We start from the raw sequence: 72,089 nt of genomic DNA on the forward strand, positions 1-72,089 counted from the left end.
CGAGGACAAGCAGAAGTTTCCAGTTATCATTGCACAGGACCTCACTTCTCAGCAGGAACAGCAGTTACTTAGTGTGCTGAGGAAGCACAAGAAAGCAATTGGGTGGAGTTTAGCAGACATAATAGGCATCAACCCTCAAGTCTATGAGCACAGGATATTTTTAGAAGAAAGAGCAATTCCTGTTCGTCAACCCCAAAGAAGATTGAACCCCACTATTTTAGAGGTTGTCAAGAAGGAAGTGACCAGACTATTAGAGGCAGGTATTATCTACCCCCATCTCAGACAATGAATGGGTGAGCCCAGTACAAGTGGTGCCCAAGAAGTCTGGAGTCACTACAATGAAGAATGAGCATGGAGAGCTCATAGCAACCAGAGTACAGAACGCTTGGAGGGTCTGCATTGATTACAGGTGTCTCAACCAATCTACTCGTAAGGATCACTACCCTTTTCCATTCATTGATCAAATGCTGGATCGCCTATCAGGTAAATCACATTATTGCTTTTTAGATGGTTACACATGCTATTTCCAGATTCATATAGCTCCTGAGGATCAGGAAAAGACTACATTTACCTGTCCCTTTGGGTCTTATGCTTACAAGAGAATGCCCTTTGGCTTGTGCAATGCACCAGCTACTTTCCAAAGGTGCATGATGAGTCTTTTCTCTAATTTTATTGAGGACTGTATGGAGGTTTTTATGGATGATTTTAGCGTTTATGGTGATTCTTTTAACCTTTGCTTGGATAGTTTATCTAGAGTATTAGATAGATGTGTCAGTACAAACCTTGTATTGAATTTTGAAAAATGTCATTTTATGGTTAAACAAGGAATCATACTGGGACATGTTATATCTAATATTGGCATTTCTGTAGATCCAGCAAAGGTGGATGTTATTTCTAGTTTGCCTTACCCCTCTTCTGTGAGGGAAGTCCGTTCATTCCTTGGACATGCAAGTTTTTACCGAAGATTCATGAAGGACTTTAGTAAGGTAGCACTTCCCCTATCCAGATTACTGCAGAAGGATATTGAGTTCGAGTTCAGTGAGGATTGCAAACAAGCGTTCGACAAGCTGAAAACCGCCCTGACTCAAGCTCCAATTGTAAGAGGACCAAACTGGAGCCAGTTGGTGGGCGAAATCGTGATTCATTCTTTTCACTTCAACAATCCAAGGTAATGGCTCCAAAGACTTGGTGCACAGAACCATGGTCCAAAATTAACTTCACAGTCTCGCTCAACTAACCAGCAAGTGCACTGGGTCGTCCAAGTAATACCTTACGTGAGTAAGGGTCGATCCCACGGAGATTGTTGGTATGAAGCAAGCTATGGTCACCTTGTAAATCCCAGTCAGGTTAAATAACTAAATTAAGAGATTATAGGATTAAATTAAATAAACTGAAAATAAAGATAAAGTTACTCATGTAATACAATGGTGGGAATTTCAGATAGGCGTATGGAGATGCTGTGTTCCTTCTGAATCTCTGCTTTCCTGCTACTTTCATCCAATTCTTCTTTCTTCTTTCCATGGCAAGCTGTTTGTAGGGCATCACCGTTGTCAATGGCTACATCCCATCCTCTCAGTGAAAAAGGTCCAAATGCTCTGTCACAGCACGCTAATCATCTGTCGGTTTCTCAATCAGGTTGGAATAGAATCCTTGATTCTTTTGCGTTTGTCATCACGCCCAGCCTTTCAGGAGTTTGAAGCTCGTCACAGTCATTCAATCCCAGAATCCTACTCGAATACCATAGACAAGGTTTAGACTTTCCGGATTCTCAAGAATGCTGCCATCAATTCTAGCTTATACCACGAAGATTCTGTTGCGGAATCTAAGAGATATGCGTTCGGCCTAAGGTAGAACGGAAGTGTTGTCAGTGCGCGTTCATAGGTGAGAATGATGATGAGTGTCACGGATCATCACATTCATCAGGTGAAGTGCAACGTATATCTTGGATTAAGAATAAATTGATTTGGATAGAAATAATAGTATTGCATTGAAACTTGAGGTACAGAGCTCCACACCCTTAATCTATGGTGTGTAGAAACTCCACCGTTGAAAATACATAAGTGAGAGGGTTCAGGCATGGCCGAATGGCCAGCCCCCAAACGTGGTCACTGGATCAAAATACAATCCAGGGATCAAAACTAAGATGATAATATGATAGTAAAGAGTTCTATTTATAATAAACTAGCTACTAGGGTTTACAGAAGTAAGTAATTGATGCATAAATCCACTTCCGGGGCCCACTTGGTATATGTTTGGGCTGAGCTTGGTCTATCCACGAGCTGAGGCTTTTCTTGGAGTTGAACTCCAAGATATAACGTGTTTTGGGCGTTCAACTCCGGATCATGACGTGTTTCTGGCGTTTAACTCCAGACAGCAGCATGTACTTGGCGTTCAACGCCAAGTTACGTCGTCAATTTCCGAAGAAAGTATGGACTATTATATATTGCTGGAAAGCTCTGGGTGTCTACTTTCCAACGCTGTTGAGAGCGCGCCATTTAAAGTTCTGTAGCTCCAGAAAATCCATTTCGAGTGCAGGGAGGTCAGAATCCAACAGCATCAGCAGTCCTTTGTCAGCCTTGCTTTCAGAGTTTTGCTCAGGTCCCTCAATTTCAGCCAGAATTTACCTGAAATCATAGAAAAACACACAAACTCCTATAAAATCCAGAAATGTGAATTTAACATAAACTAATGAAACATCCCTAAAAGTAGCTTAAACTTATTAAAAACTTCCTAAAAACAATGCCAAAAAGCGTATAAATTATCCGCTCATCACAACACCAAGCTTAAATTGTTGCTTGTCCCCAAGCAACTGAAAATAAAATAGGATAAAAAGAAGAGAATATACTATAAATTTAGAATATCAATGAATATTAGTTCTAATCAGATGAGCGGGATTTGTAGCTTTTTGCTTCTGAATAGTTTTGGCATCTCACTTTTTCCTTTGAAGTTTAGAATGATTGGCTTCTCTAGGAACTTAGAATTTCAGATAGTGTTATTGATTCTCCTAGTTAAGTATGTTGATTCTTGAACACAGCTACTTTTTGAGTCTTGGTCGTGGCCCTAAGCACTTTGTTTTCCAGTATTACCACCGGAACATAAATGCCACAGACACATAACTGGATGAACCTTTTCAGATTGTGACTCAGCTTTTGCTAGAGTCCCCAGTTAGTGGTGTCCAGAGCTCTTAAGCGCACTCTTTTGCTTTGGATCCTTTTTACCCTTGCCTTTTGGTTTTAAGGGCTATTGGCTTTTTCTGCTTGCTTTTTCTCTTTTTTTTCAAAATTTTTTTTTTTTCGCCAATTATTTTTTATTTATTTTTTTTTCGCCATTCACTGCTTTTTCTTGCTTCAAGAATCAATTCATGATTTTTCACATTGTCAATAACATTTCTCCTTGTTCATCATTCTTTTAAGAGCCAACAATTTTAACATCATAAACAACAGATCAAAAGACATATGCACTGTTCAAGCATTCATTCAGAAAGTAAGAAGTATTGTCACCACATCAATATAATTAAACTAAATTCGAGGATAAATTCGAAATTCATGTACTTCTTGTTCTTTTGAATTAAAACATTTTTCTTTTAAGAGAGGTGAAGGATTCATGGAATTATTCATAATCTTTAAGGCATAGTTACTACATACTAATGAAGTAGAGACACAAAATATAGATAAACATGAAGGATAAAAACCGAAAAAACAGAGAAAATAAGAACAAGGAATGAGTCCACCTGAGTGAGGGTGGCGCCTTCTTGAAGATCCAATGGTGCTTTTTGAGCTCCTTTATGTCTTTTCCTTGCTTCTGTTGCATGATCCCTAGTGATTTTGGTGTTCCTATCCTTAGTTGCTTCCAATAATTATGTGGAGGATAATTTATCCCCTGAGGTATCTCAGGGATCTCTTGATTTGCAGTCAAATATTCTACCACTGAGCTATAAACCCTTTAGATGAGTCTTTCCATCTCCCATGACTCGGAGGTGGAAGCTTTTTTGTCTTTCCTTTTTCTCTTTTTTTTTTCTTCTTTTTTTTTTTGAGGTTTCTCTGAATTGTTGATTTTTAGTTTCTCTTGACTTCCTCTTCAGAGTCCTTTCAGGTTCATGATCTGCTTCAATAAGAATGTTCTTGTCCTTGCTCCTGCTCATATAGGGAAGAAGAGAACAAGAAAAGAAAGAGGAATCCTCTATGTCACAGTAAAGAGGTTCCTTATTGTTAGTAGAAGAAGAAAGGAATAAAAGTGGAGAATCCAATCACAATGGTGAGGATAGAGGCAGTGATTGGAGATGAAGAGAGGTGAAGAGAAGTGTTCGTAAATAAATGAAATAAATAGAAAGAGATGAGGGGGAGAAAAATTCGAAAATAATTTTGAAAAATGGGTTAGTAATTTTCGAAAATTAAAACTAAAATTTGAAACAATTAATTAATTAAAAAGAATTTTTGAAAAAAGAGGGAGGTATTTTCGAAAATTAGAGAGGGAAAAGTAGTTAGGTGGTTTTGAAAAAGATAAGAAACAAACAAGTTAATTAGTTAGTTGAAAAAAGATATTAGATCAATTTTGAAAAGATAAGAAGATAAGAAGTTAGAAAAGATATTTTAAATTTTTTTTGAAAAAGAAAATTTTGAAAAAAATATGATAAAAGATATGATTTAAAAAGATATGGTTTTGAAAAGATAAGATTGAAATTAGTTTTGAAAAAGATTTGAATTTTAAATCACAATTAATGACTTGACTCACAAGAAATCTCAAGATATGATTCTAGAACTTAAAATTTGAATCTTTCTTAACAAGAAAGTAAAACTTGAAATTTTTGAATCAAAACATTAATTTTTGATGCAATTTTCGAAATATGATGTAAAGATAAGAAAAAATTTTGAAAATATTTTGAAAAAGATTTTTGAAATTTTCGAAAATGATGAAAAAATGGAAAAGATATGATTTTTGAAAAAGATTTTAAAAAGATAAGATTTAAAAAGATAAGATATTTTTTATTTTTGAATTTTTTTTTATGAGAGAGAAAAACACTAAAATACTCAATGCATGAAAATTTTGGATCAAAACACATGATGCATGCAAGAACACTATGAATGTCAAGATGAACACCAAGAACACTTTGAAGATCATGATGAACATCAGAACATATTTTGAAAAATTTTCAAGAAAAGAAAATATGCAGACACCAAACTTAGAAATTTTTCATGTTTAGACTCTATGAATGCAAGGCATATGAAAAATACCATACAACACAAAACAAGAAAATATGAAGATCAAACAAGAAAGTTCATCAAGAACACTTGAAGATCATGATGAACACTATGAATGCATGAATTTTTCGAAAATTTTATGCAAGAAAAAGATGAACATGCAATTGACACCAAACTTATGACTTGACACAAGACTCAACAAGAAACACAAAATATTTTTTATTTTTATGATTTTCTAATTTTTTTTGTATTTATTTGATTTTTTTTGTAAAATATAGGAAAAATAAAATAAGAAATTCAAAATTTTTAATAGAATTCCAGGAATCTTCGCAATGTTAGTTTAAGCTCCAGTCCAGGAATTAGACATGGCTTAATAGCCAGCCAAGCTTTTGTGAAAGCCCCGGTCCAAAACACTAGACATGGCCAATGGCCAGCCAAGCTTTAGCATATAGCTAATAATCAAATTAGCTTGCCTCTATGAAGATGGTTTTGAAGCCTCAGTCCAAAAGAATTTAGACATGGCTTTACAGCCAGCCAGGCTTCAACATGCTTCATGAAACTCTAGAATGTATATTAAAAAAATTTTTGAATAATTTTCGAAAATAGGGAGAAGATTTTGAAAAGATTTTAGAAAAATTTTTTTTAATAAAATAAAAATTACCTAATCTGAGCAACAAGATGAACCGTCAGTTGTCCATACTCGAACAATCCCCGGCAACGGCGCCAAAAACTTGGTGGGCGAAATCGTGATTCATTCTTTTCACTTCAACAATCCAAGGTAATGGCTCTAAAGACTTGGTGCACAGAACCATGGTCCAAAATTAACTTCACAGTCTCGCTCAACTAACCAGCAAGTGCATTGGATCGTCCAAGTAATACCTTACGTGAGTAAGGGTCGATCCCACGGAGATTGTTGGTATGAAGCAAGCTATGGTCACCTTGTAAATCCCAGTCAGGTTAAATAACTAAATTAAGAGATTATAGGATTAAATTAAATAAACTGAAAATAAAGATAAAGTTACTCATGTAATCCAATGGTGGGAATTTCAGATAGGCGTATGGAGATGCTGTGTTCCTTCTGAATCTCTGCTTTCCTGCTGCTTTCATCCAATTCTTCTTTCTTCTTTCCATGGCAAGCTGTTTGTAGGGCATCACCGTTGTCAATGGCTACATCCCATCCTCTCAGTGAAAAAGGTCCAAATGCTCTGTCACAGCACGGCTAATCATCTATCGGTTCTCAATCAGGTTGGAATAGAATCCCTTGATTCTTTTGCGTTTGTCATCACGTCCAGCCTTCAGGAGTTTGAAGCTCGTCACAGTCATTCAATCCCAGAATCCTACTCGGAATACCATAGACAAGGTTTAGACTTTCCGGATTCTCAAGAATGCTGCCATCAATTCTAGCTTATACCACGAAGATTCTGTTGGGGAATCTAAGAGATATGCGTCCGGCCTAAGGTAGAACGGAAGTGGTTGTCAGTCACGCGCGTTCATAGGTGAGAATGATGAGTGTCACGGATCATCACATTCATCAAGGTGAAGTGCAACGTATATCTTGGATTAAGAATAAAATTGATTTGGATAGAAAATAATAGTAATTGCATTGAAACTTGAGGTACAGCAGAGCTCCACACCCTTAATCTATGGTGTAGAAACTCCACCGTTGAAAATACATAAGTGAGAGAGGTTCAGGCATGGCCGAATGGCCAGCCCCCAAAACGTGGTCACTGGATCAAAATACAATCCAGGGATCAAAACTAAGATGATAATATGATAGTAAAGAGTTCTATTTATAATAAACTAGCTACTAGGGTTTACAGAAGTAAGTAATTGATGCATAAATCCACTTCCGGGGCCCACTTGGTGTATGTTTGGGCTGAGCTTGGTCTATCCACGAGCTGAGGCTTTTCTTGGAGTTGAACTCCAAGATATAACGTGTTTTGGGCGTTCAACTCCGGATCATGACGTGTTTCTGGCGTTTAACTCCAGACAGCAGCATGTACTTAGCGTTCAACGCCAAGTTACGTCATCAATTTCCGAATAAAGTATGGACTATTATATATTGCTGGAAAGCTCTGGATGTCTACTTTCCAACGCCGTTGAGAGCGCGCCATTTGGAGTTCTGTAGCTCCAGAAAATTCATTTCGAGTGCAGGAAGGTCAGAATCCAACAGCATCAGCAGTCCTTTGTCAGCCTTGCTTTCAGAGTTTTGCTCAGGTCCCTCAATTTCAGCCAGAATTTACCTGAAATCACAGAAAAAACACACAAACTCCTAGTAAAATCCAGAAATGTGAATTTAACATAAAAACTAATGAAAACATCCCTAAAAGTAGCTTAAACTTATTAAAAACTTCCTAAAAACAATGCCAAAAAGCGTATAAATTATCCGCTCATCACCAGCCATTCGAAATCATGTGCGATGCTTCCAACCATGCAGTAGGAGCAGCACTGGCTCAGCGTGAAGGTAAGGACCCTTTTGTTATTGCTTATGCGTCTAAAACTTTAGATGCCCCTCAGTCTACTACACTACTACTGAAAAAGAGCTTCTTGATATTGTTTTTGCTCTGGATAAATTCCGAGCCTATTTACTTGGTACTAAGGTAGTAGTGTATTCAGACCACGCAGCTCTAAAGTATCTATTAGCTAAAAAGGAATCCAAACCAAGGCTTATACGTTGGATACTACTACTACAAGAATTTGATTTAGAAATAAAGGACATGAGTGGTAACCAGAATCTAGTGGCAGACCACTTAAGTCACCTTGAACACATTAAGGATGACTCCACTCCTATAGCTGATAATTTTCCATTTGATAACCTACAAGTAGTATCTGAGGTAGCCCCTTGGTATGCACCTGTAGCTAATTATCTAGTTAGCCGCACTTTTCCTCCACACTTTACTAAGCACCAAAGAGACAAGCTGAAAAGCGAGTCTAAATATTATATATGGGATGACCCATATTTATGGAGATGTGGCGCTGACCAAATAAGTAGAAGATGTGTGCCTCAATCAGAATTCCAGTCCATTTTAGAGGCTTGTCACTCATCTGAGAGTGGAGGACATTTTGGCCCTCAAAGAACAGATAGAAAAATCTTAGACTGTGGATTCTGGTGGCCCACTCTTTTTGAAGACGCTGCTGAATTTTGTAAATCTTGTCCCCCATGCCAAAGGTTTGGCAATATATCCCAGAGGGATGAAATGCCTCAACAAACTATGCTTTTCTGTGAAGTTTTTTATGTCTGGGGCATTGACTTCATGGGTCCATTTCCAAATTCTAATGGCCACCTCTATATATTGTTAGCTGTAGACTATGTTTCTAAATGGGTGGAAGCAATTCCTACCCGTACTGATGATGCTAACACTGTTGTTTCCTTTGTTAGAAACCACATTATTTGTCGCTTTGGATCACCACGAGCAATCGTGAGCGATCAAGGCACCCATTTTTGTAACAGGAGACTAACAGGATTACTGAAGAATCATGGGATCATTCATAAAATTGCAACAGCCTACCATCCTCAGACTAATGGGCAAGCCGAGGTGTCTAACAGAGAGATAAAGCGTATCTTACAGAAGATAGTCAAACCTCATAGAAGAGACTGGAGCACCAGACTACAAGATGCACTCTGGGCATACAGAACAGCATACAAGACACCCATTGGGATGAGTCCTTTCCGCTTAGTCTATGGAAAGGCTTGTCACCTTCCAGTTGAGGTGGAGCACAAAACTTTTTGGGCAGTAAAGGAATGCAATATGGGATTTGAGAAAGCCGGAGCTGAAAGGAAGTTGCAACTGCAAGAATTGGAGAGCCTTCGCCTAGAAGCTTATGAGAACTCAAGACTGTACAAGGAGAAAATGAAGGCTGTACATGATCAACACATCAAGAGAAAGGAGTTCCAACCTGGGGATTTGGTCCTTCTTTACAACTCTAGATTGAGGCTCATGCCAGGCAAACTGCGATCAAGGTGGGAAGGTCCATATAGAGTCGAGAAGGCTGAACCGTACGGAGTCTTCCATCTAAGTCATCCTTCAAGCTCTGAACTCCTCAAGGTTAATGGACATCGTTTGAAGCTCTACCATGGTGAGAAGGCGACGAAAAACAAGGAGTTAGAGATCTTCCTCATGGAGGATCCACTCACAACTGAAAACTGAGCTACTGAAGCGTCCAACCTAAGGACGTTAAAGCAAAGTACTAGGTGGGAGACAACCCACCATGGTATGATCGTTCCTTTTATTCTCCTTATCTTCCCTCATCTATAACTTTTCTCCATACTACTGCCTCTATCTTGCACCTCATCTGCATACTGCATTTGCATAAAAAAAATTTTCACGCGACGCGACCGTACCATTGACGCATCCGCATCGCAGGTGGATCCGAGAATATAAGAATTGAACAGAGAGTCACGCGAGAGCGTGGCTGGAGGCGTGCCTTTGGCACAAATCATCACACGCGACCGCGTCGCTGACGCGTCCGTCTCATATGCAAAAATTAGCCTCCCACGCGTCCGCATCACTCACGCGACCGCGTGCCCTGGAATTCGATGTAAAATGGGTGCACAACCGAAAGTTGTGCTAGAGTGGTGATGGATCGGTGCTGAATGCACAAATTCTTCCCACGCGAATGCCTGGCTTACGCGTCCGCATCATATCCTTCTCATGGCCACTCACGCGAGGGTCACGCGATCGCGTCACCCAACATTTGGCAAAAATAAAAATTCGAACAGAGAGTTGTGCGCGCGCGAGGCTGCCCTCGCGCCAGTAGCATAACATGTGTCACGCGTCCGCGTGACCGACACTTCTGCGTCGATTCATTTAATACGCATTCGTGCGAACACGTCACTCACGCGTCTGCGTCGCTTGCGTCGCATAGCTTATCCTAAATTGCCAAATATCTTATCTTTCTCTTCCCCAAATCCTACTTTTTCTTTTCCCTTCCTATTTCTTTCTTCCCCTTTCTTCCTTCTTCCCTCATTCTCTCTTTCTACTTTTTTCTCTCCCTCACCACCATTATCAAGGTTTTTCTTTCTTCTTCCCTCCTCACTTTTCTATTCTTCTTCTTTATTTATGTTTTCTTCTTCCCTTCTCTTTCTTTTTACTTTCATTGCATATGTTTTCTTTTTCTTTCTTTTTTATTGGTGTTGGAAATTTATTTGTTCATTGTGGATTGTTGCAAAATTGTTTGGCAATTATATTTTTAAAGGGTTGCTTGCATGTTCAATTTATTATTTTTATTGGATTAGTTATCATGCATGCTATGTGTTTGTGAATAAGCCCATATGGCATTGTACACTTTTCTACATTATTCTATTCTACTATTCAATGCATGCTTTTCACAAATTCCCTTTACTATTTTATTAATTAAATTTAATTGCCAATACAAACGTGATAGTTTGTTATGAAGTGATGCTTGATCTATGCTACTCATGCCCTTGCCGGCATGCCAATAAACATCTTGTATCTACTTCCCTATCGTGCACTTGTTCTATTCCCTTTATTGATCTTTTCACATGTTGTCATGACCATGTGTTTATTTCGTTCATCTTTACCGTGCACTGATTATCACTCACTCAATCCCCTTCTTTGCTTTATCTTTTTGGATTTAACTTACTTTCTCTTCCCTTTTTCAGAATGGCCACCAAGAAAGGCAAAGAGAAAGCTACCCCTAAACCCACAGCAAGGAAAGGAACGAAGAGAGCATTAGTGGCAGAGCCTTCTTCAACTGCAGTCAAGCCCTCAACAAAAAGAATTAAAAGGATTATCAAGGTTGATGAAAAGGAGAGAGCCTTCCCAGCAAAGGACACTGCACGATTTCCAAATCGCTATTGCGAGCAGATGTTCCCTATTCTTGCAGCTCAAAATTACAACAATGAACACCTTCTTATCCTTCCACCTCGTATTGCTGAATTTGTTGAACCACAAATTGCACAAAGACATTGGGGATTCTTACAGAGACAGCCACGACAGGTTAATCTTTCTTGGGTTGTTGAGTTCTACTCCAACTTCCACCTGCCGACTCTGCAGTCTGTTTATTTACGCTAGAAGCAAGTTCCCATCACAGGAGAGGCCATTCAGTAAGCCTTAGATCTCCCCCTGCTCCAGAAGGATTGGACGCTTTTCAGAAAGCCGCCATCAAACACCAGGCGTACACCTTTGATTGGGACACTGTTCTCAGAGTTATCGCTCAACCTGGTCGCAAATGGATCTTCGGATACCATCGTTCCCATCCTAAGGGAATCTCGGCTTTCGCACTTACCTTAGAGGCTCACGTATGGGCAAAGATTATGTCCCATTACGTCTTCCCGAGTACTTATGAGTCCTCCTTCACAGCAGACATGGCCGTTCTACTATGGTGCATCCTCACAGACCAGCCCCTTAATTTACCGAGAGATATCCGGAATGCTATGGAACATGTGCAGATCGCGACCAACCTACCTTTTCCCGCCTTGGTCTCTGATCATATCTCAGCAGCCGGAGCCCCCTACAGAGCTGGAGACACCAAAGCCATACTTTCGCAGGATGATCAGTATGTCCCTAACGGGAGATATCTTAGGCCACAACTTGCCACTACCAGCCAGTCCATAGAGGATGTTGCAGCTCCTCCACCATCTACTAGTCAGCTGTTGCACCAAATTCTGAAGCGCTTGGACCAACTAGAAAAGAAAGCAAAGCTTCGAGAGCGCCGTACCCACCGCCGTTTCAAATACCTCAAGGAGCTACTTACAGGAAACCACAGACCCCATGATGACCCAGACACTCCGGACTCCACTTCTTTCACCAGCACAGGGAGCCACGACGGTCCCGACTGTGGAGACACTGCCACCAGCCCACCACTGTTCCTGACAGATGGCACCGAGGACGGTGCAAATCCTTAAGTGTGGGGAGGTCGGTCAGTACCTGACTTCCGGAGGTAATTTTTCTTCCCTAAACACCAATAAATTAGGATATTTAGTTAGTTTTTCTTTCTTTTGTAGAATAGGATAAATTACATAGTAATAGATTAGTTGCATGCATGTTCTACTTGATTGAAAAGACAATAAGTTTCTTCTAAAACTCTATCTTTGGAACAAAATTTCACTAATTTTAATTAAAACTCTTATGTTAAATTTGCTTGAAGTTGTATTTGGATCATGAATTTTAAAGCTAAAGAACACACAACCTGTGAGAATTGAGCCTTTATGCATGGTTACATTATTTAACTATATTTGTTTTATTCTTATGTGTTTACTTCTCTATGACTGTAACCTATATTTTGTTCCATCTTATATGTCTAATGTTTAATATATTTATATGCTGCATATGATTGAGGCCATTAATTGTTTAGCTCACTTATCCAAATTAAGCCTACCCTTTCAATTACCTTTGTTAGCCACTTTGAGCCTTTAAATCTCATTTGTTCTATAATCTACCACATTACTAGTCTTAAGCGGAAAAACAATTATATACCCCAATTTGAATCTTTGATTAGCTTGAGATAGAATTGTGTGTGCTAATTAAGTATGGAAAATTGTGGGAACAAAGGATATTAAGGGGATATGAGAATTCTGGGTAGCTAGTACGAACTCCATAGTTATACAAAATATATAGGTTATGTTAGAGTTTTGAGTTAATAAAGATTCAATTTATAAGCTCACTTAACCATATATGTATCCTTACCCTTACCTTGGCCCCACAACCCTGAAAAGACCTCATGATGTTGCATTGGTATATTAAATGTTGGAGTGGTTAGGAGAAGAACAAAATTTAGGGAGCATGATTAGAGAAGGATAGAGTGATTACCCTATACACTGGAGAGATTAGAAGATACATACATCATCAGTGAGGGTTCAATGCTTAAAATTTTATGTTCTTGCTTTCATGAGCTACCTTCTTGCATTTTCATCTGTTCTTACTGAATGAGAATTGAATTAGTGAAACTTGATTTGTAATTGTTTGAAGAACTTATTTATTCTTGATCAAGTGGACAAGAATCATATACTTGCATTCACATGTATAGGTTGCATTGCATTGCATGAGTTTTACATGTTCCTACTCATTTATTTTATCTCCTTCAACTAAGCATGAGGACATGCTAATGTTTAAGTGTGGGAGGTTGATAAACCACTATTTTATGGTTTACAATGTGTTAATTGTGTAGTTTTATCATGGTCTTTACCCACTTATTCATATAATTAGCATGCATTTATATTTCCTTCCTAAAATTGTTATATGATTGAAAACTTACTTCATGGAGACCTTTTAATTAGGTATTTTAATCCCCCTTTATTCCATTCGATGCCGTGATCCGTGTGTTAAGTGTTTCAGACTTTATAGGGCATGAATGAATGAGAGATTGGGAAGGAAGCTTGTAGAAAATGGAAGGAATACAAAAAATTGAGGAGATGACCAGCGAGAAGTGACGCGTACGCGTCAGTGACGCGTACGCGTCAACGACGCGACCACGCGGAAGAGAGAAATTCGCAGTGACGCGGCCGCATGAGTGACGCGAACGCGCGGATTGGAAAAGCAGAAGCGACGCGAAGGCATGGACGATGCGCCCGCATGGAAAAGAAAAATGCCGAACGACGCGTCCGCGTGACGTGCGCGATCTGCAGAATTTCAAAAGTCACTGGCAGAGTTTCTGGGCCGGATTTCAACCTAGTTTTCGGCCCGGAATTACAGACTAGAGTCAAGGAACATGCAGAAACGAGAGACACAATTCATTCTGCATAATTTTTTAGTTTTAGATCTGGATTTACTCCCCCTAGGTTTTTCACTCACTTGAGCATTCATAATTAGCATTGGAAGATTTTGGCTTTACCTTTTGAGAAGAGTCTACCTCCGGTACTAGTCATCTTATTTTGTTATTTACTTTTTATATTTATTCTTCCATATTTTTAATCCCTCTAGAGTTGACTTTGGCTTATTTTTACAAGTTAATAATATAGACTATTTTTTATTTTCAAGTAATCCTTTTATTATTGTTTATCATGTCTTCTTTTATTTTCACCATTAATTCTGTGAATTTTATAATTATGATGAGTGAGTAGTTCCATGACTTGATTGGGGATGATTGAAAGGAACCCTTGAGTTGAACTACTCAAGAGAGAAATTATAATTGGATTTATTGTTGAATCACCCTCTAATCATTAACTCTAGTCCTTCCCAAGGGAGAGGATTAGGACTTATGACTAGAAATAGATTTCCAACTTGCTTGACTTTCCTTTACCTAGTAGGGGTTAACTAAGCAGAGTAACTTCCAATTATTAATTAATCTTGAGAGTATTTCAACAAGAATAGGGCTTCCAACTAATCTACCCCTAGTCAAGGTTTTTATTTAAAATTAATTAAATTCTCTAATTTAAATTTCTGTTTATCAACTCAACCATTTTTGAAAACACCCGATTGATGAAATAGCACATCTCTCTGCAACTCGTTGGGAGACGACCTGGGATTCATACTCCCAGTATTTTAATTTTTGATATTGTGACAACCCCTTTTAAATTGATAAGCGGATTTTTGGTTGGTTAAGGACTGTACTTGCAACGTATCCCTATTAATAAATTCTTAACTCGCCAATTTCCGCCACGTCAACGGTGTCGCTGAAGGATCTTTTAGGAGCGTCCATAATGCCAATGGCTTCATTTTCCTTCCCTTCTCCGATCATCCAATCTTCAACTCTGGGGATAAAGGCTGATTCAGTTCTTCCAGTGAAGTGTCTTCCTTCGAATTCTGTCCTAACTTTTTTTCCAGTCTTTATTCATCTTCTTGTCTTTTCTCATAGAATGTGTTTGGAGTATGAGATCTTGAATGCCCTTTCCTAACATAACCACCCCTCATGACGTATCAAGGTGGAAAAATAAAAAGGACGGTGGCTATGGCTACTTTTTACCATTGGTATTTTGAATTCTCTGGGAGCTTCTCGAATTGTAACTGTTTTAAGGTTTGTAGAGAACATATTTTCATACTAATTACATGATGTTATTGAACTATTAATGTTAATCAACTAAGCCTTCTTCCTTTTTTCTGGTTAGCGAAAATATGTAATGGTTCAAAAACTATTTAAGAAGACTCAGTATCACAGTTCAATAGTTTCTAAAGTATTTATGATGAGAGTTTGGAGACCGAACCACATAAGTAAGTTCGATAAAGAAGAAAAACACAACAAACCAATAATAAAGCTAGCAATGAAAGATCTACAGTCCAATACTCCATTACTGGGCCAAATATTCAAAGATCCACTTCCACTATATCCAAGCCAAGCCAATGTCATTAGCATAGCTTGCCTCTCAACCCTTCCATCGCGCTTTCAAGTTCTTTGAACCATATCTGCAAGTTATTCCCCCACCTACCAACATTATTTCACATGTCATCATCATACCCTTCTAAGAGAATATCTATATATGGAAATCTATATTGTATAATTGTCCTTCTTTTATATTAACTTTAAAACATAAATATCAATAAAGATATACTTTCTACTTGAATTAAAAAATATATATATAAAAGAATTCAAATTAACTAGATTCAATTTATATGTTTATGTAGTGAATCGACTCTTATTAATTTGATTTACTACTTCTGCATCATATATATAGTAAATCGAATCTAGTTGATTCGATCTACTGCTATTATAGCTAAATCGAATCCAATTAATTCGATTTACATAAAAATATTTTAGGATAGACGTCTAACAAAAATTGATTTAGAACATTTGCATAATTTTAAACCCCATTCAATTTATTAGTATAAATTACTCTTATTATAATATATGATATATCAATTGACAATTATTATATATTCTTTTAAAAATTTTCTATTATTATTATTATTAACTAATAAATAATATCTTTTATTATTGGTTTTTATCCATAATATATAATACATTAATTTTATATATATTAAAATATTAAAGATATTATTTATTTTAATATAATTTTGTTAAGCCCTAGTTAAACAAATTAAATTTATAAATTTTTAGTTCAATAGTTTTAATATTTTAATATTTAAATTAATTTTAAAATCTTATTTATGTAAGATTATGAGATTTTGATTTATTTTTTTAAATAGTATGTTTTAAGATTTATATTAATTGTATTTTTATATTTTATTTATAATTTTATATACTATTTTATTATAATTTAGTTATTTTAATTAAATTATAGGAAAAGTTTAGGGGCAGCAACTTTATTAAATTCTAGTCAGCATGTAACTAACAAAGAAAAATGGATTATTGGATGAAATTTCACACCAACTTTACACCATTAAAATTATTTTAATGACTATTTAGTATGTGTTTGGATTTCAGTTTGTAAACGAGAGTTTGTGTAAAATTGATTTTGCAAACTTGATTTTGATGAAAAGTAAGTTTGTCTTAAAGTGATTTATGTTTGGTAATCTTTATATCAAAATGGATTATAGTAAAATAAATATTGTTTGGATTACACTACTCAAAATTATTTTTAGATAACAATTTACTAAAATAGACATCAATTTAAATAAACTAAAATAGACATCAACTTAAATAAACTTTTAGATAATAAATTTTTTATATTATTTTATCATTTTAATTTAAATATTTAAATAGATATTATTAATTAATTTTATAATAAAATTAATATTTATTTATTAAAATAAAAAAAATATATAAAAATTGACAAAATTTATTTTTATATTAAAAACAAAAATAATATATAAAAAATATATCAAAATATATTTTATTAAATTATATTACTTATAATTCTTTTAATATTTTTGGTACTTTTTTATTTAATACTATTTTAAACTATAAATTTTAATTATTTATGATTTTATTCTTATTTATAATTAATTTTTTATTTATTTTGTTCTTTTTAATTGGATCAATAATTTATATTATAACAAAATTATAATAATAAATTAATATACAAGAATTACGGTTACAAATTTTAACAAAGCCAAATAAAAATATTTTTTTTTACAAAATCAAAAGTAAAAATTTAATAAAAAAATATAATTATATATTTAAAATATTTGAATACTAAAGAGATTATAAGTAAGAAAGTAAAGGGTAGAATTGGTAAAACAAAATAAATTCAATCCTAACGTGATTTTCTAAACGCAGAAGCTACAATTTTCAGCTTCTTATAAACGCATGTTACGAACCTAAAATCACGTTTACGTTTAGAAATAAAAAAGCATCCAAACAAAAAGAGGAAGCGTTCAATGCACTCAAACGTGCTTCTCTTCTTTCTAACGCAAAACCAAACATATCCTTAATGGTTCCAAATCACAAAAGTTGCTAGCCCCTAACATTCTTTTAAATTATAATTGAACGGGTTAAAATCATAAAACTAATAATTAGAACCATTTAATGATCGGTCGGTTTTTGAAACTTCTAGAATAAGACGGCTGGTGGAGTTGGACGCTGGAGCTCCCGCACCGCTGCTGCCTGGGCCTCTGCTCCGCACGTCAACTCGTCCGCTGCTGCGCTGCATTCGTGACTCTTCTTTTTCTTCTTACGGACCACCGCCATCCGACACTGTCTGACGCTCGCTCAGTCCGTCGTCGTCGTCCGGTCGGTATAACCCGTTTGACAGCCCTAGGTAGACCATCAATTTCATAGTCTACCACAATCTGACCACTGCTCAACACACTATTTCTTATTGAACCATTATTTGTTAATCATCTTTAGGTATGGAGGATAATAGCAAAGCGAGCGTAGTGAAAAAGCTCCAAGCTGTGAAGCAGAAGAACGGCAAGTCGTACAGTCAGTTAGCGGAGGAAACCGGACTGACCAACGTCTATGTTGCCCAGCTCCTCAAAAGACAAGCTCAGCTCAAACCCCAAACTGCCCCTAAGCTCCGGGCAGCCCTCCCTGACCTGACCGATGATCTTTTGGAAGAGATGATGAGGCCCCCCTTGAGGTCTTATGACCCTCACCTCATCCAAGAACCCACTGTATATAGGTTCTTCTTCTTGCTCCTCACATTTGAGTGCTGTAAATTCTAATTTTAATCATTTTGGTGCATGTGGATATTCTGTAGTTGAATTTTAACTCGAACATGAGGCTGTGATTATGGTATAATTTATGGTCAGACAACATCTATAACATCTCATAGTAAGTATTTGAAGGGAGAAGCATACTCTTTGCCAAAAGGCGTAATTATCCTCTCAAAGTTTAAGCTTTTTCAGGCTTGGTTTAAGTTCAAAAAATGAATTAATTATGAAACATGGTGTAGAATTGAAACCATTTATCAGTGTCTGAGGATTTATACTTGTATTTTTGTTTTTGGCCAACATATTCTCCATACATTTTAGTTGCTAATAATGTGTCGATAGTCAAAAACCCTTTTAGACTGAGAATGGATAAGGATTAATGCTATTGTCTTCTTTCTCTTTTATTTGTCAGAACGAAATTTGGTAATTCTTGGACCAGTGTACCCGAATATAAATTCAGATAAATTAATTCAAGAATGTACCAGATTAGTGACTGATAAAAGGGGAATGGAGGCAGTGGTATTCAATTCTATATGAGCTAATATAAGGTTAGTAAAGATATATAGTACCTGCTTCAGCTTTTGAAAATGCTTCTGTTCAGTTAAGGAATATGTGACATACTTCAGTCCAAAGTGGTTTACATGTACTTTGTGGAACTGTGTTACTCGCTTTTTTGGATTCTAATATTAGGAATGTATTATGCATGATGCATCATATGACTTGCAGTTTTTGGATGCTTAATTTGTCGGGTTACTGATATTCTCTTTCATAGGTTGAATGAAGCTGTTATGCATTTTGGGGAGAGCATTAAAGAAATAATCAATGAAGAGTTTGGCGATGGGATGTAAGTTTTGAATTTTTCTTTTTATAAATTTCTCTTGCTTGATCAAATTATATTCTATTTGTGATGCTTTTTTGTATTGATAATACTATGCCGCAGTGTCATATATGCTACGCCATTCAATTTCCAGCTTATTGTTTAAAAAGAGGATATTAGGTCCAAGGAATTCTCTAAATTGTTGTCAAGACTGGTCCTTATTGAAAATTGAAATTAACTCTTGCCGCTGAAATCAATTTTGATTTTCTTATAGTGCAATAGGCTATGTATGTTATATATATTCTTACGTTACAAATAAAAATGTGCACTAAATATGTTGAGGCTTATTGAAACATGGTTTCTATGTTAGAGAGAATATTCAACTGATAATACATTATGTATTGATATTCATATGCTTGTGGTTATGCCATTTTCAATCAGGGTTGGGACATTTTTGTATCCTTGTTTTCAATATGAAGCGTTCAAATGATTAATCATTGTTAACTGATGATTTAAATTAATAATTCAAAGTGCTGATGTAATATACTCTGAAATCAGGATTTTGGAATTTTAGGATTCTTTATATAATACCAATGCAGGATTTTATACTTTTTATGTAGTTGCTAACCAGTCTTTAGGTATCATATTTGATGCTTTTGTCTTCTTTGGAATCACCAGAGGCACCTGTGTTTCTGGAGAAGAAATATCTGAGTGATTATCAATGTCATAAATCTCATTAATGAATCATTTCCAAAACCTTTTGGATGGTAAAACCAAAAGATCCAGAGATCCTGTATTCTGAAGCCAAGGGGAATATTGTATTGTAAGAAGGTTTAATGAATTGTGTTTATTAATAATGTCTTGTTAGGAGGATTTCAGACAAGACACCAAGAGACATTCTGGTTTTTCTGAAACTGAGTCCTGGTTAACGACTCTGTTATTGAAACATTGATCTTATGCATGTTACAACCCGATGCTTATGAATGATTTTCGGACGAGGGAGCTAAACCTCACAAGGCTCAACCACACAGATACATTGTCTCTTTCTCCTAGAATATCAGGTTATTGTTTTGTCCTGGATGTCCATTCATATGTTCTTAAACATATCTTCCTGCACCCTTCCTGTGACAAGAAAGGCTATCTTATCGTTATCAAAGTGCAAGTTAAAATTGAAGGAGCAAAGTCGGAAGTCAAGAAATTTGAAGTTCTTTCTTTGGAGATTGAAAGTTTACCACTCGCAGTTTTATGACATACGTTATTATCACCTTTCATCCTTCTTTAGTCTATACTATCTCCATTGTCCAATCTATAATGCAACATTTTCACTTAAACATGCTTAAGATCTCAGCAAATAATAAAATTCTTGTGGAAAGCAAACTGAACATTTTATTTTTGAAGATTTCCCTGCCTAACAAATAGTTTTTGTTAATTTTCATTTTTAGCATGTCAGCAATAGATTTCTACTGCTCAGTTGACAAAGTCAAAGGAGTAGATGGGAAAGATCGTGTGGTCGTGACATTTGATGGAAAATATTTGCCATATTCGGAGCAGGTCAGTTGCATCTTATGTCTTTTTTCTCTTGCGAGATTTAGCTGCATGGAACAATGATCCACACAACGGAAAAATATAAATAAATAAAATTAAACAAAAAAAGTAGGAAAATAATGCTAACACCATGTAAAAGCAAGGATAGCAGAAAATTTCTATAATTCTGCAGCCTCAAGAGTGTCTCACTTTGCTAACTTCACTGTCGAATTGACTTGGCTGTTATGAACATCCTTAGTAGGTTTTGAAGCCACAAAATAACAGCTTTGATTCCTTTTGTGGGCCAGCTACATTGTACTGATCAAGTTGATTTTTTTGAACTACATAATCATGTTTATCCTATTAAAGTCTACTCTAGTTCCGGTTGTGTATATTCGTCATGAAGCTTTTCTAGTTTTGAACTATGAATATTGTTTTTCTTTGCTTAAGCTATATTCATGTTCAAACTTTTCCATTCTGAGCAGAAATCAGAGCACATGGTTTCAAGACAAACGCCACACAGAAATTAATGAGTGCCGTGATGCGTCAACCGATACCAAAATCTTTCCGCACAGGCAGATTCTTCTCTGCCTGTGTTTTGTATTACTGCATGATGTTTTTGTTCGCTGATGTCTTGTTTTATATACTGAAAATTGCTAAAAGTACATATTTTGTTCTTAATGTGTGATAAAGCCAGAATAAAAGGTATGTCCTAAACAATTTTGGGTGTGGCTCTAGCTTGACCCAAAATAAATAATGTACAAGTTTTTAGACTAGCCAATCTTGGCCGTGTATGGCTTTTGGGATTCATGGCGTTTGTATCTTAATTCTTAAGTCTTTTAACAGTAAATAAGCTTTTATTGAAGTTGGGGAGACTTAAAAATGTTCATCCTTATTCCGCCCAGCATTGTAAAGTATGGCATCCTTTAATAGAAAAAAATATCTGAAGTTTGGTGTTAAAAACCTAGGTATATTTTCTCAATTACAAAATTTATGAAAAATAATAGTAGTTGGAGACGTGTGAAACTGTGAACTACGTAATTTATGTAAGATATTTAACATCAACATCTATAAAAATTTATGAATAATAAAAATGCGGCATGTTGGATACAATGTCTAAGCAAGAAAACTCTTGAAGTTATATTTGTTATAAATTATGTGTTTATATATAAAATGAAAAAAAAATTGTTTATATCCTGTTTCATTACCTAGTCAAATTCAAAATGAATAAAGCTCAATATATAGACATTAGCCAGGTCGGTCATAATGACATGAGTTTAACTTTATTTATCTAAATAAGTAAATTAAGTAACTAACCTTTACTATCTCTTTTATCTATCTAAAAGAGAGATTCTAACAACTTCCTTACTAAAAGAGAGTAATTAATCCACTATCAAAGATGAGACTACTCAAAAAGTGGTTATTGACTTTACATTTACACTTATAAATACCCTGACATTCTCAGGTATTCTTCGAATTCCAATATACTAAAAACCTGTCTAAAATCCTTGCTAACTTAAGCCTTGGAGTCCTTTGCAGGTACCATCCTCCACCTCCTCATAAAGAACTTGGACGGCGATACCTCGACCCAGCAGACATCGGACGCTGCCCTAAAAGGATTCTGGACTTCATGTTCAAGCTTAAAAAAAAGTCCATCCGTTTCAGTTAACACTCGAAACATTGGTGCCGTTGTTGGAAACTTGGTAATCAAGACCGTATGATGGCAGATGATATTCTAGAAGATGGACACACGACTTCTAATTCCGAAGTCCGAGAAGAAGAACAATACAATGACGAACGAGCGTTAATCATACCAGCCCAAGCTGATAAAGAAAAAGGTGTTGCTAGAGATACACGCCAGCCAAACCCAGAGGGGCCCAAGAAAAGCTCGAAAGTTCATCAAGCTGAAGGATCTAGGCTAAGAGATTTCACAGAAATCATGGGACTTCTCCATAGACATCATGGACGGCTGGAACCACTTGAGCAAGAGATAGAGCGACAACGAGAATATGAAAGAGCCTTGAAAAGGGAGGTACGACGGTGAAGGGAATTAGAAGAAAAGCTTTTGAACTGGAGTCCGACTTCAAGGGTAGGAGAGCCCGAGCTGACCGAAAAGAAACGTCTCTGACAGGCGAATATCCATTAATAGAAGAAATCATGCGGACTAAAGTTTGTAGAAACTTTAAGATTCCGGACATGGATCTTTATGATGGAACCATCGATACGAGGTATCATATGAGCAGTTTCAAAAGCCGCATGTATTTGGCAGATGCATCGGATGCAACTCGCTATAAAGTCTTCTCAACTATGTTAACCAATGCGGTAATGAAATGGTTTGATAATTTACCACCTAAATCGGTCACGTGCTTCGACGATTTGGCAAGAAACTTTCTTATTTGATTTTCCATCGAAAAGAATAAGGTTAAGCATGCGCCAAGTCTCTTAAGAGTAAAGCAAGAAGTCGGAAAATCTCTACGAGTTTATATAGAAAGATTCAACAAAGCATGCTTGGAGATTTAGAACGTATCTACTGAAGCAGTCATCATGGGACTACTGGACTAGTCAACGGTCTCAGAGAATGACCCTTCTCCCAATCCATATCAAAGAGGCACATGACCTCTTTGTATGAACGCTGACAAAAGTACCTATCAAACAAGAAAACTAACGTTGTACTCATGAAATTTGGATTCTGTATGACAAAAATATCTAAACCCTAATTTTTTGTTGATTTCTCAAACTACTCCCACCCTTTATATTTATCATCACTTCCACACGTATATTTTCTTTCTCAAATTCCAAACCTTCACAATCTTCTATTGCCACTATTTCTTTATCTTCAACCCTTCATTGCGGTTGACCTCTCTCTCTCAAAGAACCCCTCATATGAATCCAACTCAACATCATCATCATCATCATCATCATCACCATTCAAGATGAATTTCCTTAAAGCTTAAGACGCCTTGTTTTGAGCTCCCAAAGCCCCAAGCCTCTCCTTCACCTCGGGAGACACCGCAAGGACCTCTAATCGGGACTTCTTGGGTACAGGCCAGCTCGTTGAGGGCAGGTCAGGTGAAGCTGGGCATGGCCACCCCAAACCCAGGCTCCATGGTCAATTTTTCTCCTTATTCTTCTTGTTCTTCTTTTTCTTGTTGTTTGAGGTGGGTGGGAGTGATCCGGTGTGCACAGGTACAAGAGGGATGGTTAGGGGATGTTAATGACAAGGGTTAAAATGCTAGGGGGACCCATTGAAATAGGAATTAAGGAGTTTAGAGATGTGATGTTCTAACACAAAGAAAATTCTATTATTGTAGAATTATGTTGGAGTTCGAATAAGGTTTGGCGGTGGTAGAGCTTGGGGAGGATTTTGATGCTAGAGACCTTTGTCACTGCCATCAGCGATGGCACCCTTTATCTAAGGAGAAGAATTTGGTGATGAGTTTGAATGGATGGTGGCTGAGTTCGAAGAAAGGTTTACTAGTTTATTGTTGGGTTTGTTTTAAATTAGGAGTCAAAAAGAGAAAGGAGTGAGGATGGAAAAGATAAAGAGTAGAGTAATTTGAAAATTTTATTAAAAAGTCAACAAAAAAATTAGGTTGATTATTTTTGTCATATGAAATCCATTTTTTACTGGTATAATATTATTTTTTTTGTTTGATAGATAATTTTGTTAGCGTTCATAAAATTCATAGGTACAAATGATTGTTTTTTTCCTTTAAAAAGCCTTGAGTTCAACAATGACAAGTGCTAGGCATCACCATTAATTAGGAAACACACCTTTGGTATATCGCTTATCTTCTAGTCTATATAGATGATATTATTGTCACAAAATTCTTCTACCTCAAAAATTCAAGAACTAGTCTCAAGACCATAACAATTCTCTTTAAAAGACTTTGTTGACCTCAATTATTTCCTCAACATTAAAGTACAAAAGCAAATTGATTTTTTTTAATTATTTTCATGGTTTTGAAAATCTTATTGAACAATTAAACCTGAAATACTAAAATCCAATCGGTTTGATCAATTGAGAAAGGGTTTTGTTATGGTATAGAAACACATATAGTTATACACATGTAGAAAACACGTATTGCATAATTATTTGTTATCCGATGACTCCAACATACTTGTTTCACATATGATTTAACAAATGGGGTCAGACTTGTGGGAGATAAAAGCTGAAAGGCTACTAGGAAGTGGTCAAAAATTGCAGCGTATTAAACTATTAATTAAAAAAGTTGCAGTGAATTAATAATTAGTTAAATGATTTATTGAATGGTATAAACAGCATAATGAATTCATTGTTTTTATTGCGGGTTGTAATTGGTTTTTGGACTATGGGTGTATATTATGCTTTTAGTTATATTTTATTGGGTTAAATTTATTGTGATTCATATTTGTTATTGTTGCATTGTACTATTTGGGCACAAAATGGATGGGCTTTTTGGTGGAATGTTGAGACATGTTGTAAGATAAAATACATCTTGTCTGACCAGGAGATTATGAGTCCAGTAAAATAAGCTAGGATATAAAGAGTTGTAGCAATCTGACAAAAAAAATGATTGTAGCTATAAGACAAAAAAAAATAGATATAACTAGTGTATATGTTGGGTAATTTCTTTAAAAATAAATGAAGATGGAATATAAAAAATTTGATTAGTGGAAACAAAATATACATAACATAAAAAATATTTTTATAATTATATTTATTATTATAAATATAATAAATTTTCAAATAAAGTCAAAAGTAAATTAAAACACTAAAATAATCATTTAGATAACAACATATAAGTTAAATAATCATTTAAACAATAGCCTGCTAATAAAGCAACGTTACAAAATCAAAATTAAATACAATTTTAAAATCAATTTACGAAAAAAAAAGTAAGAAGCCACTGATAAAAATAGGAGTGAAATCATATACACACAACACACTAATGTGTCTTTGAATATAATTTCTTCTTTGATTTTGTGGTAAAATTAAAGGTAAAGTACGGTTTTGGTCCCTAAGCTTTAGGTCGAAAATGTTTTTCGTCTCCAACTTTTTTTTACATACAAAGTGGTCCCTTAGGTTTAACTTGGTTTTAAAATTGTCTATGAAGTTTGACTTAGTTTTAAATTTTTGGCAGCGAAAGCGAAGACAAAGGTGGATCGTGGACAGCTGCTTTTTCTTCTTCCGTTCCCCCTTTGTAGAAGCAGAAACAGGCTTCTTCTCCTAAATTTTTTATTATTTTATAAATTTTTTTGTTATAGGTAATTTGGTCTGAAATCTTCGTGGACAGCTGCTTTTTCTTCTTCCGTTCCCCCTTTGTAGAAGCAGAAACAGGCTTCTTCTCCTAAATTTTTTATTATTTTATAAATTTTTTTGTTATAGGTAATTTGGTCTGAAATATTAAAATTTAAGTAAGAAGAATGATTTTATATTCCCAAAAAGATTCGGGATGAAAAAAAATTTTCGACCTATATCTTAGGGACTAAAATTGTACTTAACCCTAAAATTAATCACACGAATAAGGAAAGAAGAAACGTACAACAAAGACATAAAGTTTAATTTCCTCTAAATATATGAAACAACTCTCACTTCATTAAGGTTTAGTGAATAAGAGGTGGAAGGATATTGATAAGTGTGTAGGGTTTTGGGTTAAGGAGGTAGGAGCTATGGTGATTAGGGTATAGTATGTTTTATGATTTAGGATTTGGTATCTTAGGAGTTAGGATTTAGGATTTGTTTATGTGGCAAGTATAGGATAGGGTTTAGGATTTAGGGTTTATAGTTTAGAATTTTGTAGTTTAGGGTGTAGGATTTTAGTGTTTAGAGTTTAAGGTTTATGATTTTAGGGTTAGGAGTTAAGGTTTAGGAACCTAAACAAAAATCCTAAACCCTAAACCTTAATTCCACGATCCACTTTTGTCTTCATTTCTGCCGCCAAACATTTAAAACTAAATCAAACTTCATGGACGATTTTAAAACCAAGTTAAACCTAAAGGACCATTTTGTATGTAAAAAAAGTTGGGGATAAAAAATATTTTCAACCTAAAGCTTAGGGACCAAAACCGTACTTTACTTTTAATTTTACCACAAAATCAAAGAAGAAATTATATTCAAAGACACAGTAGTGCGTTGTATGCATATGATTTCACTACTATTTTTATCATGGCTTCTTACCTTTTTTTTCGTGTTGATTTTAAAATTTTATTTCATTTTGATTTTGTAACCTTGCTTTATTGGCAGGCTATTGTTTAAATGATTATTTAACTTATATGTTGTTATCTAAATTATTATTTTAGTGTTCTAATTTATTTCTGACTTTATTTGAAAATTTATTATATTTATAATAATAATTATAATTATAAAAATATTTTTTATATTATATATATTTTGTCTTCACTAATCAAATTTTTTACATTCAATCTTCATCTATTTCTAAAGAAATTACCCAACATGCACACTAGTGATATCTATTTTTTTTTTATCTTGTAGCTACAATCGTTTTTTTTTTGTCAGGTTGCTACAACTCTTTATCTCCTAGTTTATTTCACTAGGCTCATAATCTCCTAATCAGACAAGACGTATTTCATCTTAGGACATATCTCAACATTCTACCAAAAAGTCCATTCATTTTGTGCCCAAATAGTACAATGCAACAATAACAAATATGAATCACAATAAACCTAACTCAACAAAATATAACTAAAAGCATAATATACACCCATAGTCCAAAAACTAATTACGACCCACGACCCACAATAACAATAATGAATTTATTATGATGTTTATACCATTCAATAAATCATTTAACTAATTACTAATCTATTGCAATCTTTTTAATTAATAGTTTAATATACTGCAATTTCTAACTACTTCTTAGTAGTCTTTTAGCTTTTGTCTCCCATAAGTCTGAACCCATCTGTTAAATCATATGTGGAATAAGCATATTAGAGTCATCGAACAACAAATAACTATGCAACATGTGTTCTCTACATGTATATATCTATATGTGTTTTTATACCGTAGCAAAACCCATTGAAAAAACTTCCAAATTCAAAAACTGGAATCATATAAAAAAACATTTAGAAACTAATGAATATATTCGAAATGGGGCCAAATCTTGACAAACTCTTTTCTTACCGAAGGATAAAATTTTTTTGTATTTTTTAAAGATTTTATTATTTTATTGATTCTTATAGTCTTACTAAGTTTTTAATTAGGTCTCTTTCTATATATATATATATAAATGAGTTTTTATACTATATAAGATTTTGTAACTAAGTTTCTATTATGATAAAAATATTAGAATTAATAAAATATTCTATTAACTAAAATAAAATATTCAGTCAAGTGTTAAGCATATATATATTTTGTTTAATAGAATATTCTGTTAGTTTTAATATTTTTGCCACAGTAAGAACTTAATTACAAAATCTGATATGATTTAGGGATTGAATTAAAAAAATAAAAACTTATTTAAAAATTAGATAAAATTAAAAAGATTGATAGAATAATTAAACTTTTTAAATAAATAAAATAAATTGATTAATTATTCATATATGATTTTTTAAAAGATTTATAGTTTTTTCTTTGCCAATGAGATAAGACTGAAGTATAATTTGGATTAATTTAAAAAATAAAATTGATATAACTTATTACAATATAAATGATAATTTAATTTTTATTTTTCAATCTAATCCGATTTTATTGAAAGTATTGTAATTTATACTATAATGATGTGAATTGATTTTTTTAATTCAATTCAATTGAAACTATTATAATTTAATAATCAGGCCTGCTACACATACAAGCAAAAAAGTCCTACAAGTTTCCAGCCCACACTTCATTCACACGCGCACTCACTCACTTTGAATGGAGCGTAAATTACACGCGCCCCACTCAACGGTTGCTCTTCGCGAATAGCGCTCCTTAATGGCGCACTCTTCCACTTCTCCAAGCCCTTCGAAGAAAACACAAACCGTTCATTTTCGAGCAACATTCCAAACTGCAGAGATAGGACTCGTCGCGAAGATTAGAACTCTCCATCAATACAATATAGAACTCTCCATCAACAATCTCCAGAAAAAATAAAGTTATAATACTCAAGGTACGTTACGTTACTATTTTACTCATCTTGTATATTTTTCACATTTCGAAACCGAAGAACTAGATTTTACTGTTCTTCTATGTTCTTCTAGGTTTTACTGTTCTTCTTGTTCTAGGTCTCATTTTATAGTTTTTAATGTTCTACTTGTTCTAGGTTTTACTGTTATTCTTGGTTCTAGGTTATACTATTCTTCTTAGTTGTTCTAGGTGTTACTGTTCTTGTTGTTCTAGTTCTTCTGGTAACTGATTTTTGGGAGTATATTGCGTAATTTGGTGGGTGTATATGGAGTAATTTGTTGGGTGTATATGGTATAATTTGTTGGGTGTATGTTTCTGAACTGATATACTGTAATATAGTCAACAGTTACAACTGTTCTAATATTTGCTTGTCCATGGGTGTATATTGCTTGACCTTGTAATGTTGCTTGACCTTGTATATTAATGCATGTTTGAGTGATATCTGACTGATATCTATGGGTGTATCTGAATCATATCTATGGGTGTATCTTACTGAAATCTACGGGTGTATTTTTCATTTCAGAAAAAATGGCAGGCAGAAACCAAGCTGAAAAAAATGTAAGAACAAATATATGTCTTAGATTAAATCAGTTTTATATAATAGAAATATATCTGACTATAATTTTGCTTTGTTTACAGCAAACCAAAGACCTTAAGTTTGCAACACATTTGTTAAGTGAGAAATTCAGAAACATAAGCGAGGAGAAGAAAACACTTGTTAGGGATTTGAGATTTGGTGGCCTGATGCACATCCCGCCGCTAAGGGTGCATCACCAAATATTAAGGGAGTTGGCTAACTCCTTCAAATTAGGGGAAAACAGACTAAAAACCGGCTACGGTTCATTTAAAGTAAGACAAAAAATAATAGGGGCTGCGCTTGGCATCAACGCGTCAGGTAACTCGCTAAAAATTATAGGTGTATATGAGCTATATTCAGTTGTATTTCAATTGATGCTTGGGTGTATTTGAACTGATTTTCATACTATGTTGTTTTTCTTTTTGTAGGAGATCTATTTCCTCAGAAAGTCAATTATAAAGATCTTTCTGAAGATGACAAACAAATTTTTAGAAGATTCCAGGGTAAGACCCTAAAAAATATGACAGATGAGATGATGGCTATTGCCGTTGATAATGAACAGGATCGCCTCATGTTCAAGAGGATTTTCATCCTCTATATACAGATGGCGTTCCTGTTACCAACGACAATAAACAAAATCTCACCTGTGCACCTGGCCCCAATTTTCGAGATGGACACAATAACATAACGGAACTGGGAAGGACATGTTTTGAGTTTTATCATAAAGGGCATAACAGATTACAAGCTAAAAAGAAAAAGGCAGTTGATGGTTGCCTCTTTGTCCTGATGATAATTTACTTTCATCTATCAAAAAATAAAGACAAGAAGAGGGCAGAAAGACCTTCAGAACCCTGGATTGCCAACTGGACTAAGGAGCAGTTGGTTGAAAAAATAAGGGCAGAAATGGAGGAACATATGGTAAGTGAACAAAATATCTTGGGTGTATTTTATTTACCTAAATACTGCTAACTAAAATTTCTAATGTTTTAGGGGATTGTAAAGATGGCTGAAACAAAGGAAAAAATGAAAGAAATAAAAAAAAGAAAAAAAAAAAAGAAGAAACCAAAAAAATAAAAAAGGAAGGCAAGTTCAACATCATCATATGAGACTGAAATAACTGAAAGTGACCATTTTACCTCTGAGTCTGAAATTGAAGAAGACTCAGAGGATTCAACAAGAAAACAACCCACTCGAAAAGCCAAAAAATAAGTAACATACTTGGGTGTATTTTGTTTATCCATTTGGGTGTATTTTGTTTCTCCATTTGGGTGTATTTTGTGCATTCATTTGGGTGTATCTTGTGCATTCATTTGGGTGTATTTTATCCCTTTTAGAATGTTTTTAAATAATGATTGTTTGCCTTCCAGAATGGAGTCCAAAAAAAGAAAAAGATCCAGGAGGATTCTGATTCAGAATCTGAATCAACTGATGAGTAATGTTCTAAAATTATTACTCATTTCCTTTGGGTTTATTATCAAGATTTCATGTATTAACAGAGTGTCTCTTATTAACTTATAGAAGCGAAGAATCATCACCAGTGGAGAAACAAAAAACAAAGAAAAAAAATTCAGAGAACACCAAAAAAGTAAGCACTTCTTTGGATAGTTTTTTGTGACCAAATTAATTTTGTATTTTTGATTCATACTTGTTTTTTTTTTTCCAAGACACAATCCAAAAAGAAAAAGGTCGTTGTTGAGGATTCATCTCCTGAGTAAGCTCAATCCTATCATGGGTACAATACTTTGTAAGCTATATTATCGTCTATCATCAAAATTATATTTGTTAACATGTTCTTTTATGCATGTACTATCAGATCTAAAATTGGAACTGAAGATTTAGATGAATTCTTAAGGGAAAACAATGAAAAATCTGCTGCAGAGGGGTATGTCTTATTGGGGTGTGTATTTCAGATTTTAGGGTGTTTTCTTTGCTAATAATTGTTTCTTGTTTCGCAGGGAGAAGGAAGTTGACCTGCAATTGACGGAAGGTCACTATGTCTCATCTAAAACATAAGAAGCTTTATTTGATAAAATCTTGTTATCATGATTTAACAGTATGGTATTTTTTGTGAATAACATGTACTCTATTATGTTTAGAATACCGGACGTAAACTTGGGAAGTGATGATCCTTCCTCTCAAGGACAGACAGACCAAAGTAGCGTAAACAAACCCGTAGAGAGCATGTAATTTCTCTTTGAAATAACCGTTGCTTTTATTCTTTTATTACCTTCTACTTCTAATTCTGTATATATATATATATATATATATATATATATATATATATATATATTTAGAAAAAAAAGTCTTTTATTGTTTTATTCGAGAAAAAAAGGCAGAAAAAAAAAGCAAAAACTGCAAGTATGTAAGTTCTCAAAAAAAAAAGCCTGTCTTTCTTTTGAATTGTTCGGGTGTATTTTTGACTTTCTTAGGATATTTTTTAGGTTGAGTCTGGTTGAAGAGTCAGCCAGTGAGCCGGCTGAAGAGAATATGATGGTTGTGAGGGAAGAGACACTGTTCGAAGGGCTTACAATGTGAATTTTTCAAAAATATTTCAACCTTATAACCTTTTTATTTTCTAAGGCTTTGTTAACCTTTTATTTTTCTTCTTGTTTAGAGATCCGATTCAAGTTTGTCTACCACTGTCCCAAACAACTACTATGCCCAAAATTGAACAAACACCCTTTGACAAAAAATGAACTAACCCCTCTGCTACAAATTGAAGGAACTACAAAAAGGTAAGAAATAGTGTTGGGTGTATATTTGGTTATAGTTTGGGTGTATATTGTCCCTGTTGGGGTGTATATTTTCACGATTGATCCATGATTAGTTTTTTTACATCATGATTAATTTTATGCAACCGTGCAGCACTCCTAAACCCCACAACAACTTGAAGAAGGCACACCCACGCTTCCCCCAACTCCTTATAAAATGTAAGTTCATCAGAGTAAAATCAATGTTTTGTTATCATTCGTATATTCTTATTCTTATAATACGTTATACATGATCACGCAGTTATCCATCCCCAGAAGATGCTGCTGCGCTGATGATGATGGCATGGACAGCATCGTATGTTCCTCAACCAGATCCGTTGCCATCATTCAGCCTTGACTTGACTGATTCAAGCCAAGAAGAAGTAGCAACGCAAGAGGGAACGTCAACGCAAGTGAGTTTTTCAAAAATATTTCAACCTTTTATTTTTCTTCTTGTTTAGAGATCCGATTCAAGTTTGTCTACCACTGTCCCAAACAACCACTATGCCGAACACCTGAGACAGAAAATGAACTAACCTCTCTGCTACAATTTGAAGGAACTACAAAAGGTAAGAAATAGTGTTGGGTATATATTTGGTTACAATTTGGGTGTATATTGCCCCTGTTGGGGTGTATATTTTCACGATTGATCCATGACTAATTTTTTTACATCATAATTAATTTTATGTAACCGTGCAGCACTCCTGAACCCCCCAACAACTTGAAGGAGGCACACCCACACTTTCCCCAGCTCCTTTCGTATATTCTTATTTTTATAATACGTTATACATGATCACGTAGTAATCCAGCCCCAGAACTAAAACACTGTTGTAAAAACCGGACTAGACAAGACCGGTCCGACCGAACCAATTGAAAATACACATTTGTTCAAATTGTAGGAGGGAGGGTTCGAACCCCTGACCTCGAAGAACTAAAACACTCTCACAGTTAGCGGTGGCAAAACGGGTCGAACCCGCCGGGTCAAACCGCCAAAACCGCCAAAAAAGGCGGGTCGGGCCGAGATTTTGAACCCGCCAAAATTTAAAAAACCGCTTAAACCGCACCGCCAAACCCGCGGGGCGGGGCGGGCTGGCGGGGCGGGCTGACACCTTATTTTTTTTAAGGGTATTTTTGTAATTTTACATATCATATAAATAAAAAATTTTTACTTTTCCTTCCCACAATCAACAGTTCAACACAGCCGGCCCTAATTTCCCATTTTCCCTTCCCAGCTTCCCTAACCTTGACTCCTTGTCCTTGAGAGAATGAGAGTTGAGAGTGAGACCCTGACCCTGTCCCTGAGTCGGTGAGTCCCTGTCCCTGAGACCTTGACCATCGCCTCGCCCTCGACTTCCTTCAGCAGCTCATCGTCGTCGCCCATCGGTCTCCCAGTCGCCGGTCGCTGCCTCACCGAATCGCACTTCCTCTGCTCATCTCTCCTCCTTTGCAGCTCATCGTCGTCGCCCTCTCAGTCGCCGGTCCCTGTCTCATCACGATTCGCGCCAGTCCTCACCGAATCGCACTCCCGGCGGCGCTGTTTGGACTTCCCTCTACTCTATCCTCTTCTCATCTCTCCTCCTTGGCTCCTTTGCCTCTCGGGCCTCGACGGTTGTGTCCAGCCTCCGGCGGAATCCCGGCGTGCTCCTCTCTCCTCCTCTGCTTCTTGGCGACTGTGTTTCAGACTTTCAGGTAAGTGAAGATTTTTTATCTTCTTCTTTTTTTAAATAAGGAACTGTGTCTGTGATTACAATTTACCTAGTTTTTGTTAGGACTCTGTGACTATCATATAAATCGAAATCCTAACATAAACCCCAAACATACTTTATTCAGTTTATTGCATGAAATATCTCATCTGTTGCTACTAGAGAAGATGGTCCTGTGTTGTTATTTTAGCAATGAAGTTTTCATCGACAAGTAGTGAAGATGAGATGAATGAGGTTTTGAAAATCAGAAACAAGTTCCTTGGAGCTTTTGTATGCATACAGGAGATATTATTGTATATATACCAACACCAACCCTTCCTTATGCATCAATTTGCACTCACGAAAGTAATTTTTGCTCATTGGCTTGATTAGCCAAATATTTTATTATTAGGATACTTCATACTGATGTTAATCTTGCAGGTGAATAAAGCAATATCCTAATGAATGATGCTCGTTTCAGAAACGTACACATAATCCTATACCTACACAAAATGTATTCTAATGCAGATATAATCATATATTACTTTTCATATTTTTTGTGAATTTGTTTAACTGATTGAATATGCTATTGACTGTTTAAGTGTTTATTGTTAATTTCTTATTTATGTTGATATGTTTTCTTTGATAGTTGCTTTACTGCTTTTTGCCTTTTTGGGATGCTTGATGTATTTGTTTCAATGCAAACTTATTGAAAATTATTGATGGTTCAGGTCTGATGTATTTGTGTTATTTAGGTTGAGTTGTTGATTTTGCTATGGATAACTCTTTCTCTATGGAAGTTGATGGTGGAAATGTAACACAAAATCCTGAAAATATGGAAACATCTGAAACGGCAGAAGATATTAAAAAGAAAAAGACAAAGGCAACAACATCTGATGTGTGGAGATATTTCACAAAGCTTGGACCTGGTGATGATGGTATAGATCGTGCTCAATGTGATGGATGCAAACAGAAGTTTAAGGCTGGTGGTAAACAATATGGGACATCGTCACTTAAGCGTCATTTAGACAGGTGCGTGAAAATAGATTTTGAGGATATTGGTCAAACTTTGATAGAAATGCAAAATAAAATGGGAGCTCTCAAGATAGATAATCATGTATCGCGTGAGATGTTTGCTGCCTTTGTGATTGATTGTGATGTTCCCTTTTCTATTGTTGATAATAAGAAATTTAGGAATTGGGTAAAATACATCAGTCCAACTCTAAGCCTGATTACTAGAAATACTCTTAAGGAGGATGTGCTGAAAATTTACACAAGGGAAAAAGAAAAGCTTAAAAGTACTTTAGTAAGCATTCCTAATAGAATTTGTTTGACTTCTGATTTGTGGACATCCATCACTATAGAGGGTTATTTATGCTTAACTGCTCACTTTGTTGATTCAACTTGGAAATTGCAAAGTAAAATTTTGAGTTTTTGTCATATGCCTCCTCCTCACACGGGATTTGAATTGTCTTCTAAGATTTTTGAGCTTTTAAATGAGTGGGGAATTGAAAAGAAGATTATGACTCTTATACTAGATAATGCATCTGCTAATGATACATGCCAAGATCATTTGAAAAGTACATTAAATATGCATGATTGGTTGTTGTGTGATGGGGAGTTCTTTCATATTCGTTGTTCTGCTCATATCTTGAATCTTATTGTACAAGATGGATTAAAAATTACTCATGATGCATTGGATAAGATTAGGGAAAGTGTGAAATATGTAAGGGGATCGGAAAGTAGAATGATAAGGTTTAAAGAATGTGTTTCTGCGATTCATGGTTTGAATTTTACAAGTGGGTTGCATCTAGATGTTACTACTCGATGGAATTCTACATACATTATGCTCGAAAGTGCTATCAAGTATCGGAAGGCCTTTGAGTATTTGAAGGCAACCGATCATGCTTATAAATATTGTCCTTCGGTTGATGAATGGGGAAGAGCTGAAAGGATATGTGAATTTTTATACCCCTTTTATGAAACCACTAATCTGATTTCTGGCACATCTTACCCTACTTCGAATTTGTATTTTCTACAAGTGTATCATATTCAATGTGTTTTGATGGGAAGTTTGACAAGTGAAGATGAGCTTCTAAGGAGCATGGGAGAAAAGATGATGAACAAATTTAAGAAGTATTGGGAAAAGTATAGTATCATTCTTGCATTTGGTGCTATTCTTGATCCTAGGCTTAAGATTTCTACTTTAGAGCTTATGTATGAAGAGATTGATGCTGAGACTGCAAAAGGAAAGGTGGAACATGTGAAAAAGAAATTATACAAGCTTTTTGAAAAATATGACAAGAATTCTCCTCCAACTGTTGAAGCACAAGGACCTAGTATTCAGTCTTCATCCATGACTCATACCCCTGAAAGTGCAAGCAAGAAGCGACTTGCGATTGTTGGCGTAAGTAATGTTTAACATATTTTAATTCTCTTATATTATTGATTGTCATTATTCTATCCTAACAAGATGGAATTATTTCTATTTTGCTAGAAATTGATGAAACGTAACCATCAAGCTGAGGTTTCTAGTGGAAAGAATCCACTTGACACATACTTGGAGGAGCCACTTTTGTCAAAGGATTGCTTTGAAGATTTAGATGTTTTGGAATGGTGGAAATTATATGAGAGTCGTTATCCGAAGTTATCAATCATGGCCCGTGATTTATTGAGTATTCCAATTACTACGGTTTCATCGGAATCTGCCTTTAGTATTGGAGCTCATGTCATTAACAAATATAGAAGTAGAATGTTGCCAGAAAATGTTGAAGCTGTGATTTGTACTCGCAATTGGAATAAAGGCTTCGTTGATGGTAATTAGATTGTTAGTTACTAATTTAATATTTATATAATACTTAAGTATTTATATCTTGTTCTAAATTTGGGTATTCTTCTAATTATAGGTGAAGGTGAAGATGTGAATCCTCAAGGTGCTAGGCGAGGCGGTGTTGCAACTTCTGGATCAGATTCAAATTTTATTGATTTGGAAGTTGATAATTGATTTATGTGGATTGATTTAAGGACTTTTTTTTGGGTGTCTTGTTGATTTATGAATTATGTTGTGTGTTTTGTTTTAATTATAGTAGAATTTATGTGTGGATTATGTTTTTGTTTTATTATTGTTATGCACTTATGTTTGAGACTTTGATACTTATTATTTGTTATGTTATTTTCAATGAAAAAAGTTATAATGGTTAATTATAAATTTTTTTAGGATTAATAATTAATTTAAGATATTATTTTATATGTTAAAAAACTATTTTGATGAAATAATTTTATTATAAAATAAAATAATCGCTAGTACTTAGTAAGTTAGTATGTTAAATTGAATTTAATTATAAAAGAAAATATATAGTTAAAAAAAAAAGAGGCGGGCCGGCCCGCCAACCCGCCAGTCCGCACTTTGGCGGGGCGGGGTAGCAAGTTGGACCCATATTAGTTTGGCGGGGCGGGCCGGCCCGCCCCATATTTGGGAGGGCTTTGGCGGGGCGGGGCGGGGCGGGGCGGGCCAGCCCACTTTGCCACCCCTACTCACAGTCGCTAGGCTGTTACATTTCTTATGCATTTATATGAAAAACTCACATTGTTAACCTTTTATTTTTCTTCTTGTTTAGAGATCCGATTCAAGTTTGTCTACCACTGTCCCAAACAACCACTATGCCGAACACCTGAGACAGAAAATGAACTAACCTCTCTGCTACAATTTGAAGGAACTACAAAAGGTAAGAAATAGTGTTGGGTATATATTTGGTTACAATTTGGGTGTATATTGCCCCTGTTGGGGTGTATATTTTCACGATTGATCCATGACTAATTTTTTTACATCATAATTAATTTTATGTAACCGTGCAGCACTCCTGAACCCCCCAACAACTTGAAGGAGGCACACCCACACTTTCCCCAGCTCCTTTCGTATATTCTTATTTTTATAATACGTTATACATGATCACGTAGTAATCCAGCCCCAGAACTAAAACACTGTTGTAAAAATCGGACTAGACAAGACCGGTCCGACTGAACCAATTGAAAATACACATTTGTTCAAATTGTAGGAGAGAGGGTTCGAACCCCTGACCTCGAAGAACTAAAACACTCTCACAGTCGCTAGGCTGTTACATTTCTTATGCATTTATATGCAAATATATATATATATATATATATATATATATATATATATATATATATCTTTTATCAAATAATTTACTTTTATTTAATTTTTTTTTAATTTTAGTTATAAATTCGATCTTTTTAATTATATTTTTATTTAACAATAATTATAAACTCACTTATTCTTTTTTTTATAATTATATAATATATATTAATATTATTTTTTTAATAAATACTTGTAGTATATAATAGTATAATAGAAATAAACTAATTAATAAATTATTGAAATTTAAAAATAATAGTTATTTTAATACAAAAACAAAATAAAAATATTTATGATAGAATAAAAATAACAAAATACTTATTATTCCTGTTCCATATTATTTTAAAATAGTTTAATATTCTTAAAATGTTAGTGAAAATATGTATTTTAAATTTTTAGTTATTTTTTATTTATATAGGACCGGGTTAAACGGTTCAACCAGTGACTCACCGGTTGAACCAATAACCCAGTGACCCAGTAACCTGACCGGTTCGATCACCGGTTCGGTTCTGACAACTATGGCGTCAACGCAAGACGGAGCAAGGGCAAAAACTCTAGAAATCCCAAAACTGCTAGAACAATTAGGGGATCAGGTACAAAAAATTACAAGTGGTGGGGTGACAACAAAAGAAAAAAGTCCGCAGATTCCAAAGGAGAGTGGCGCAGAGAGTTTCAAGAAGTTTGAAACTCCTGCGAGGACGAATGAAGTTACTTCTGACATGAAAGAGAAATGCTACCTCTGGGCCATACGAGTGAAGACATACGCAATTGGACTAACTAATGAGTTTGACACCATCTGCACACTCCAAGCCCAAGATAGATACAATTTGTCAAAACTCCACCTTGCATCACTCGCACCTGAAACGTATATAGAAGTTGAGGTAATATTACAATAACATTAATGTTTTTATCACCAAAATTAACTGCAATGCTGATTGATGTAAAATTGATTTCGGCATCTTTTTCTAGATTGTCTCTGTCATGTGCTTCATCCTAAACCAGCAAAAGATTAAGAGGTTTCAAGAAGAAGTATATTGTATCCCCCCTGATATTGTAGTAAGGGTTGTTTCAACAAATTTTGGTTGTATTTTCTACATTCATTCGGGTGTATTTTCTGTCTTATATTGGGTGTATTTCATGTGTTCGTTTGGGTGTATTTTTTGTATTCATTTGGTGGTTCACAATTTTTGCAGAACATGGCCCTAGGAAATTATCCAAAAGGGGTATTCTTACAGCCTAATAACAATAAGCCATTTAGGGTGGAAGACTACCCAATGTTTATACCCTTCTTGGACCTTAAAAAATTAGCATCGCATCGTTATGTAAGTTTCATTTCTAAAAATTCTTATTACCATTTTTTACTTATGTGCCAAATAAACTAAAACAGTGTTCAATCTGAACATTTTTTAGATTTTTGCACCTGTTTGCCATTCACAACATTGGTGGTTATGGTTGACTGATACAAGAAAGCGAAAATTTTATATAGTCGACCCATATCACACGAAATCTCCGTCTGATGAGAGAACTGTCCTGAATACATTCATTGTAAGTTGTTTCTGTGTTCTATATTTTAATAGTTGGGTGTATTTCTGTTCAATATAAGGTGTAACTTTGTGCTCCTTTGGGTGTATCCCTTTTTTTGAAATTATTCATGTATTACTGATTTGTTTTGTGTTTTAAGGGATATGTAATTTCACGAATTAAAGTATATGCTAGGGGGCATCTCTGAAGACAAGGGACAAGGACAAGAAAATTAAACCACCATACCTTAACATCTCGGGCCAAAAGACAAGGTATAAATCTTTCACTCTGAAAATTAAACTTTTCTATATGTAATTTGTAATTTATTTTCTTTGTTTTCAGCTATGGTTGTGCTATTTACGTAATGAAGTGGCTTGAGATATTTGAGCCCGCAAACATTAAAAGACAGAAGTATGAGTGAGACAATTGGACCCAGGTAAATGTGTTTAAAACTAAATAACTCTGTATTACTTTACTCAATTAACATGGTTGATTAAACACAATATTCCTTTTAACTGTAGGACGAGGTGTACCACTTTAGAGTAGAATATGCTTCCCGGATTTTATTCCATGAAATGAATCAAGACAAAGTTGAAGCCATTAGAGGAAGTAATGCAATAAGACTGTCCAAGCTATCCTCATTGTTATTGAGTCTATGTTGCCAGATAGATTCTAATGATATTGAGACTGATTAATGTAACTGTTAGGTAGTCTTGTAAATAGAACAAACTACTGTAAAAATTTGCATTTATAAACAACTTCTATTCAATGAAATTATTTTCCATAGTTAAACTGTCTGTGCTGTATTCAAAAGCTCTGTATTACAGGTGGTAAAGTATGAAGTAAAACATATAACGAGATATAAACCCAAAACATAAAATTTTACACCCAAAGAAAGTTGATATACACACAAGGGAGTTGAATATACACCCAAACTACTATACCCTGATGCTTTACCCTTAAAACCTTAAACCTTAAACCCTAAACCCTAAACCCTAAAAACTTAACCCCTAAACCCTAAACCCTAAAATCCTAAAACCCTAAAACCCTAAACCCTAAACCCTAAACCCTAAATCCTAAATCATAAACCCTAAAACCCTAAACTCTAAACCCTAAACCCTAAACCAACCAAACTACTATACACCCAAATCATTGATTTTTACACCCATAAGATCTCATTTTACACCCAAAAAAAGTTAAATATATACCAGACTTCTATCCACTAATGCTTTATCCCTAAACCCTAACCCCTAACCCCTAACCCGTAAACCCTAAAACCTAAATCGTAAACCCTAAAACCCTAAACCCTAATACCTAAACCCCTTAAACCGTTGTAAAAAAAAAAACAAACAGTATTTTATAACATAAAAACAAGATTCTGAAGTATATATATATATATATATGTAAAATGTGAAACACAAGAAAATTCATAAATACACCCAAAAGAATAGTGCTTTTACACCCATATTCTGTAACTATACACCCAAAGAGTTATCCGCTGCTACTAGTGCCCTGAACTGATAATTCATAACACGTCCTTGATATTAGCTGGAATTTGAATGCACCACTGATGCAGTATCAAAGAGGTTTAACTGAATATAACAAACTCACATATTAGCTAAACTATTAACGAGAAAAATAAACTCAATCACCACATATTTAAAGAACATCACTTTTATCTCGTTTAAACCTTTCGTTTTCTTCTTCTTTGTGGCATTTGCAATCTGTTTGTCCAACTTTAAACCTAGCCTATTTTTTGGACGTCCTCTTGTTCGAATTCTTGGAGGGCTTTGAAGCTCGTTAACGGATTCCAAGTTGGCGTCTTCGTGAGATAAAGAAGATGTGCCATTCCTTTTGGCTTTCAATGATTCCATCTCAACCATGAAGTTATCGTACGCACGGTGCAGAATTGCAGTCAGCTCCTTCGATTTTAATGTAAATTCACAAATATTTTGCGAACAAAAAACCAATTGGTCAAACCTCTTGCTTCTTGGCTCCAACAGTGGCTCGTCGTGGTTGCTATTGATGTGTGTGTGTCGCCTATTTACCTTCTTGCACTATCGTTCCAGTATATATCTAGGTGACACTTGGCTCACTCGTTCAAAGCTTAACACGCTTAGTGCGTGACGGCATAATATCCCTCTTGATTCGAATAATAAGCATTGGTATTTTACCTCGACTGCTACTGAGTCATAAGTAACCACAAACTTGTTGAATATTGAGCTGGAAACTTGTTCTCCAACTTCGTATACTAAATAGCCTAGAGCGAAATTCGTTAATCTAGTGATGCAATTTGCCTTTCCTCTTAATTGTGCTTGGACTTCCCTAAACTTTTGATGAGTGTACGCATCTTAAAACTGAGCTTCAATGGAGAATTTGATTGCACACGGTATGACCGTATAAAAATTTGCAGCATCTGATTCTCTCTCTGCTTGCTCCCTGCTTCCGAGGCAATTATCGTATTGTTTGACAAATTGAATAAGCGAGCTGTTCCGGGTAATAAACTTGTTAAAAAATGAATGCATGCTCTCGTTCCTTTGTATGCTTCTCATCCCTACCCAGAAGTGGTGATCCAAATAGATTGGAACCCATATATGACGGTCTTCATAGATATCTGCAGAATACACCTAAACAAAGACTATAAATACACCCGAAAAAAAATTAAATTTACACCTCTGCTGCAGATTTTAAACAAACATTACTTGAAAGCCACTTGTTGTCCACAAGACCAAAATTCAGCAGAAAATCATTTCAATTCCTATCAAATGAGTCTTTACTATGAGAGTTCCAAAAGACTTCGCTCATTTCTTGTTCAATTTCTGCATGTCCCTTGTACCCGTTTAATTTGCTTGGAATCTTCTTCATGATGTGCCAAATACACCAACGGTGAATTATTGTTGGCATACAGGCCTTTAAAGCCCTTTTCATTGATGCGCATTGATCGGTGAGAAACCCTTTCGGAGTATTTTCTCCCGTGCAACGAAGCCAACATTGAAATAACCATTTGAATGATTCAATTTCTTTGTTTTTCATCAAAGAGCATCCAAGAAGTGTTGACTGACCGTGGTGATTCACCCCGACAAAAGAACTACAAACCAAATTATACCTGAAACAAATTACCATAGTGCAGAATGGAAAATCATTAGGTACACCCAACAAATGCTTTGTATACACCCAAAAACACCCAATATACACCTCTGCCGCGGATTCATAAAAATACATTAATTTAGCATCATAAACAAGGACAATTTGTTACCTGTTTGTATTGTGGGTGGTGTCAAATGAAATAACATCTCCGAAATACTCAAAGGCAGCTCTACTTCTTGCATCGGCCCAAAAAGCCAGCTTAATCGATTGATCCTCCTCGAGTTCAAGCTCAAAAAAGAAATTCTGATTCTTTTCTTTCATTCTTAACAAATATTTGTCAAATTCCTTTGCATCTTCTTGTTCAGAAATATTCTACACTTCTCTCGTAATGTAATTCCTCACATCCTTTTCAATAAAATTTAACTCGCGGTGACCCCCTACAGCTGCAACAAATGATTGGTAAGTTTTGCTTGGTCTAATACTAGCCTCCTCGTTATTCTCTATTGTATGACGAATGATCCAGCACAACCTTTGAAATGATCCAAGCACCAACATCCTTCAATGTGTGTATATAAATTCTTGCAGGACAGTTTAAACCAGTTGTCGGATTCGTCTTCTCGATCGGAGATATTTTAGATTTCCATTTTTCCTCTTTGCTACATATAATCAATTGATTCTTAATCTCGTTTCCCTTCCTATTTGTGCTCCGAACTCTTGTAGAAAACCCTGCAGCCTTGGCGTAGTTCCTGTAAAATTTTTCAGTATCTTCAAGGGTAGTAAATGTCATTCCAACCTTGGGAACAAACTGCTCATCAACAAGAGAGAGAGGCTACAGAATACACCATGTCAAAAACTAAAAATACACCCAATCATGTCTGATATAATACACCCGAACGACAACAACTCAACTAAAATAACAAAAAAAGCCATAAACTGTAAATACACCCACACTTCCCCCAAAAATACACCCAAAAATTCTGATCTACATCCGAGCGTCTGCTATAAATTGCAGATAATTAATCAAAACTAATACATTAAATTCGATCCACAGATTTATGTTCATGCGTTAATTTCACAGTCAATGTTCACGAATTATTTAGCTACACAATGCTATACAAATAACTGCAACAAAATTCAGAGTAATCGTATGTAAATCAAACCTCAGGAACTTCGTTAGATTCAAATTCATAATTCACTTCGCCCTGATTCAGCTGACAATCTGAGGTTGAATCATCCATTATCTTCAAAACGAGTTCAAACTTTGATTTCAGAAACCAGAAAATCGAAAAGAAAACGAAGCTGGAGTTACAGAGAGAGGAACTAACGTCAATGACGAAGAACAAACCAATGAGAAATGAGTGAAAAAAAAAACGATCGAAAAAGCATGGAAAAATGCGCGAGAAGAAGAACGAGAAAATTTGGAAAGAATGAGAATGAAGAAGAAAACAAATCTTTTAAATTTGGTAGTTATATATACGCGGGATCTGTTATATAGCGCGTGTAAGGGACATAACACTAGAAGCGCGTTTTGGGGGTTAGTGGTTAATTGACTTGTAATGCTTACAAGGCCTAATCGCTTGTATGCAGAGCTTTTCTGTTTTGTAATTGTATCTTTAAGGGGATCATGCCTGCTAGGCTGGTGGAAATTATATTATGATTTTTTAAAAGAAGCTTAGCTATATAGAATTAATAATATTTAGGATATGTTTGGATAGGTTTATAAGTAACTTTTTTTTTTTACTTTTAACTTATGAAAATGTATAGTATTAATGTCTGGTGTAATTTTTAAATTAAATTGTACCTTTTAAAAAGCTATTTAAGTGCTTATGGAGAAGTTAAAAAAAATTACTTTTCTCATAATAAAATTTTTTTTTATTACATTTTGTTTAAAACAAACACTTTTAAAATTAAAAAACCAAATACAAAATAAATTATTTATAAGCTATTTTTAATATAAGCATTTATTATTTAAGCTATTTTTCAAAAGGAACTTAATTAAACTCTTTATTCAAACTGGACTTTAGTTGTTTTTAGTTTTTTGTGCGATTTTGAGGACAAAGTTGATGTCATGGAGATGATAATTTTATGATAAAGTAAATAATTATAGGAGGTGTCATTATTTTTTTATATATAATGTGAATATCATAATGAATTTATTATTTTCAAAATTGAATTCAAAATATTTTATTTAAATTAAAAATTATTTGTCATCTAAACTAATTCAATCTTTATTACTTTTATACATATTTAATAAACAAGAGAACAAATGAATATGATACATTAGTATTATATAATTGAAGTGAGGTGCCAAAACATGTCAACACTATTGAGTGACGATTTTCTCATGTCTTTGTTGAGTGACATGCTTGGAGTTAATCTGGTTTCTCTAATGTTTTTCTTCTCTTCGTTTCACTATAAGTATTGCAATGGAATCAGGATTGGAAACAGGCATGGAGCTATGGAAGGAAGAGTCATAAAATGCCCTGTTTTCTTGAAAAATAAATAAAAATGTAAGAGAAAGCCTACGGAGCAGTAAATTTTGTAATTTTTAGCCATCAAATAACTATCAATGATATTTTTAATAGTGTAAAATTGTATCTAATAATATAAAATCATTCAATTTTCTTTTGATGATTAAGTGTTGGCCAGAATTTAACAAAAGTGATGCCATAGCACTTCTCAAAATGTAAAACGATTCTAAGTTAGTACTACATAGAGGGAAATAGATCCTCTCCATTTTTTTTGTTACTGGAGAGAATAAAGTGTAATCTCCCACCTTTAATTTTACAAGTGGGACCAGCAATAAATGAGAGAGAAAATGTATTGAATGGCGAGATCTTTTACTGGATACTATCCAGTTTTTTTTCCACTGGAGAAGATCCACTCCCAGTCATAACTCATAAGTGATATGGCGCGTGCAACGTAATCGCCTACTCACCTTGACCTTAATCAGCCCCACCTCTCTATGTAGGGAATGGATCATCTCCAGTGGAAAAAAAACTGGATAGTATCCGGTAGAAGATCTCACCATTCAATACATTTTCTCTCTTATTTATTGCTGGTCCCACTTGTAAAATTAAAGGTGAGAAATTACACTTTATTCTCTCCCGTGACAAAAAAAATGGAGAGGATCTATTTCCGTTATGACTTACCTCATCCATGTGTCTGACCGAAGCCGCAAAGACATAAACACCACAAAACGACGCCGTTTGAAGGGCTTTAAATTAACTAAATTCAACGCATTCGTGGGTTAACAGTCAGAACCCAGAACCCTGATTCATCATCTTCTTCCATCTCTTGCCAGTTCCAATTTGAAGGAAGAAAAGAGATGCCTTCTCAACCGGAAGAGGCTTCGTCACGTCCAGTGAGTAGATTACTTCTAATTCTTTCTTGATTTTCGTAATGTTTGTAAACATGGCTAATCTTCAACTACTCACTTTTGTAATGTCGCTATACTCCTGTGTGTCCCATTCTTCTTCTATCTCCTTGAATCTTTCTAAAATGTTTAACTGCATTTTCCTTGTTGATAGTAATTTAGTTACTTTGATTATACCATATTTTCTGTACGGCAATAAGGTTTGAACGTATAACCAAAATTGCAGATTTTAGTGAATTGATATCTCAGTTAAATGCATGCTGTCTTAGTTTTTTCTGATTTTGTTTTTCTTCAACACTTGCTTCTCAGAGTGCTTCCCTTGCGAATGATATTGCTGTGGAGTGGAAGCAGAAATTAATCACACTTTTAGATGATGAGAGTAAGCAAGAGTTGATCTCGAGAGAGAAGAAGGATAGGCGTGAGTTCCAGCAAATAGCAGCTTTGGCAAGCAAAATGGGATTGTACAGGTGTGTGTGCGATTTTCAACTATTAATGCTGGAGTTATTACTCTTGCTCTGTTGTGGGGGAACTCAATTACATTTCCATCTAGCAGCCATGTGTATGCAAAAGTTGTTGTCATCAGTAAGGTTCCACTTCCCAACTACAGACCTGATTTGGATGATCGACGTCCGCTGAGGGAGGTATAGTTTTGTATTCATTGATGTGCCCTGTACTTTCTTGAACCATTTTGTTGAGGACAAAAAAGAAGGAAAAAAGAAAAATCTGAAGTGTATGTAATTCAGAAAATGTTGACAGAGATATGACAAAATGTCTATTTGTGCCTCCACTATTCCTAGGTTTTGGGTCCATAGAAAATTGGCAAATTTTATCTCAAGACAGAGAAATTTTGCTTCATTCTGTATTAGCCTTTTCTCCAAACATGTTATGTCTCCAAGGCTCTGTTTGGAAATTGTTTGGACTTTGGAGAAGGCAAAGGATACAGAAAAGGCAATCCAGGACAATGAAGCAGGATCAAAGACAAAATTTTTTTGTCTTGTCTCTATATTCTGCCTTGAGAAACAAACAAAATACAGCAGAGTGTTTTTTACATTTATGTTCTAGGATAGTTACCAAACTGACCCTAAATGTTCTTTCTCTTCTACCCTCTATTGTCTCAGTCACGACCTTATAAGATTTATATCTTGTTCCTTAGTACTAATTTTAGCCTATATTTGGAAAATAGTTATAATTGATAGTGTTTCAGATTAGAGAGAAAGTGAGAGAAGGAAAGAACAGAAAGAAGATGGAGAAACTGAGAATGGTAGAAAATGAGAGTATCTTCACATTAGAGTGCTGAGTCAGTATTTATACATAGATAACAAGAGTGTTCAGCACTCTAGAACAAGGGGGTAAAAAGGTCTTTACAAACTTAAGTTAGTTAGGGACTGTTAGGGGGAATCTATCCTAGTTGGCAGCTCTTACAACTGCTCTTAAGAGTTTCTAGTTTCTAGGCTCTTCTAGATCCTTTACTCAGCTTACTCTATCAATAATTAAGTTAGCATTTAGTTTTTGTTATTTTATATTTATTATTAAAATAAAAGTTGTCTTGAAATAAGTCATTTTGTTGGGCTAAAGAAAAGAAGCAAAGGGTTTATCAGAAATGCTAGAATTTTAATTTGAAAAATGTCTTTACTTATAAGCAAGTTTTTTTAGCTTTTGATTTTTAGTCAGATATATTTTTTTAGAATTACTTTTATGCTAATACATCTGAGAATAAATGACTTTTAGGTTAATACATTTAATTGGAAATTGATTTTCGCATAATCAATCTTACAAAATATACCTAAGTTAAAATCAAGTATTGAAATAATTTTAATATCATAATTTACCCAAATATACTCTTATTCTGTTGGACATCTTATCTCATAGAAATAAACCTAAGTAAGGGTTTTTGGAATTAACAGGTAAGCATACCTATTTCTATGTTAAGGCGAGTTGATGCTTATCTTGAAGAATACCAAACCCAAAAATCCAGAATGAAGGAAACTTTTCCAGATTTGTCATTTGCAAGATCAACAAATAACGATAGTATTGGTGTGGATGAAAGGTTATTTGAGAAACCTCAGCTGCCAGCATTGAATAAGGCTGCTTTGGAGAAAATTCTCCGGCAAAGAAGCTTGCAAATGCGTGATCAGCAACAAGCTTGGCAGGTTGTCTTAATAAAAATATATGGTCATGGCAAATTGTTATTGTAATTGAATTTGATATTTTATTTTAATATTTTTATTTTATCATCTCTGCTTAATAAATTTAGATATGCACCATTTTCTTTTGCAACTTATGTTTGCAGCTATATGAATTCTTTTACCCCCAAAAAAGGATGGTCATATGAATTTTATTCTTATTTTTATGCATTCCTGGTAAGATGCTGCAAATAGTTTTCCTTTGGATTTTCCGAGGGTAAAAGAAAAAGAAAGCTCACCTATGTTTAATGTATTGATGTGCATTGAATTTTGAGTTAGAATATGAAAGATTGCTATAAAAAAATTGTAGTGCTGTTCTGTGAGTGATACATGAGGAAGATGGTATGAGGAGAGTAGTTTTTGAGGATATTGCGATCAGTGTATTCCATTTCTTTCTCTCTAAGGAATTTTGTATATTTTGCATATTAAATAGAAATTTCATTAAGATTCACCTTTGAGTGGTTCAGGTAGTCATTCCATGTTTCAGCTTTATTTGAGTTTGACTATGAATCCACAATTTTCTTTTGTAGCCTTAGGAAATAGCTAAATGTTTGATGGGAACTAGAAGACTGATTGGTAGCAAAGAAATTCCTTGGTAGTTATGAAGGTAGGTGGTGTAATATAAGGTAGGGTTCATGAACTGAAGTGGTTGGGCAACAATTTCTCTCATAAAAGTGAGGGTGGAATCTTGTTCAGGTTATCCATCGAGCACCACCATCGGAATCATTGTTACGTGAATTATTAGTTGCAGCAGCCTGTTGATGTGTGAGGTGCACATCCTGCTATCAAGGGCTCTATCCATCATGGGGCCAGTACCATTCTTCTTGCAGGTGCCTTCTAATTTGTTTCATTTCACGTGGTTTGTCATTTGAATCAGGCCTTTGTTTTTGGTAATATTTAGTTGCAAGGTTCTGCTGTCCTAGTAGAATCATGGCTGATGGGTTCTATTATTTCCTTTGGTTCAAATATTACTGAGTTTTAGGAGTACCCGTGGCTAAGGCTGCCAACTAATCTTTGTTCTCCGTTACACTTCTTCATACAGAGAACCCTACGGCTTGTATTTCTCATTCTGGTAGTTGTCCAAGTCGTGGGAGTACTTCAATTGGTATGTTTGGCATATGCGGGTATGTTCTAGAACTTTAGACTAGTTCCTGTTGAGTGGGTTTTATAGATTTGGGAAGGAAAGAAGCCTAACCTATGTGCAATACACAGTCAATGCTACCATTTGGAGTTCTTTTGTCAAAGTGTAATTGATTACAGATTATCAGAAAAGTCAGTCTTGTGGGATGAGTTTATATGTTGACTGCTATTTCATGTAAAAGCTCATTGTCTTTTTAGAGGGATATGCTGAGAGAATGGAAAGCCTTGCTGTTTTCTCTCGTCAGCTATTGTTCTTTAAAAGTATCTCTTTTCTTCCTTTGTCTTTGTACTCTTCCTTTTGTTGTCTTAATTAATTTAATCTTTTAAGATGATGCTTCTCTGATCATGCTGCTAGTAGCTGATTTCATTTTACCTCTTTCTCCATGTTTTTCCTTTATTTATCAAAAGTTCCTGCTGAAAGAATTGGTCAAGTCTCACTTATTGAATTCAAATCTTTAACTAAGTTCTACATGTCCCTTGGAATCCTTTTAATTTAATTTCTTTCAACTATTTTATCACTCTATTCATTGTCCCATCACTTGTAATTTTGAATTCTTAATTACATAGTACCGAAGTCAAATGTGTGGGGAAGGACATGAATGTTACCATATGAGTGACTACTTAGATTTTATGGTGAGAAAAAATTGTGTAATTATTTAATATATGCTTTTATGTAATTTATTCTTCATTTATGTGAAAGATTGAGTTTTCCTCTTCTATTATATTAAAAATTAGTTCATATGAGGTGAAATTTATTGAAAAAGAAAATTATATATAATAGGTGTACTTGTAACCCACTTCTTACAAAATTTTTGTATCCATTTTGCATATCCGTTCCAGGTACTGCTACCATAGCTCTGCCTATCTAACATATCCTTTCTTTTAGTATAGATAAGCTGTTAAGTGTGTCTTTCTTGTGTATTTTTTTTTGGCAGCAAAATGAATATGAATATTATTTTTCCTATTACACACCCTTAATATACATTTTTAGACATTTCCTTATTTGAAGACATGTAACTTGAACTTTCCATTGAGCTTATTCTAATTTCCAACAATTTACCTGTTCATTACCCTTTTCCCCCCTGAAAGTAAAGTTAGTGAAACCCCAAGAACTTTGAGCAACGTCACTTGGGATAAGTCATCAGAGTCCACCTCTATGGCCTCTCTTTACCTATAATATGCTCTCAGATATGCCTCCCCGTACCTTGAGGAAGAGCCTTATAGTGTAAATATGTCCAACTCCAACAACTTTCTTAGTGTCTATTGTTGGCCTCCCTATTTCTATTCAGAAAGGTCTTTGATTCACTAGGAATTGTCATCCAATGCCTTACCTCATAGGTTTTCAACATTTATGTATATTATACATTAGGCTTATATTCCTCTTCTGCAAAATGGCAAGTTCCACTTTTTTCCAGGGAAAAACATTGTTGGTTGCTGCTGGATCTATGCTGTCAAGGTTTGCTAGATGGTTAAATAGATTGTCTTAAGTCCTTTTAGATGCTAAGGGATATACATAGACCTGTGCTCTAGATTACAGAGATACTTGGTGCTCATTGTTGTAAGCATGTGGTCCATATTACTTTCTGGGTGGAACATGCTCATATTTTAAGGAGGATTATTTGGCTGACCAACTAATTTGGGATATGATATTCGGCTTCTCAACAGATATGTGTAGAGACGTTGTTTCTCATATTTTTATGGTGTTGGTGTTGTCTCTTGATATTGAGGATGTATTATCTTCCACTTTCCTTATTATATCCTTCTATTGTTTTGATGACTTCATTACCCAAAAATGAATAACAGTTGTTGTCTGGGTCTATGACAATTAGTCATCCTCTCCCATATTCTGTACAAATGCTTGCGGATAGAGGTTTTAGCACAGTTATTTGGTTCAAAAATGGGATCCTCTTAGTTCTTCATCTTAATTATTTACAGAGATCTCAACAGACATATCTGAAATACAAGAAGACTTCTTGATGTCTTAACTTTTCATTTCAGGAGTCGGCAGAAGGCAGAAGAATGCTAGAATTTCGTAGAAGTCTCCCTGCTTATAAAGAGAAGGAAGCAATATTGTCAACTATATTGAGGAATCAGGTTTGTTGAATATATGTATTTTGTTATTGATTGGGTATTAGTCATTAGTTAATAACAGCTTAGGTATATTACTAGGGCTATTTTCTTTCTTTAGTTTTAAAAAAGAAAAAAAATGTTTAAGAGCCCAGTATGCCCGTTTGAGTTATGCTAAATTTTTTATGAGTTAATATGTTGTATTCTTCCATTGAGTTAGGAAATGCTTTCCTAAAAATCTCTCCAAATCCCAGCATGAATCTTATTCAAATCTTGTAATCATTGTGATTAGAACCTATTAGAATATGTACTTAGGGAAATTATCTATTTGTATTTGTGCATTTATTTCATATTGTCTATATATTCTCTTTTTCTTCCTCTTAACACATATCTTCGGCTTGCATATTTGATTCATCTGTGCCAGCTGGTCTGTTGTAAAAGTAGTTTGTAGTTGATTTCAATATCTCAAGGCTTGGCATTTTCAAATTCAAAGTTGTTAAGTGGCATCTTTTACAGGTGGTTATCATTTCGGGACAAACAGGATGTGGGAAGACAACACAACTCCCACAGTTTATTTTAGAATGTGAAATAGAATCTCTTCAGGGAGCTGCTTGTAATATCATATGCACACAACCAAGGCGCATATCAGCGATATCTGTTTCTGAGAGGGTTGCGCTTGAGAGAGGGGAGAAATTGGGTGAATCTGTGAGATTCTTTTAAAATAATTACTGTGAATGATTCCATCGACACATTTCTTCTAGTATAATGTGTTTAGGTTTTAAAATATGCCTTCTCTTTCACTCTGTTGTTCATCAAAGGTTGGATATAAGGTTAGATTGGAGGGTATAAAAGGGAGAGATACCAGGCTTCTCTTTTGCACAACAGGCATCTTATTAAGAAGATTAATAGCTGATAGAAAATTAAAAGATGTAACTCATATTATTGTGGATGAAATTCATGAGCGTGGGATGAATGAAGGTAGAAATTTTAAACTGATTGAGTCATTGGTTTCTAAATTGATTGTTGATTTCATGTTCTTTTCATTCTCCTGTGACAGATTTTCTTCTCATTGTCCTTAAAGATCTCCTACCTCGCCGACCAGAAATGAAACTGATTTTAATGAGTGCTACCCTTGATGCGGAGCTCTTCTCCTCATACTTTAATGGAGCTGCAATAATCAAGATTCCGGTGCGTTTAAAAAAAAATTGAACTATATGAAGGGGGAAAACTTTATCTTTGTGAATTTATTATGATAAATGAACAAAATATTAGCGGACAAAAGTATTTGGTGTATAGAGTGTAATGGTGCAAGTTACGGTTCATCTCACCTACAATGTTAACGGAATAACTGAAGAATTCTTGAAGAAAATTTCCACTAATTTCTTCTGTTATAGTAAATCCTTTTTCTCTGTCTTCTTCTTTTTAACAAAGTGTGGGGACTTGCGAGGTTTTAAATGGGATGGAGGTTCTAAATTATATTTCTGGTATGGGATCAAAAGGAATCTTCATATATTTAGTTGGAGGTACTGAGCATTGCTATTTGTGTGCCAAAAGCTAAAAGTTCTCCATTCTTTATTGATATTGATGTATGTCATTGATAATTTAGGGTTTCACGCACCCTGTTAGAACCTGTTTTTTGGAGGACATTTTGGAATTGTCGGGCTACAGATTGACTCCTGATAATCAAATTGATGATTATGGTCAAGAAAGGATTTGGAAAATGAACAAACAGGCCCCTAGAAAAAGGAAAAGCCAAATTGCTTCTGTTGTAGAGGTATTGAAAATATCCAAACTATAATTGCTCCATTTCTTGACATTTTCCCCGTTTAATTAAGTTCATTTGCGGAACATATTACCAGGATTCTTTAAGGGAAGCTGATTTCAAAGATTACAATCCACAAACAAGAGAATCTTTGTCATGTTGGAATCCTGATTGCATGGGTTTTAACTTCATAGAATATATTTTATGCCATATATGTGAGGACGAAAGGCCAGGTGCTGTGTTGGTTTTTATGATTGGATGGGATGATATAAGTGCACTGAAAGAGAAGCTCCTTTTACATCCTGTTTTGGGAGATCAAAGCCGAGTTTTGCTTCTTATATGCCATGGATCAATGGCAAGCTCTGAGCAGGTAATTTGTTCCCTGTTGATGGCAGTTGACTTAACAATCTGCTTACATTCCTTAGCATTTTATGCGCTCTATGCAAGCAATAAAAGTTATAGTTTATGGTTAGAATAAATAAGAATAATGATGATGTTTCTAGAGACATGTTTACTCTTCAGAAATTTCTTGCATGCATAATCCTGTGACGATGAAAGAAACATGTCAGATGTGCCTTACTGTCTTGTATATTGAATTGACAGAGATTAATATTTGAAGAACCTGAAGGAGTGCGAAAAATAGTGTTAGCAACAAATATTGCTGAAACGAGTATCACAATAAACGATATTGTTTTCGTTCTTGACTGTGGAAAGGAAAAAGAATCATCATATGATGCTCTTAATAACACACCTTGTTTGCTTCCAACCTGGATCTCTAAGGTTTCTGCCCAACAAGTAAGGATATCTTCTAGTTGTTTTTCATCTTTGGCATTCATTATGTATAATTTGCTCAATATTACCAAAAAGCAATTTGCTTCTGCCATCTTTGATATATTTATACTGGGTTTTTTTCGTGTTATTCTTTTCCTAGAGAACTTTGTACAAAAGATCCATGTAATTCTGTAACTGTTGTGTGTTGGCTGAATGCTATCTTAACTGGGATACGCTATATAGACAATGTCCTAGTTTGTGTACGGATTCTTACATCACAACTCTTCATATTTGTGCTGCTATAGGCTTGGTTCATATTTAGTGAATAAGTAGGCATTGGGATGAGGGTAGCAGCCAGTTCTACTTGAATAACAAGATTGGGGGGAAAGATACATACAAATAAATTAATAATCATGATACTCTTACTTTTTAGATTTATATGATAAGTGATACTATTTGTATGTAATTATTATTATCATCTACGTTCAAGAAAATGAAGTGCCAATTACATAGAAAGGTATCAATCTACTTTCAGAGGCAAGGCATGGGGGGTGGGGGAACCGATATAAGAGAGAAAGTTGGAGTAACGTCTATTGTAGAAAAGATGGTAGAATCTCGTCTCAGGTGGTTTGGACATGTGGGAAGAAGATTAGCAGAGCACTTGGTTAGGAAGGTGCATGAGATGGAAGGTGGACAGGTGGCGAATGCTAGAGGAAGACCTAAAAAATTCATACATGAGGTGGTCAAAGAAAATATACGTGTCAACAGTCTCACTGTAGATATGATACATGATAGAGCATAGTGGCATTATTTGATCCATGTAGCCGATCCCACCTAGTGGGATAAGGCTTTGTTGTTGTTGTTGTAGTTGTATTCTATTTTATTTGAAGCATATTGTGTGCATAAAGTATTCATGGAAAATGATATTGTATTCATGAACATCTAGGCAGATGCCAGTATAATTTTTGGGCCTAATTGAAGTTTCCCATTATCTGCTTAAAATGCCAGCTGCAGCCTAATTTATCAACTTTGTGGCAAACCTCAAATGCACCCAGTCCACTGAAACTTACTATCTAGTTTATTATCCTTATGAATATATATGATATAACGTGAATCTTTGGGTTATAATGTTAAGCTATCTAACTGATTGCTTTGTTTGTGCCATTTTATAAAAGAGGAAATTGCCATTGGACTCAGATAGCATTGTCTAAGTGCAATTGCCATCCTGGATATGAAGTGAGAAGTTTTTAGATCTCAAATGCTGATTTTATTGTCTTTTTAACTTGAAATTTTTTACAGAGAAGAGGAAGAGCTGGTCGAGTTCAACCAGGAGAATGTTACCATCTCTATCCTAGATGTGTTTATGATGCTTTTGCAGAGTATCAATTGCCGGAAATTTTGAGAACACCTTTGCAATCTCTCTGCTTGCAAATCAAAAGTTTAAAACTTGGACCGATATCAGAGTTCTTGTCTAGGGCATTACAGTCTCCAGAGATTCTTGCAGTAAGGATAAAATAATAAACTCCGTTTCAGTTCTACATTTTATCTCCAGCTGTACATGTGCAGTTTTTTACTCACTATTTCTGAAATGAATTTGCTTGTTCACACTGTTGATTATTTGTGTTTATCTCTGCTTTGTTTACTTATTTTATTCACAGGTGCAAAATGCAATTGAATATTTAAAAATAATTGGAGCTTTTGATGACAATGAGAATCTGACTCTTCTAGGTTAATCTCTTACCAATACATGAAAGTCTGGCTTATTAATTGTTATTATTCAATTTGAAGCCTCATAGTTGATCTGTCAATTGATAGGGCACTACCTGACAATGTTTCCGATGGAACCCAAACTAGGGAAGATGCTTATATTGGGTGCTATCTTCAATTGCCTGGATCCCATATTAACTGTCACTGCCAGCCTGAGTGTGAGAGATCCATTTCTAGCACCGTTGGACCAAAAAGATGTAAGTTGTCCTTGTGTTGAATGATTGCAGCTTTATCCTTTCAATAAGAGGTCATTTGACTCTCGCTTGTGTTTCTATGTTCCTCGGTTCTTCGGTTCTGGATTTCTACAGAAACATACGGCATAATAATGAATTGGGAACTTTTTATGTTTGTTTTATATTTCAAACTTGAAACACCAAATTCAATTAAAATTATAAAATGGCAAACCAACTCTACCTATGTTATGTTCCTTTGTTGCATAGCTTTACATAATAAATCCTAAGGTTTGATAAATGAGGAGTTATGTTAGTTAGTCCTAGCCATGCAAGGCTTTGTTGATGCTTCATAATATGGATCACTAATGTCATAGTGTTAATGTTAGCATTGGTACCAGTGAGATTAGGAGAATATAGGAATGTGTAGCAGGTGTAAGAATGGAGACATAAAAATTCTCATTAACTGCTTTTGTAAATAGTGGTGTTGATTAATATTTCTTGGGTATTCACTTACACCAGGGGTATGTCGTGAACTTCCCTCCTCCAATAACTCATACGCTATGAGCTCCATTAATACAATTGAATTGAGACATTTCACCGTATTGATCAATTTTATAAAATTTCATAAAAATTTTATCACCACCTACCCGTTTATTGGAGCTAATTAAAGGCAGTAAGCAGTGGCTATTGAGCTTCCGTTTAAGGGCCAACAATAATCTCTCATTTGGAAATGAATACTTCTAAAATTGTTGTTTCTATGGGTGGTCAGTGATACTAGAATCAGTTTATTTTTTTTCTGATATTTTCTCAGTGTAAAGAGTTAGTTAAAAAGAGTAATATTTCAGTTCCGTTTAAATTATTCAATTTTGGACAGTATCACTACAGAAACAAGCATTGGTCCGTTAGGCTTGTCAGTCAGTGCTCAAGGACCTTATTACGAGGTTTTTATCTGGTGTTTGATTTATCAAGTTTTTCATTATAGGTTGCAGCTGCAGCGAAGTCTCAATTCTCCCATGATTATAGTGACCATCTTGCCCTTGTGAGGGCTTATGATGGCTGGAAAGATGCTGAAATAGACCTCGCTGGACAAGAATACTGCTGGGCAAATTTCCTTTCTTCACAATCCATGAAAGCTATTGATGCCCTTCGGATGGAATTCTTATCCCTTCTCAAGGATATTGGAATAGTTGATAGCAATGCAACAAACTGCAATGCGTGGAGCTATGATGTGCATCTTATACGAGCAGTTATTTTTTATGGGCTATATCCTGGAATTTGCTCTATTGTGGTATTTTTTTCCTTTTTTCCTTTATTATTTTATATTTATATTGCATAAATAGTATAATTTATTATGGAAAGTAGAAACTTTTTAGCGAGTGTTCAAATTGCATATGGAGTCCATGTCTATGCGGTAGGTAATTAACTATGATATATTTTCATTTGCAGCATAAAGAGAAGTCATTTTCTCTGAAAACAATGGAGGATGGTAAAGTGCATCTTCATTTGGTTAGTCCATTCAAATTTATTAATTTGCCATGGGTTATAAAACTGTAGGCGTGTTTTAGATGTCATCATTTCAACCTTCTGTTCATATTTTTTCCCATATTGATTACATGTTTGTTTCATTTCCCTAGAATTCAGTGAATGCTCGAGAAAGCAAAATTCCATATCCGTGGCTTGTTTTTAATGAGAAGATAAAAGTGAATTCGGTGTTCCTTCGTGACTCAACTGCTGTGTCTGACTCAGTGGTGCTTCTTTTTGGTGGAAAGATCTCAAATGATGGTGTTAGTTCCTTTTCTTTTTCTTGGGGTGCTCGTGTTTATTTTATAAAATATTGCAGTTTGGAATTAACCTCTAAAATGTTTTGTAGTGTTTTATATTGTTTACATTCCTGTTCTGGCAGGATGGTCAATTAAAAATGTTAGGAGGGTATCTGGAGTTCTTAATGAAACCTCCTGTTGCTGAAATGTTTCAGAGCATAAGGAGGAAACTAGATGACATCATTCAGAGCAAAGTAGGTGCAAATTTATTTCATTCTCATACAAACTACGTTGATGAAATTGAGTTAAAATTTTAATATACTATTGAACTTTGCAGCTACAGTTTCCGATGATGGGAATACACTTATTTCACGAGCTGCTTTCTGCTGTACGGTTGCTGATTTCCGAAGATAAATGTAAGGGCAGATTTGTGTTTAGCTGCCAGGTCATTAAACCATCGAAACCATCTGTGATGACCTTGCAGCCAGCATTGGTTTCAAGGACTGACAGTGGACCTGGTGGCGATAATTCTAAAGGTCAGCTCCAAACTCTTCTGGCTCGTGCTGGATGTGCTGCACCCATCTACAAGACTATGCAAATACAGAACAATCAGTTTCGGGCTGCAGTCGAGTTTAATGGTATACAGATAATGGGCCAACCTTGTCACAATAAAAAGACTGCGGAAAAAGACGCCGCGGCTGAGGCACTGCAATGGCTTATGGGTAAAAGACAGGCAGAAAACGAGCACATGGATCACAATGCAGTGAAGAAAAGCAAGAGGGATCATAATTAAGCAATCAACTGTAATGGGTTTTCTGTGAGGGTAACAAAAGAGTCCAAGATCGATGTACTTGTCTAGATTTTTAAGGTCCTTGCTCAAGTCTTTGAACTCCAGAAAAAATGGATTAGTTCCATTGTTGATATATAGCTCCGGGGCTTGAGCCAATTCATGCTCATACAACAACAATCTCCAATTTAGCGTGCATTGTGTTGATTCAATCCGAGGTTGGAGTTGCCTACCCTTGATCAAAGCAAATCATTTAACATGAAATAAATTGTGAATTGAAAGCCTAAGATAACAGTCTAATCTGAGCCGTTTGACAAAGGAAATTTTTTTGCAGATGTTCATGTTGTTGACTTAATTTTGGGATAAGGTTCTTCTAAAGTGTTTCTATATTCAAAATGACAAATTTGAAGGTCTCTTAGCTACACTTAATCAGTATTGTACACGAGAAATGTGAAGACTAATTTGATATCTTCTGCAACAGAAAGAGCTTCCATTCTATATTTAGGTGAAACATGTAAGTGAAAATATAAAGAATGAATATTTAAAGTATGTTTGGAATTGATATTCAATGAACTTGGCGAGGGAAACAAATTTTGGTCAAGCAGGAGTTCGCATTAATGTGATCTATGTTCCTTCACTTTCTTTTCCTTTTTTTTTTTTTTTTCGGTTTTCATGTCTGAATCAAGGTAGAAAAAATCGAGATTTTACGTGAAATCGAAAAAGTAAATTAAAAATGTAAAACGTAAAATCTTAATAAGATTTAAATCGTAAAATCGTCAGATTTAGTACAAATTTTGTAAAATCGATAAACTCATTTAAAATCGGAAGATTTTAAGAATTAAATCGATATTTTAGCTACTATGCGTCTGATGGTGATTTCTGTTTGAGAAATAATTTAGGTATAATGAGTTATTTCGACAGCGATAATTAAAAATTGTCTGGTTAAAAAGGGGCTTGGGCTTCATACTGCATTGTTTGTATTGTCATGTAATTTTTTTTTCCATTTCATTGTCTTCGAGATATACTGTAACGAAACGTGATTATATTTTATAGTCACTTCTATTACTTATAAATGAAAATTCATAAAATTTTTCCAGTTCAAATTGTTCTCTTATGTTTATATTTTCATCATTTCACCACTTAACCTTTAGGATGCATCACTTGGAATATACTTCTAAAATATTTTAACTATTTTAGATACAAATACAATTTGTAGACAAATAAATTAAAGAAATATTAAAACAAGTTGATCACAAATCGTTTTAGGCACTGTCTTTAAAAATTTACTACCGTCTTATCTATAGATGGAATAACTTCGACAAAAATCTTTTAATATTAGATGTGGATCATCAAAAATAGTCTATACCAATATTCTCAAAACATTTTAACGATGCTCAACCAATCATCGTTAATATTCAACCAACCAACTATCATTAATGTTTTCCAACGTTCATATTGCTTAGCTAGAATTCATTAATTTATTTTTATCAAATTAGCAAAATAGAATCCCAATCTATCCATGTGCATGTGAGAACCATCAGCCATTCAGCCTATTTAATCACGAATAGGGTACACACTAATATTCTCTAATACCTTTAGTTCATATTGCTTTTAGTTGGAATTCATTAATTTTTTGTTTTGGTAATTCATTAATTTTTTTTGTTCGATTAGCACAATTAAAGCCTAATACCTAAGCAAGCTCAATCCATTCATGTGCTGTGAAAGCCCATCAACCCAGTGCCGGATCCAAAAAATTTTGATAGTGGGGCAAAATTTATATAACATGATAATAATTTTTATAATAAAAATATATGTATATAAAAAAATTAAATATTAAATTATCTATTAACCACTATATATCTATATATAAATACATGTATTGTTTAATTTATTTTCAATGTGTATTTTATATTTTAATATATATTTTATACAGATACATGATTATTGTTATGATTATATTTTGTTATTGTAAAATATGATTAGCCTTCAAAATATCTAATATACAAATTAAAACACTAAAATAGTAATTTAAATAATAATATATAATTTAAAATTCTATTTTTTTAGGTTTTATATTTTTAAAAATTAAGTAATTTTTCTCTTAACACTACCATCAAAATTTCTCTCTTTCCATATATATTACTAAACAATTATTTAAAAATTCACTTTCCAACACAATTAGAAACCGACTCTTATTGATATTCATAGTGTCAAAAGTTCTTTCAATTAATATAGTTGCTACGCAAAAATTAAAGCTAATTTGAAAAGAAGATAAATAATATTCTTTTGAGTTGATTTTAAAAAAAGAACACAAATTTCGTTTAAATGTGAGAATTTATCATTCTAACAAATATCTAATATAAAATTTTTAAATGGACGATTAATACCAAAAGTTGAGTAAAAAATTATTGTGGGATCAAATTTAATAATCTAATAGGGGCAAATAAATATTATTATCATATACTACTCAAAAAAATTCCAAATTGTAGTAGGGGCACTTGCCCCCACACCGCTGCACTTGGATCTGTCCCTGCATCAACCTATTTGAATTTCATTGCCTGTAAGTGATGCATGAGCATCTTTCTTATCTTTTCCTAGTGAATTTGTATTTAAATTATTGAGTTTAATCAAGAATTAATTATCTTTTAGCCACTATGGATGCTACTTTGAGTTTCGTGCAATTTTGTGTATTTTAGGTAGCATTTGGCTAGATTTGATGGAAAGGATGCTTGCATAAATGGAAGGAGCTCAAGAATTAAAGAAGATGATAAGCGAGGAGCGATGTGTGTGCGTACTTGACGCGTACGCGTGAAAAGCGAATTTGTGCAGCGACGTGTACGTGTACCTGACGCGTACGCGTGACAAGCGAAGAAGACCACCGACGCGTACGCGTGACATGCGCGACGTGCAGAGAAAGCAGAAAACGTTGGGGGCGATTTATGGGCCCCATTTTGGCACTCAAGTAAGGCGCAGCTCTCTGCCAAGTTAGGCACGGATCCGGTGAAGTCAAGTGGTCCCCAAGTTACAAGGCGTAGATTATTTAATTGATTCTGATTCAAATTTGAATTTGAAAATAGGAAAAGATATTATCTTAATTTTAGATATTAGATTTTAAAATAATTAGGATGAGATATAAAAGACAAAAATTAATTAGTTAACAACATTCCATCTCAGACAATTTACCTGAATCCTTATTTTCTTCTTTGAGTCATGAGCAACTAAACCTCCATTGTTAAGGTTAGGAGCTCTGTCTATTTGTATGGATTGATTCTATTGTTTTTGTCTTTTAATTCATGTTTTGATTTGTAATTCAATAATTGTTTTCGATCTTTATTTTATGAATTTGGGTGGAACGGAAGTATGACCCATGTTTTAATTGTGTTCTTGTATAACTTGGAAAAACTCTTTACTTGAACAATAGCTTGAAAATAATTTCTCCTAAATTTTAATTATTTAGATTTAATGGGATACGTGACATATAATCCCATTATTTTTGGATAATTAGAATTTTTGTAGCATATAAACTGGAATTTGATCATGAAGCTTCTAATTGGAATTAATTGACCAAGAAATTGGCAGTTAATGAATTTTAGAAGAGACTAGAAAGGTCTAAGGAATTAGGGTCTAGTCACATATAGTTTGCCATGAATTAAATCTTACATGATTAAAATAAATTAATAAGAAAAATCAATCCAGAAAATAGATATCTCTGAAACCTTAACTATTTCTCCATATATATTTCACAACTTCTTTACTGCTTGCATTCTGAAATTCTTAATTATTGTTTAATGCTCTTTGAATACCAAAACACTCTTTTCTGCTTGCCTAACTAAGTGGTTTAACCAACCATTATTGCTTGATCCATCAATCCTCGTGGGATTGACCGTCACTCACCTGAGGTATTACTTGGTACGACTCGGTGCACTTGCCGGTTAGTTTGTGGGTTGTAAAATCATCGCATCATGTTTTTGGCGCCATTGCCGGGGATTGATAGTGATTAACAACTATTAGTTGTTTGATTGCTTAGATTAGGCATTTTATTTTTAATTTTATTTAAATTTTGCTTTAAATATTTTCGAAAAAAAATTTAATAGCACTAATATTTTTGGTAATTGCTGAAATTAAGTTTGGTGTTTCCTAGTTCAAGTTACCTCACTGGGAATTCTCTGCACTCTGACGTAGAGAGTTCCAATTTTTTCTTGTCTTCTGTTTGTTTATGCGCAGGAACAGAGACAAAGAACATCTCTTAGACTTTGATCCTGAACCTGAAAGGACTTTCAGGCGGCGTTTATAACAAGCTAGACTTTGCAAGGCTGTAGAATCCACTATGGATTCTAACAATGCTGATAATGCCAATGTGAAAAATCCGAATGAAAATGAGCAACAAAGGAGAGTACTTGGCTCTTACTCTGTTCCTACAGTAGATCTTTATAGAAAAAGCATTGTGATGCCTCCTATAGCTGCAAACAACTTTGAGTTGAAGTCACAATTGGTCACACTGGTGCAAAAAAACTGCCAGTATCATGGTCTTTCCCACGAAGACCCAAATCATTTTATCTCTAGTTTTCTGCAAATTTGTGATACTGTGAAGACAAATGGAGTGAACCCAGAGGTATATAAACTCATGCTCTTCCCGTTTGCTTTGAGGGATAGAGCAAAGCTATGGCTAGATTCCCAACCCAAGGAGAGTTTTGATACTTGGAACAAGGTTGTTACTGAGTTTCTTACTAAATTTTTCCCACAAAAGAAGCTGACTAAGCTTAGGGTGGAGGTTCAAACCTTTAGATAGAAGGATGGTGAAACTCTGTATGAAGCTTGGGAGAGATAGAAGCTACTGACTAGGCAATGCCCTCCGGGCATGTTCTCCAAATAGACTCAACTAGATATCTTTTATGAAGGCTTGGGTGAAATGTCCAAGATGTGCTTAGACAATTCTGCAGGAGGTTCATTACACAAGAAGAAGACACCGGAGGAGACTATTGAGCTTATTGAATTGGTTGCTAGCAACCAATATTTATACTCCTCTAACAGAAATCCTGTGAACTCTGAGGCTCCTCAGAAGAAGGGTGTCATAGAAGTAGAAGCTCTTAATGCTATTCTAGCTCAGAACAAGCTTATATCTCAGCAAATAAGTCTACTTACTCAACACATGGGTGGCATGCAAGTCTCAGCTATCAACACCTAAAATCCACCTCAAGAGGTCTCCTATGACATGGCAGAAAATTTAGTGCAAAATGATAATTATGATTATGCTCAATCCTCTTCTGAATAGGTCAATTACATGGGGAGTGGTTTTAGAAATTCCAATAATGACCCCTATTCTCAGACATACAATCAAGGATAGAGAAATCACCTAAACTTTAGGTAGAGAGACCAACCTTATAGACCTCAGAATTTCAACAATAATTCTCAGGGCAGCTTCCAACAAAACAATTACAATAACCGCCAATTTCAGTCAGCAGAAACAACCACCTCAGCAGGCTAACTTTAAATCCCAAGAAGATTCTAATTGGGAGATAATAAGGAGTTTTATGCAGGAAACCAGAGCCTTCATTAGAAATTTAGAAGTGCAAATGGACCAGCTGAGCAAGCAAATACATGAGAAGTCTGCAAGTATATTACCAGGTGATACAGTGGTGAACCCAAGAGAAGATTGCAAGGTTATTCAGTTGAGAAGTGGTAAAGTAGCTGGCCCTGAGACCAAAGCCAATGAAGAATTAGTTGAAAAAGAAGCTCTAGAGGAGAAGAAGGAAGAAGTAGAGCGCGCCCCTCCTAAGCGTGCAGACAACCCATTCCCTGATTCTATTGACACTTATCCTACCTTGCCAAAGGCTCCTGAATACAAGCCAAAAATGGCATATCCTCAGAGGCTTCAGAAAGCTTACAAAGAAAAGCAGTTTTCTAAATTTTTTGTTGTCTTCAAGAAGCTACAGATTAACATTCCTTTTGTAGAGGCTCTTGAGCAAATGCCTCTCTATGCTAAATTTATGAAAGAATTGTTGACCCCCAAGAGGAATTGGAAGGAACAAGAAATAATGGTGTTAACTAAAGAATGCAGTGCCATTATTCAACACAACCTTCCTGAGAAGATGCCAGATCCAGGGAGCTTTATAATTCCTTGCACCATTGGAGATGTCACCATTCAGAGAGCTTTATGTGATCTTGGAGCTAGCATCAATCTAATGCCACTTTCAGTGATGAAAAAGCTTTAAATTGAGGAGGTAAAACCCACTCGTATTTCTCTTTAACTTGCTGATCTTTCTGTTAAATTACCTGTGGGTGTTATTGAGGATTTACTTGTTAAAGTAGGACCATTTATTTTCCCTGTTGATTTTGTTATGTTAGACATGGAAGAGGAGGTAAAATCCTCTATTATACTTGGTAGACCCTTTTTAGCTACAGGTAGAGCTCTGATTGATGTGAAAAAGGGTGAATTAACCCTGAGGGTCAATGAAGAACAGGTAGTCCTAAATGTTTTTGAGGCTCTCAAACACCCTAATGATTCTGAAGGGTGCATGAAAATAGATGTTATTGAACCACTTGTTCAAGAGGTACTGAAAGCTAAGGTACTTGATGACATTCTGGATCCTATTTCTGAGTATGAATTAGTGGAAGTTGATGATTCACCACCCCAGAAGGCTGTGGTTCACACGCCTAAAGTAGAGGAGGAACCCTCCAAGCTTGAGCTGAAACATTTACCCCCTTCTCTGAAATATGTGTTCTTGGGTGAAAATGATTCATATCTGGTGATTATTAGTACTTCCCTGAAGCCTGAAGAGGAAGATGCGCTTGTTTTAGTGCTCAAGAGCCATAAAACAACTCTTGGGTGGACCATTAGTGACTTGAAGGGGATTAGTCCAACTAAGTGTATGCACAAGATCCTTCTTGAAGATGATGCTAAACCAGTTGTGCAACCACAAAGGAAACTCAATCCAACCATGAAAGAGGTGGTCCAAAAAGAGGTAATGAAATTATGGGAAGCAGGTATTATTTATCCTATTTCTGACAGTCCTTGGGTAACTCCTGTGCAGGTAGTTCCCAAGAAAGGAGGGATGATAGTGATCAAGAATGAAAAGAATGAGCTTATTCCTACAAGGACAATCACAGGATGGAGAATGTGCATAGACTACAGGAGGCTTAACACTGCCACAAGGAAAGATCATTTGTCCCTGCCTTTCATTGATCAAATGTTTGAGAGGTTAGCTGGTCATGCTTTTTATTATTTTCTAGATGGATATTCTGGATATAATCAAATTGCAGTGGACCCTCAAGATCAAGAGAAGACAGCATTCACATGCCCCTTTGGAGTATTTGCATACAGGAGAATGCCATTTGGACTTTGTAATGCTCCAGCAACTTTTCAGAGGTGTATGCTTTTAATTTTTTCTGACATGGTTGAAAAGTTCATTGAGGTATTTATGGATGACTTTTCTATTTTTGGTAATTCTTTTGAATCATGCCTTAAGCATTTATCTCTTGTCTTGAAACGGTGTCAAGAATCAAACCTTGTTTTGAATTGGGAAAAATGCCATTTTATGGTCATAGAAGGTATTGTTCTTTGACACCAGATTTCAAGTAAGGGGATTGAGGTTGACAGAGCAAAGGTGGAGGTAATTGAAAAATTACCACTACCAGTAAATGTTAAGGCAGTCAGGAGTTTCTTGGGTCATGCAGGATTTTATAGGAGATTTATAAAGGACTTTTCTAAAATTGCTAAACTATTAGGCAACCTGTTGGTTGTTGATGTTCCTTTTGTCTTTGATTCTGATTGTTTGCATGCATTTGAAACTTTGAAAGCAAACCTTACCTCTGCTTCAATTATAGCTCCCCCTGATTGGGATTTACCATTTGAATTGATGTGTGATGCTAGTGATTTTGCTATAGGAGCTGTTTTAGGACAGAGGCATGGTAAGCTTGTACATGTCATTTACTATGCCAGTTGTATGTTAAATGATGTACAAAAGAATTACACAACTACAGAAAAGGAATTATTAGCTGTTGTGTATGCTGTTAATAAGTTCAGGTCCTACTTACTTGGTTCTAAGGTTATTATTTATACTGATCATGCTGCTTTGAAGTACCTTCTAACCAAACAGGATTCAAAACCAAGATTAATAAGATGGGTGTTACTCCTTCAGGAGTTTGATATTGAGACAAAAGACAGAAAAGGGTCAGAAAATTAAGTAGCTGACCATCTCTCCAGAATTGAGCCTGAAGCAGGAGTACAACCACCCACAACTGTGACTGAAACATTTCTGGACGAGCAGTTGTTTCTCATTCAGCAGGCTTCATGGTTTGCAGACATTACAAATTATAAAGCCATGAATTTCATTCCAAAGGAGTACAACATGCAACAAGTAAAGAAGCTATTGACGGATGCAAAGAACTACATTTGGGAGAAACCATATCTTTTTAAGAGGTGTTCAGATGGTATCATCCGAAGATGTGTCCCAGATGAAGAAACACAGCAAATTCTCTGGAACTGTCATGGTTCAGATTATGGAGGCCACTTTGGTAGTGAAAGGACAGCTACAAAGGTCCTTCAGAGCAGATTCTACTGGCTGACTCTCTTCAGGGACGCAAGAGCATTTGTGAAGTACTGTGACAGATGTGAAAAAGCCACGAATCTCCCTGCCAACCATGAAATGCCACAGCAGGGGATTCTTGAGGTTGAGTTATTTGATGTGTGGGGTATTGACTTTATGGGACCCTTTCCACCCTCACATTCAAACAACTATATTCTAGTGGCAGTTGATTATGTGTCCAAGTAGGTGGAAGTTGTGGCTCTACCCACCAATGATGCCAAGGTGGTCATGAGCTTTCTTCAGAGATATATCTTTAGCCGGTTTGGTGTCCCAAGGACACACATTAGTGATGGAGGAAGCTATTTCTGCAACAGACAGCTGGACTCTCTTCTGCAGAGATATGGAGTTCGTCATAAAGTGGCAATCCCTATCACCCTCAGACAAGTGGACAGGTTGAAGTTTCCAACAGGAAACTTAAGAGGATTCTAGAGAAGACCGTCAATGTTGCAAGAAAGGACTGGTCTAGGAAGCTTGATGATGCTCTCTGGGCATACCGAACAGCGTACAAGACTCCCATTGGCATGTCCCCTTATCAGTTGGTCTATGGCAAAGCCTGTCACTTGCCAGTTGAGCTGGAGCATAAAGCTTACTGGGCAATCAGGTATTTAAACCTTGATTCAGAAGCAGCAGGAATTAAACGAATGCTCCAGTTAAATGAGCTTGATAAATTCAGATACTCAGCCTATGAGAATGCCAAGCTCTATAAGGAGAGAACTAGGATATTACATGACAAAAAGATTACCATCAGAGTCTTTGAGCCAGGACAGCGAGTGCTTCTGTATAATTCAAGGCTCAAATTCTTTCCAGGAAAGCTGAAATCCCGGTGGTCAGGACCATTTGTGGTTACCAGAGCTTCACCATATGGTCATGTGAAAATACAAGAAGAAAATTCTGACAGGAAATTCACAGTGAATGGTCAGAGGTTGAAGCACTATCTTGGAGGCGAGATTGATTGCCAGAGGTCCGCTCATCTGCTGAATTAGCAGAACTGACCGTCAAGCTAGTGACGTTAAAGAAGCGCTTGTCGGGAGGCAACCCAATACTTTCGTATCCTTAGTTATTTTCGTAGTAGTAGTTTTCTTATTTATCTGATTCTTATTGAGTTTTATCTGATCATGCAGCTATTCTAGAAGCAGGAACTGAATATTGAAAAAAAAATGTTTTACGTACCACTCACTGAACTTGAATCTAAAAAGAAAAGAAAAGAAGTGATGTATTGCTTGAGAAAATTGAGTCTAATTTTAAGAGTAGTCTTATTCACTTATATGTGGTGGTATTATTTGTGATTTTGAATGTATGACATGAACAGTGCATATTAAAATTTAAATCAAAGGATGTTGATGTATAAGGAACAGGAATTTATAGAATTATTATGACTTCTCTGAAATAAGTAAAAGTTTAATCCTTGAAGCAAAAGAAACAACAAAAGAAAAAAATATATAATAATAAAAGCAAGGTCCAAGGCTCTGAGCATCAATGACTAAGGAGGTTAGACATGATTAAAAGCTCAAATAGTTGTTTCCCTAGTCATATGCTTGTGGTGTGATTGTGCCAAGTAATCCTTGAGACAGAACACTTAGAGTCGAGACCAAGTGCGTTTAACAGAGTATGCCAAAGGCTTTGAGCACCACTGTCTGGGAGTAAATGAAAGAAAAATAAGAACTTAAAGAGAGTTCCCCAGTCAAGTGCTTGTGGTGTTTCTTTGTCTAGTAATCTTTGAGACAAAACATTTAAAGTCACAGCTAGGCTCAAGGTGCAAAGTACCAAAGAAAAATAAATTAAAGAAAATCACGCTGTGTTCAAGGATTAAACTGGAGTATAAAGATCAGAGAATTCATAATATGTCCGGATTCTAATTCTGAATGACACTGAAATTCCTCTGATTCAAAGGAGAGTGAGATGCCAAAACTGTTCAAAAATTACAATGAATAAATCCCATTTTAAGAATAGACTTGAGCTTAATCGAACTCTCATTCTCATGCAAATTCACATCCTAAGCCTGTATTATTTTGGTTGCTTGAGGACAAGCAACAATTCAAGTTTGGTATTGTGATGCGTGAGCATCTTTCTTGTCTTTTTCTAGTGAATTTGCATTTAAATTATTGAGTTTAATAAAGAATTAATTATCTTTTAGCCACTATGGATGCTACTTTAAGTTTCGTACAATTTTGTGTATTTTAGGTAGCATTTGGCTGGATTTGATGGAAAGGAAGCTTGCACAAATGGAAGGAGCTAAAGAATTAAAGAAGATGATCAGCGAGGAGCGACGCGTGCACGTACCTGACGCGTACGCGTGAAAAGCGAATTTGTGCAGCGACGCGTGCGCATACCTGACGCGTACGCGTGACACGCGAAGAAGACCACCGACGCGTATGCGTGACTAACGCGTACACGTGACATGCGCGACGTGCAGAGAAAGCAGAAAACGCTGGGGGCGATTTCTGGGTCCCATTTTGGCACTCAAGTAAGGCGCAGCTCTCTGCCAAGTTAGGCGCGGATCGAGTGAAGCCAAGTGGTCCCCAAGTTACAAGGCGTGGATTATTTAATTGATTCTGATTCAAATTTGAATTTGAAAATAGGAAAAGATATTATCTTAATTTTAGATATTAGATTTTAAAATAATTAGGATGAGATATAAAAGACAAAAATTAATTAGTTAACAACATTCCATCTCAGACAATTTACCTGAATCCTTATTTTCTTCTCTAAGTCATGAGCAACTAAACCTCCATTGTTAAGGTTAGGAGCTCTGTCTATTTGTATGGATGGATTCTATTGTTTTTGTCTTTTAAGTCATGTTTTGATTTATAATTCAAGAATTGTTTTCGCTCTTTATTTTATGAATTTGGGTGGAACGGAAGTATGACCCATGTTCTAATTGTGTTCTTGTATAACTTGGAAAAGCTCTTTACTTGAACAACAGTTTGAAAACAATTTCTTCTAAATTTTAATTATTTGGATTTAACGGGATACGTGACATATAATCCCATTATTTTTGGGTAATTAGAATTTTTGTGGCATACAAACTGGAATTTGATCATGCAGCTTCTAATTGGAATTAATTGACCAAGAAATTGGCGGTTAATGAATTTTAAAGGAGACTAGAAAGGTCTAAGGAATTAGGGTCTAGTCACATATAATTTGCCATGAATTGAATCTTACATGATTAAAATAAATTAATAAGAAAAATCAATCCAGAAAATAGATATCTCGGAAACCTTAACTATTTCTCCATATATATTTCACAACTTCTTTACTGCTTGCATTCTGAAATTCTTAATTATTTTTTAATGCTCTTTGAATACCGAAACACTCTTTTCTGCTTGCCTAACTAAATGGTTTAACCAACCATTGTTGCTTGATCCATCAATCCTCGTGGGATCGACCCTCACTCACCTGAGGTATTACTTGGTACGACCCGATCTACTTGCCGATTAGTTTGTGGGTTGTAAAATCACCGCATCAGTAAGCATCACATTTTTTTCACTGACCCGAAAAATAAAAGCATCCCATTCTATAAAAGTTTTGACAAATGGACCGGTCATTAAACTATTCTAGTAATTGATTTATTGATTTATTAGTCTAACCAATTTAATTGTAATTTAACTAGAATAACTATTTTATAATAAAATAATAAATAAAATATAAATAAAAACACTAAAATTAACAAAAATTAACTATATTTAACTAAGATTAACAAAATTGTCAAACATAATTTTAACAAGATCAGCACAATAATTAACGTGCTTTAACAAAAATTAACAAAATTTTCAAACTAATTTTAACATGTTTAGCAGAAAAAAAGGCATTGAATAAACACTGTCAACTCTGCAATTGCTTTGTTTTTGAAAACGATAGTTCTGGAATAACCTCCTTTCCTTCCCAACAGCTTTAAAGTAATCTCTATCTCATCCCATAATAAGTTATATCCATTAGAAACTATCAAACCACATTCATTTTGTATGAAAAACAGTTTTAAGCATATCTTACACCCTGAACATGGAAAGCTTCATTATTAGAAGTGTAGAGCCGTATACGACCGGACGAAGACACGGTGGTGTCTGAGAACAACGCGCGGTGGGCGCTGAGTGAGACCCTTGCGGCGGTGAGGGAGTAACCTAGTGCTTGTGTTTTGGGGGTAGGGGCTGTATACCTGTATTGGAGAAGGAGAAGTGAGGAACCTACGCTGCGCTGCTTGAGGGGAAGGAGAAAGGGTTTCTTTTTTCTTTTTAAAGAAAGTGCAAAATGGCGAACAGAGAGCAGATGAAGACGACGGCTAGCACGACGGCAAGATGACGGACGCTCAAGAAAGAAGCTGTGCGCCTGCGATTTGTGAGTCTGAGAGCGAGAAAGGGTTGAAGAGAGTTGCGGTGGAAGCTCGATGGACGGCGGCAATGCTTACTCCTTATGATGGCAGTGGAGGATAGGGTTACGGGTAGCTCGTTGTTGTTGCTTACTTGCCTTGAAGGAACTAGGAACTAGGAAGAGGCTTGGGGGCAAGGCTATGGCATCTCCTTTTTTTTTCTAAGAAAGCATAAGAAACAGCGTCGTTTTGATGAAACTGGCCAGTTTCAATTCCAGTTCGACAGGCCGGTTCCTGACCAGTTTAGCGATTCAAATCCAATTTTTGACAGAACAGTTTTAGACAATAAATCGAACCGTTAATGCTGTCAGTTTACGGTTAAATTGGTTTGACTGGCTAATCCGGTCTGATTTTTTAGAACAACGCATTCCATAATATCAAGACAGAACTATGGGTGATAGTCCAAGGCCTAAACCTAGTTTGAGAGTTAGGGCTGAAGCAAATAATTCTTGAAAGTGACTCCAGTGCTGTGATTAATGATACGGAAAAAATTAATTTCACGTATTTACCGGCAAGTATACCGGGTCGCATCAAGTAATAAAACTTACAAGAGTGAGGTCGAACCCACGAGGATTAAAGGATTAAGCAATCAATAGTGAATTGCTTATTCTAGTTAGACAGTTCATATTGGAGTGATGAGCAAACATGAAATATAAATGACATAAAAGTAAAGGAAAGCAATAAAGTGCAAGGAAAGTAAATGACGTAAAATTAAAGTGCAAGAAAATAAAGTGCTGGAAAGTAAAATGCAAGGAATATAATGTACAAGAAAGTAAAATGCAAGAAAATAAAATGCTAGAAAGTAAATGACGAAAAGGAAAGATAGCAAACATAAGGGATTGGAGATGTTGATTCCTCTTGAATCAATGGGTCTCACTCATTCTCAATCATGTAAGATAGATCCATGGCAGATTATGAGTAATTAAACCCCAATCTCTTGGTGATTTAATTTCTCTTCACATAATCAATTGCCAATCTCTTGATCTAAT

At 35.2% G+C, this 72,089-nt stretch overlaps 2 protein-coding genes across 6 annotated transcripts; both read left to right on the forward strand.

Annotated features, from left to right (window-relative positions):
• Positions 1–17,516: 17,516 nt before the first annotated feature.
• LOC130942204 (cyanate hydratase-like) lies at positions 17,517–21,354 on the forward strand. 2 transcript variants are annotated; one of them, XM_057870902.1, is made up of 5 exons: positions 17,517–17,754; positions 17,844–18,117; positions 18,921–18,992; positions 20,408–20,516; positions 20,975–21,354. In XM_057870902.1, exons 2-5 carry the CDS (start codon positions 17,846–17,848, stop codon positions 21,017–21,019), a joined length of 498 nt encoding a protein of 165 aa, XP_057726885.1. In that variant the 5' UTR covers positions 17,517–17,754; positions 17,844–17,845; the 3' UTR covers positions 21,020–21,354. The 2 variants fall into 2 exon arrangements, with proteins under 2 accessions (XP_057726885.1, XP_057726886.1); XM_057870903.1 differs by having other exon boundaries at positions 17,520–17,726.
• A 24,262-nt stretch (positions 21,355–45,616) lies between these two features.
• LOC130941090 (DExH-box ATP-dependent RNA helicase DExH5, mitochondrial-like) lies at positions 45,617–58,730 on the forward strand. Of its 4 annotated transcripts, XM_057869477.1 has the most exons (19): positions 45,617–45,730; positions 46,052–46,209; positions 46,296–46,383; positions 47,647–47,892; positions 51,064–51,159; positions 51,649–51,837; positions 51,951–52,110; positions 52,190–52,320; positions 52,739–52,906; positions 52,992–53,264; positions 53,498–53,689; positions 54,965–55,168; positions 55,324–55,393; positions 55,481–55,629; positions 56,588–56,893; positions 57,052–57,111; positions 57,240–57,389; positions 57,509–57,619; positions 57,703–58,730. In XM_057869477.1, exons 1-19 carry the CDS (start codon positions 45,695–45,697, stop codon positions 58,156–58,158), a joined length of 3,243 nt encoding a protein of 1,080 aa, XP_057725460.1. In that variant the 5' UTR covers positions 45,617–45,694; the 3' UTR covers positions 58,159–58,730. The 4 variants fall into 4 exon arrangements, with proteins under 4 accessions (XP_057725460.1, XP_057725463.1, XP_057725461.1 ...); XM_057869480.1 differs by lacking the exons at positions 45,617–45,730; positions 46,052–46,209; positions 46,296–46,383 and adding an exon at positions 48,456–49,049 and having other exon boundaries at positions 47,875–47,892; XM_057869478.1 differs by lacking the exons at positions 45,617–45,730; positions 46,052–46,209; positions 46,296–46,383 and adding an exon at positions 48,456–48,755 and having other exon boundaries at positions 47,875–47,892.
• The last annotated feature ends 13,359 nt before the right edge of the window (positions 58,731–72,089 follow it).

This window comes from Arachis stenosperma, chromosome 7 (assembly GCF_014773155.1).
Source record: "Arachis stenosperma cultivar V10309 chromosome 7, arast.V10309.gnm1.PFL2, whole genome shotgun sequence".
Classification (NCBI taxonomy): Eukaryota; Viridiplantae; Streptophyta; class Magnoliopsida; order Fabales; family Fabaceae; genus Arachis; species Arachis stenosperma.

Excerpts from the sequence above, each read along its gene's own strand:
- LOC130942204 (XM_057870902.1), top strand. The coding sequence starts at position 17,846 with ATGGAGGATAATAGCAAAGCGAGCGTAGTGAAAAAGCTCCAAGCTGTG. Across the intron at positions 18,118-18,920 it reads CAAGAACCCACTGTATATAG|GTTGAATGAAGCTGTTATGC; the intron begins GTTCTTCTTCTT and ends TCTCTTTCATAG. Across the intron at positions 18,993-20,407 it reads GAAGAGTTTGGCGATGGGAT|CATGTCAGCAATAGATTTCT; the intron begins GTAAGTTTTGAA and ends TTTCATTTTTAG.
- LOC130941090 (XM_057869477.1), top strand. The coding sequence starts at position 45,695 with ATGCCTTCTCAACCGGAAGAGGCTTCGTCACGTCCA. Across the intron at positions 46,210-46,295 it reads AGCAAAATGGGATTGTACAG|CCATGTGTATGCAAAAGTTG; the intron begins GTGTGTGTGCGA and ends TCCATCTAGCAG. Across the intron at positions 52,111-52,189 it reads TGAGCGTGGGATGAATGAAG|ATTTTCTTCTCATTGTCCTT; the intron begins GTAGAAATTTTA and ends CTCCTGTGACAG.